The sequence below is a fragment of the Equus przewalskii genome, chromosome 16 (genome assembly GCF_037783145.1).
Source record: "Equus przewalskii isolate Varuska chromosome 16, EquPr2, whole genome shotgun sequence".
NCBI classification, from domain to species: Eukaryota; Metazoa; Chordata; class Mammalia; order Perissodactyla; family Equidae; genus Equus; species Equus przewalskii.
In genome coordinates, this window is record NC_091846.1 from 67,346,716 (window position 1) to 67,418,804 (window position 72,089).

Consider the following 72,089-nt stretch of genomic DNA (forward strand, 5'->3'; position numbering starts at 1 on the left):
CTTCTCTAAATTTTCACCATGAGTCATAAAAGCGGAAATCGTCTCCTGACTCTTAGTCTTTTGCTGTGTTCACCGATTTTAAAACTTACCTACTTGGCTATCCATTTCCAGATTCTTTTCATAACTGATTAGTTATACCTAAAATGACTTGAGAAAATATCTCTATTTTAGATGTCCGTGGTTTCTCAAAGGATATTGACATTCTTCACAGAACTTCAGAGTTGGAAGGGGTCTTTGAGGTCTAGTCCAACACTCTGACTTTACAGATGAAGAATCTGAGGCCTAGAGAGGTTAAGAAGCAACAAGAGAGGCACAAAGATGAACAACAGTGTGAAAATGGATCCTATGAGAAAAGGTTAAAGGCACTGACATTGTTTCCTCCAAACAGCTAATTTAATATAACCTCTGAGTATTAGAGGAATTAGGATTCAGGAAGTTTAATAAGGAAGTTTTTTACTGCTCTCTATCTGTACCAAAAAACCAAACAAGAGGGAATGAGTTTTAGTTAGAGTGAGCAAAAACAATGAGGCTAAATACAAAAAAAACATTTTCTGGCAGCCAGGATAATCAAAAACTGAGATAGGAAACCTAAAGATATAATTCACATACCATACAATTCACTCATTGAAAGTGTACAATTCAATGGTTTTTAGTGCATTCATAGTTGCACAGCCATAAACATAATCCATTTTAGAACATTTTCATCAACTCAAAAAAATTCCATACCCTTAGCTGTCACTCCCTGCCCCCCCATCCCCCAGCTTTAGGCAACGGCTAATCTATTTTGTCTCTAAAGATTGGCCTATTCTGAACATTTCATTAAATGGAATCATATAATATGTGGTCTTTTGTGACAGTCTTCTTTCCTTAGCATAATGTTTTCAAAGTTCATCCACGCTGCAGCACATCAGTACTTTACTCTTTTTTATTGCCAAATAATACTCCATTGTATGGATATACCACATTTTGTTTATCCACTTGTCAGTTGATAGACATTTGAGTTGTTTCTACATTTTTGTTTTTATAAATAATGCTGCTATGAATATTCATGTGCAAGTTCTTGTGTGGACATTATGTTTTTATTTCTCTTGGGTATATACCTAGAAGTAGAATTGCTGAGTCAAATGGTAACTCGATATTTAACTTTTCGAGGAACTGCCAGACTGTTTTCCAAGTTGGCCGCACCATTTTACATTCCCACCAGCAGTGTAAGAGGGTTCCAATTTCTCCACATTCTCACCAACATTGTTATGACTTTTTGATTATAGCCATTTGAGTGGGTAAAGTGGTATCTCACTGTGGTTTGGATTTGCATTTCTCTGATGACTGATGAGGTTGAGCATCTTTTCATGTGCTTATTGGTTGTTTGCACATCTTCTTTGGAGAAATGTCTATTCAGATCCTTTGCCCATGAAAAATTTGCTTTTGAAACGTTAAGCACAGATTCAATTCTTAAACTCTGGGTTTCTTCAGGTCTAGTCTGCTATTATATGATTTATATGAGTCCTAATCAAATGAATTCAAATTCTTTCTAGTCCTTTCTAGTTCCATGAAACTACGATTTGAAAGAATTTTCCTGTCTTAAGTTGGATTTTCATAGAATGGAAGCTGAAGATAAAATGCTACAAAAGGTCCCCACTTCCTGGAGAGATAAACTTTTGAGTAGAGGATATATGGAGATGCATTTCAGGAAGGTCTTTTGGCAGGAGTGATAAGTCCTGCAAAACAGACTCTCTATATTGCTGCAAAAACTGGAACAGAAAGGAGCCAGCAGGCAAATGTGCTTCATTTCCTGCGGCACTTTGAAATTATTGTCTGAAAAAATAAACCCAGTTTTTGTCTGAATTACATTATGGGATGGTCCATCTTCAACCCCAGCTATGAGCATAGCTGAGCTGTTTCACTAAACGTATGATGTAGCATGAAAATATGCACCTCAAGAAAAGCAATTCAGCAGGGTCTCACTATACACATGTTCATGAAGGGTGTAGCCACGGATAGGAAGAGCTGGCACTTTGCTCCCGGGCCTTTCCCTTTATCTTGGTAATGAGTTATTATGTCGCTTGATTTAAATGTGAACATTTAAAAACTATTTTTAAGTATTTTTTTTAAGTCTGTAGGCTCGACATTCCCAAAATTAAGGCTAATGATGGTAGGAAGGAAATAAGTACGTATCCACTTTTGAGTAGGTAGATGTAATGTAACGTTTGAGAGTTAAGAGTGAAAAGTTATGACCACTTCTTGGGCAGCTGAAGGCACCACAGTTGATCACTTGAACACAATATGAGCTCATTGACTATTTAAGAAATAAAGACTGGAGGGGCCAGCCTGGTGGCGCAGCAGTTAAATGCGCACATTCCACTTCGGTGGCCCCGGGTTTGCCGGTTCGGATCCAGCGTGTGGACATGGCACCGCTTGTCAAGCCATGCTGTGGCAGACATCCCACATATAAAGTAGAGGAAGAAAGGCATGGATGTTAGCTCAGGGCCAGTCTTCCTCAGCAAAAAAGGAGGAGGATTGGCAGCAGATGTTAGCTCAGGGCTGATCTCCCTCAAAAAATATATATATATTAAAAAATAAATAAATAAAGACTGTAGTTTTTCTTTTTTTGTTTTTAAACAAAAGCTATTTATATTATCTATCACTAACACACACACCTCCATCCTGAATAGTAGAATTAAAGGGAATGTTGTGAAGGCTATATGAACAGCTTGAAGGATCTGAATCTATTGTTAACTGAAGAAGGACAACATATGTCAATAATCATTAGAAGGTTTGCATTTTTAAAAGGAGAAGAAAAACAAGTCATGGAGTTTTCTGATTATCCCAGATTCTCACAGCTCATCTGTGGCAAGATAAAGGGGAATAAAAGGCAAACAGGGCCATACAAAATATCCACCACAGTCCTCTATATAGCTGATTTTCCAGCCCCCCTTTATCCTCCAGGATGCTTCCTACTCCACTATTCTTCCACTTGTTGTGCCTGACGATGAAGAAATCAATAACTATTCCCTGAATCCAGTCTTTGGTGTAGGTTTGGAGTACCCAAGGGTCAGCCAGGGCAGCTGACATCACCCAACAACTGATCAATATCAGAGGAGCTGGAGGAATGACTGGGGTTCATTCTTTTAATATGTTCTTCATACATCTTCCGACCACCTTATAATCATTCAATCGTTGATTCTTAACCTGCGTAATTTCTGGTTTTGGACTCTTGGTCAGATCCTTGAGCAAAAAGCCACAAGGACACCTCACTGCCATCACCTCTGTTCATGAGCCAAAATGTCAGAACAAACAACACATTGTGGAGGTGAGGACAAAGAAGCAAAGAATGGTGCTAAAGAACTTTCAGGATTTGCAGAGACCTTGAAAGTGCTTAGACCTCACATTTTACCAAGAAAAAATTACTCATTCAAAGGGGTCTGCACATGTCTTATGAAACAATTTAAAAAACCAAAAAGTTTGGTTTTAATTTCCATGAAAATTAATACACAGAATGATGAAATACTAAATGTAGCAAAACTCGGTCATCAAGGACCAGGACAATCTAGGCCAAACTTGATAAAATAATATATCATATGAGAACTACAAACCAAATGCCATAAACTTATTTATTAGGGAATTTGGCTTCCTTTTGCTTCCATATAAACGTATCTGTCTATTTAAGAGATCAGTTTCTTTTTTCAGTATTGAACAGTAGAATAGAATTGAAACCCATAGGTAAAGAAAATCCTCATATAGTTTCAAAACTGAGGTTGATGATATGCTTGTACCCAATCTTAGTAGCCCTCAATAGCGTGAGTTTTGAGTTTTGAGGTGTCAAAGGCCAGAGCTCCCTTCCCCTTCTACAGTTTTGGGTACAGTTGGGATAGCCCATAATATATGAAATGTGTGAATGGCCTGTAATGCTTGAGTGGTGGACAGATTGAAATGTGCCAAGCGGACGGTGCTGCTCACCTGCACCGGGTCATAATTGCAGTCAGATGTTTCCATGGTGACATCTCTGAGCCATGAGGTCGGAACTGTGGGATTAATGACATCCCACAACTGGAGCAACCATAGTGCCAAGAACAGCTTTGACTACTGTAAGTAATTCCCAAACCTCAAATTTAGATGAAAAAATTTAAGAACCTAATCCACACTGAAGGACAAATGAGGGTGATACTCGACGGAAAGTCTTTGTGTGTGAGATCCAGGAGGGCCTTTCAGCTCTCTCACCTTCTGGCGTCCCAGAGCAGTGCCTAAAAGGAAGGAAAGGCCAGAAAAAAATGATTCTGAGAACTTCCCAGACAGAAACCAAGAATGAAAGAGTGAAAATTCCATGATTGCTCATTGTTCCTTGATATTGTGCCCTAAATTAGCTGCAACTGCCTCCATGTACTTAATAAAGCATCACTTGATTAGAGCTGCTCAAAAGAATGTAGACTATTGTCCTAATTTTCCAGGTAGCCATCCTGAAACAGTCCAAATAAATTTTTATTTCCTTTAGGTGGTTCCGGGGAGAAACCTTTCCAGGGCCCATGTTCAGGCACAGCTGTTTTCGCTGATCAGGATCCTTGCAGCACCCGAGTAAGACTATAATTATCAGACATATTTTGTTCTGCCTCTGGCCACTGCTAATTGTGTTCTTTATATCCTTTATAATGGAAAGCTCCTACTATTTTCTCCTGCAATTATGATATTCATTTCTCCATCATTCCAACTTCTATTCACCAATTAATCAAAGTCCAATCCACCAGGACTTTGTACCAGACTGTCCTGTAGAAAAAAAGTGCTTAAAAGCAGTCTGACTCTTAGGGGCTTTAATTTCTCAAGTATCTCCAAGTAAATTCTGTTTAAAATGTTTAGAGTCTCCGTCTCAGCCTCTATACATTATGGTCTTGTCCTCTCAGAGGCTGAGTAAATTTTGTCTTAATTTTCAGAGATCATTAGTCAAGTAAATGAGGGAAAGCAAAGTTCATTTTCATTGTGGAAAAATTAAATCCATCACTAAGCAGTCAAAAGACCACTTATTTCACGGACTACCTTATTTAACTGCTTCTCCTAGAACTTAATCCCCTAACTAGGTATGAAAAACCCAAAACGGCATCTGACAAAGAAAATTATTAGACATGGGGGACTTGTGAATGGCAAGCAAGGCCTTTATTCTGTAAAGCTTCATTTAGACCTTCCTTAACAGTTTTGCTCTACCGCTTTGTCACGTGTTTCTGTGGATACATGTTGGACCCTCCATAGCGCCAGTAGTGAGGATAGCTTTGTGCCAGGGCATTGTTAGCATCCTAGGAGAGTCAAACCTCTGGAGCACAGTCACGAACCCCCAAGTGAAAAATATCTGAGTGGTCAAATAATTGTCAAGCTCATGTATGGTGCTCTATGGGAAATATACTCAGTTCCCTTCTCTGCCTCTATTTCACACCATCTAATGTACTTGGTTATCTGATTTCCAAGGTGTGCAGCAAACCAGATGATGAGAGCAGCTGACAAGTAGAGACAGTTGTCATGTTATGTTGGCAGCCGTAGTAAGTGGCAGCTGACTGAGAGGGAAAGTGGGGTAAAAAAAAAAACACCTTACTTCTAAAAGCCAGGCAGAGACGGAAGACCTCAAATCCCAGAGATCCAGAGCAATCTCATTTCGGGATGAGCAACCCTAAGTAGCCTCTGGAGTCATCACTCCATATCCACACAGTGTGATCATTGACTTAAAGAGCCTCCAGTGTTGGAGCTGGCAAGATACCCCAGGGATCTAGTCCAACGCTCCCAATTTACGGATGAGGAAACAGAGGCCCAGGGAAGCACTGAGAGCCCAGTTCAGGATCACAACGGGTTAGTAATGGTAGAGCAGTACCTATTATTAGCTATTATTATTATTATGAGTTAAAAATCTGATGTAAAAAATGGTTGAATATTGTTAATATTAATCTTTTAAATAACTTTGCTCTTGCATAAAATTAATTTCCATTAAGTAATCCATTCTTGGATGCTAAAATGTCACCTCTTCAGAAAGGTCTCCCCTGACCACCTTATTAAAAAGGGTACCTTTTTCACTTTCTGTCTCCTACCTTGATTTATCCATTATAATCTGTCACTTCTAAAACTTCTCCTAAAATTAACAGCTTAAATATATGATTTTCTTCTCGTTTTTAAATAGAATAGTCCTCCTCTTTCCTCAGAAGCGATTTAGCCACTATTCTCAATCTCATAACCACTAAACAGTCAATTCCTGACTGTTGGGCAGAGCCCCAGAAGAACAGGAGACTCGGTAAGCTGAGTCTAAGCAGCCTGAATCATAACATAATGGGATCCCTTTATAGTGATGGTGTTTAGATACAAATACCAACATTCCCATTTTAAGCTGAGTTCTATCAAAATTTTCTATCTGTAATTATGTTTTAGGAGAAAATATTTGGCCTGTGGTATAACTGAGTCCATGTAACACAAGCATTTTTATAACATGATTCCAATCTCATTCTTATTTCACACAGCAGATAGAACTTCAAACACATTCCTGCTTTCCCCCCTCCATATTATTTAAAATGGCAGGTGTATTATCTCTAATAATCAAGCAAAAACTTAAGCATAAATAAAACTAATTAGATAAATACTTAGGTTGAGATGGGAGAAGGACAGCATTTGACATCTTAGTGTTAGTTTCATCTAATTTCTTTAAATGAATATTTTCATTCCATATTGTTAAAGCATCCTAAGTGAGAGGTGGAGAAGTACATTAGAATGTAGGAGAGCTGAATGGTTGAAGATTAGAGAAAACAACATTTCCTTAGTACCATGTAAATACTACTTCTCTTGAAGTATAAAAAATAAAAATAATTCCCTCAAATAAAATGTTGTATAATCGACCTTTTCTTTGGCATTTGTGCCTACTTGTTCTTCCAAAGATCTTTACATTCACTGGTGAATTTCTAGGTATTAAAGAAATCCTCGCAACCAGAGATCAAAAGGGAATTCGAATTTAAGGTGACTAATGGTCAATGTATTATCACAGTTCCCTCTTCTGATTATTTTTGCATTATGTGTGAATTATAAACCTCCCCTGCCTGACCTTTAAGTGTTGGGATGTCCAAGAGCTGAGAGACATCCTCTTCTCTTTTCACCAGCGATCTCACTCACTTCCACAGCTTTAAATGCCATGAATGTGATGACTTAAATTGATATTCCCAGTCCTACCCTCTTCCTGAACTCCTGGCCCCTCTGTCCAACTGCTTGCTGGACATCGCCATTTGGTTGTCTACTAGGCATCTCAAACTTACCACGAATGAAACCCAACTCTTGTTTTCTTCTCTCCAGACCTTACCCCAAACACATCCTCACCTTCATAGCATCTTCATTGCTCAGACTCAAAACCTAGGTATCCTTGATTTCTCATTGCGCCCCCATTAGAGGAGGACCCACCATGAGGCTCATGAAGCTTAAGCTGCCAGGCCTTTCTCCTGCACAGAACCCTTCCAAGGTTCATTTCCAACTCATTTTGTGTTTAGTTTTTTATTTTTCTTACAAAGGAGCCTGTATAAGTTTCAGGTCCCACAAAACTTGGATCTGCCTCTGGACCCTGCATCCTGCTCTATTTCCGAAAGAAAAATATCTAAATCAGACCACTTGGGACACTGTCAATCGCTGTAGTCCACGCCACCACCTTCTCTGACCTGGAGTACTACCATGACCTCCTAATGCTCCCCCAGCTTCCTCACTTTCCTCCTACAGTCTATTTCCACTTTTTTGTTGGTTTGTTTTTGAGGAAGATTAGCCCTGAGCTAACATCTGCCGCCAATCCTCCTCTTTTTGCTGAGGAAGACTGGCCCTGAGCTAACATCCGTGCCCATCTTCCTCTACTTTATACATGGGACTCCCGCCACAGCATGGCTTGACAATCAGTGCGTAGTTCCGCACCTGGGATCCTAACCGGTGAACCCTGGGTCACTGAAACAGAATGAGCAAACTTAACCCCTGCGCCACCAGGCTGGCCCCTAGTCTATTTTCTAAGTAGCAGCCTGAATGACCTTTTAAAACTGTTTAAACGTTAAATGAGCTGTTAAAACTGGTCATATCCCTTACTTATCCCCCAACACTTCCCATCCACTTAGAATAAGTCACACTATTGAACTGACACAACACCCTGGGCCATCTGGCCCCTGCTTACCCTCCGCCCCTTCCCTCACAGCTTAGCCCCCGGCTATACCCTTCTTTCCTCATGGGAATACACCAGATTCAGTTTGGCCTTGGGGCTTTTGTATTCACTGTTTCCTCTGCGTGGGGGAATTTCCCCCATTTTGTCACTTGTTTCCTCATCCTTCAAGTCTCAGTTCAAATATCACCTCCCTCAAAACACTGCATCCCTAAAGAAGCAGCCAAGTCTCATCCCAGTCATTCTTGATCCCATTATCCTCCTCTTTCCACCACTCACCATATGAAATTATCTTATCTGCTCAGTTTACTTGTTTACTATCTGACTTCTTTCTCAAGACTATAAGCTCCATGAAGGTGGGAACCCAGTCTACTTGCTCACCACTGAATCCCATAGCCTAGCCTTCCTGCAGAGAATGTGACCAATAAATACTTGCTAAATAAGTGAATAAATGAAATGTTTGTTAAATAAATACTAATACAGAAAAATGTGGCATAAAGGAGAATTACACACAGAGTGGGTAGAATTGAAGAATATGAACTATTATAAAGTTCCTTTTGTTTCTACCTCATTAACTACAGACCATTAAAAATCTGTTCTGCCAGTGGGTACAAATTTGAGATGTGGATTGAGGTCACAATTAATATTCCACTAGGTATGTCATCATAATGCATGAGGTAAAATGTGTATGTCATTGTGTCCAAACTGTAAGATACTTGCTATAAAGAGCAAATGGAGAGGAAAATATATAGACTAAATCAGATCTGAACGTCCCCATTCTCCTTCCTCCCCCCCCAAAATAATGGTTTAGGAATGTTCAGAAGGTTTGAGGGTTATGAATGTTATCATCCATGTATTCTGAACTGAGTTAAAAATATTGTGAAAATAGAAAAAACTCAGTAATTGAGGTCTGGAACGATTTTCTTCAGCTCTCTAAGGAAAAGCAGTTTCTAAATAATAGCTTTACTGAAATATAATTCACATACCAGTTTACCTTTTTAAAGTGCACAATTGAATGTTTAGTATATTCACAGAGTTGCGCATCCACACCACTATCACATTCCAGAACATTTTCATCACCCAAAAACTCCATACCCATTAGCTGTCATTCCACATTACCTCCCCTCCTCTCCTGCCCCCTCTACTCCCACCTCAGGCCCCTGACAACCACTAATCTACTTTCTGTCTTTATGGATTTGCCGATTCTGAACATTTCATGCAAATGAAACCAAAAAACTGTGACTTTTCACGTCTGGCTTCTTTCACTTCGCATAATGTTTTTAAGGTTCATCCATGTTGTATTATGTATCAATACTTCATTTTTTATTGCCAAATAATATTCCATTGTATGGATATACCACACTGTGTTTATCTATGCATCAGTTGGTATAATCTTGGGCTGTTTCCACTTTTTGGCCATTATGAATAGTGTTGCTATGAACATTCATGTACAAGTTTTTGCGTAGACATATGTTTCCATTTCTCTTGTGCATATACCTAGAAATAGAATTGCTGAGTCACATGGTAACTTTGGGAAAACTGCCAAACTTTTCCAAATTGACTACATCATTTTACATTCTCATCAGCAAGGTGTGAGGGTTCCAATTTCTCCACATCCTCACCAACACTTGCTATTGTCTTTTTTACTATACCTATTCCAGTGGACATGAAGTGATATCTCATTGTGGTTTTGATTTGCATTTCCTTAATGACTAATGATGTTGAATATCTTTTAAAGTACTTATTATCCATTTGTATTCTTTTATCTTCTTTGGGGAAATGTCTATTCAAATGTTTTGCCCATTTTTTAATTGGGTTGCCTTTTGTTATTCAGTATAACGGTTCTTTATATATTCTGGATACAAGTCCCTTATCAGATATATGATTTGCAAATATTTTCTCCCAATCTATGGGTTGACTTTTCACTTTCTTTTTATTTATTTATTTATTTATTTATTTTTTGAGGAAGATTAGCCCTGAGCTAACATCTGCTGCCAATCCTCCTCTTTTTGCTGGGGAAGACTGGCCCCGAGCCAACATCCATGCCCATCCTCCTCTAACCTATATGTGGGACACCTACCACAGCGTGGCCCACCAAGTAGTTCCACGTCCCCACCAGGGATCTGAACCAGCAAACACCGGGCTGCTGAAGCAGAACATGCGCACTTAACTGCTGTGCCACCCACTGGGCCAGCCCCGACTTTTCACTTTCTTAATGGTTTCCTTTGAAACGAAAGATTTTAATTTTGATGAAGTCCAACTTATCTGTTTTTCCTTTTGTCTTTTGTGATTTCAGTGTCATATCCAAGAAACTGTTGCCTAATCCAAGGCCATGAAGATTTAGTCTTATATTTTTTTCTAAGAATTTTATAGTTTTAGCTCCTACATTTAGGTCTATACTCCATTTTGAGGTTTCTATATGGTGTGAGGTAGCAGTCCAGCTTCATTATTTTGCACGTGGATATCTAGTTGTACTTTTGTTGCAAAGACTATTCTTTCCCATCGAATGGTCTTGGCACCTGTATTTGTCAAGGTGTTCCAGAGAAACAGAACCAACTGGATATATAGAGAGAGATCTATTTTAATGAATTAGGTCACATGATTGGGGGGGCTGGCATGTCTGAAATCCATAGGGCAGGCCAGCAAGTGGAAATTCAGGGAAGAGTTCATGTTGCAGTCTTGAGCCTGAAATTTCCAGAGCAAGCCAGCAGGTGTTTCTACATTGCAGTCTTGAAGCAGAATTACTCCTTCCTCTGGAAACCTCAGTCTTTGCTAACAAGGCCTTCCACTGGTTGAATGAGACCCACCCACCCTATGGAGGTTAATCAGCTTTACTTAAAGTCAATTGATTCAAAGTGTTAATTACTTCCATACATACCTTCACAGAAATATCTATACTAGTGTTTGACCAAACAACTAGGCGCTATAGCCTGGCCAAGTTGAAATATAAAATTAACCATCACAGTACGCTTGTCAAAAATCAAATATAAGGTTGACCACAAATAGAAGGTTTATTTCTGGATTCTCCAGTCAATTCCATTAATCTATATGTCTGTCCTTATGCCAGTACCACAGTGTCTTGATTTTGTAAGCTTTATAATCAAGCTTTAAAATCAAGGTGTGAGGGGGCTGGCCCCGGGGCTGAGTGGTTAAGTTCGCGTGCTCCGCTGTAGGCGGCCCAGTGTTTCGTTGGTTCGAATCCTGGGCGCGGACATGGCACTGCTCATCAAACCACGCTGAGGCAGCGTCCCACATACCACAACTAGAAGGACCTACAACGAAGAATATACAACTATGTACCGGGGGGCTTTGGGGAGAAAAAGGAAAACAAATATTAAAAAATCTTAAAAAAAAAATTGTTTAAAATCAAGGTGTGAGTCTCCCAACTTTTGTTTTCTTCAAGATTATTTTGGTTGTTTGTAGTCTCTTGCAATTAATACAAATTTTAGATCAGCTTGCCTATTTCTGCAAAAAAAAAAAAGTTGAAATTTTGACAGCTATTGCCTAAAATCTGTACATCAGTTTGGGGACTATTGCCATCTTAATATTAAGTATTCCAATCCATGTGCATGGAATATTTTTCCATTTATTTAGATCTTTCTAAATTTCTTTTAGCTATGTTTTATAATTTTCAGTGTACAAGTCTTACACTTGTTTTGTTAAATTTGTTCCTGAGGGGGCCAGCCCAGTGGCATAGTGGTTAAGTTCACATGCAGTGCTTCACGGCCTGGGGTTGGCATGTTCAGATCCTGGGCACGGACCTACACACCGCACATCAAGCCATGCTGCAGCGGTATCTGTCATATAAAAATAGAGAAAGATTGGCACAGATATTAGCTCAGGGACAATCTTCTTCAAGCAAAGAGAGGAAGATTGGCAACAGATGTTAGCTCAGGGCCAAGCTTCCTCACCAAAAAAAAAAAAATTTATTCCTGAGTATTTTATTCTTTTTTGATGCTATTGTAAATGGTATTTTCTTAATTTCAGTTTTTGATTGTTCATTGCTAGTGTATGAAAATATAGGTGATTATTGTATATTGATCTTGTATCCTGCAACCTTGCTGAATTCATTTATTTGTTCTAATAGCATTTTTGTGGATCAATCAGATTTTTCTCCACGTAAGATCATGCCATTTGTGAATCTCTAATACAGTTGAATAAAAATGGTGAGAATGGACATTCCTGTCTTGTTCTTGATCTCAGGGAGAAAGCATTCAGTTTTTCCCCAATAAGTATCTTATTAGCGGTGGATTTTTCAGAGATAGCTTTTATCAGGTTAGGGAAATTTTCTTCTATTTCTAGTTTGTTGAGTGTTTTTATCATGAAAGGATGTTGGATTCTGTTTAAGGCTTTTTCTGCATCAATTGAGATGATCATGTGGTGTTTACACTTTATTAATTTGGTGTACCACATTGATTGATTTTCTTATGTTATACTAACCTTGCATTCCTGGGATAAATTCCACTAGGTCATGCTATATAATCCTTTTTATATGTTACTGGATTCAGTTTGATAGGGTTTTGTTGAGAACTTTTCTATCAATATTCATATTGGCATGTAGTTTTCTTGTGCTACCTTTGTTGGTTTTGGTATCAGGATGACATAGAATGAGGAAGTGTTCACTCTACTTCCGTTTTTTGGAAAAGTTTCAGGATCACTGGTGTTAATTCTCCTTTAAATGTTTGGTAGAATTCACCAGTGAGGCCATCTAGTCCTGGAAGTTTATTTGTGGGAAGTTTTTAGATTACTAATTCAATCTCTTTACTTGTTATATAAATCTATTCAGATTTTCTATTTCTTCTTGAATTCATTTCGGTAGTTATGTCTTTCTATGAATTTGTCTATTTCATGTGGGTTATCTAATCCATTAGCATACAATTGCTCATGGTATTCCCTTATATTCTTTTTATTGCTGAAAGCTTTGTAGTGATGCCCTCTCTATTAGTCTTGATTTTAGTAATTTGAATCTTTTCTTTTTCCTGGACAATCTAGCCAAAAGCCTGTCAATTTTGTTCATCTTTTCTAAGAAACCAAATTTTTCTCTATTGTTTTTCTATTCTCTTTCATTTATTTCCTTTCTTGTCTTTATTATTTCTTCTACTTGCTTTGGTTTTCTTCTAGTTTCTAAGAAACTAGATTAGATTATTGATTTGAGATCTCCCTTGTTTTTATTTTATTGATTCATTGATTGATTTTTTAATGCCTGCTCAAGTATTTTGCTCATTTTGTTTTTGAGCTCTTTATTGTTATCTTTTTAATTTTACTTTATTTTTTGCAGGGCAAGATTCACCCTGAGCTAACCTCTGCTGCCAATCTTCCTCTTTTCTTTTTCCTCTCCCAGTGCATGGTTGTACATCCCAGTAGTAAGTCCTTCTAGTCCTTCTATATGAGCCGCCACCACAGCACGGCAACTGACAGACGGGTAGTATGGTTCTGCAACTGGGAAACGGACTCGGACCACCAAAGTGGTGAGAGGGCTGAACTTTAACCACTAGGCCATCAGGGCTGGCTCAGATCTCTCTTCTTTGTCATGTAGATGTTTACAACTCTAAGTTTCCCTATGAGCACTTCTTTCACTGCATCCCATGTATTTTTCTTTTCATTCATCTCAAAGTATTTCCTAATTTCTCTTGTGATTTCTTCTTCAACCTATTTGTTACTTAGAAGTATGCTGATTAATTTCCACTTATTTGTGAATTCCTCAAATTTCCTTTTGTTCTTAATTTCTAATTTTGTTTTACTGTGAACAGGGAACTATTTTGTATGATTTCAATCCTTTTAAACTTACCAAAGCTTGTGTTATGGCCTAACACATGTTCTATTCTGGAGAATGTTCCCTATGCACTTGAGAAGAATGTGTATTCTACTGTTGTTGGATGGAGCGTCCTACAGATATCTGAGGTCTAGTTGGTGTATGGTGTTCTTCATGTCTTCTATTTATTGTTGATCTTCTCCCTAATGGTCCTTTCCATTATTGAATTGGGGATTGAAATCTCCAACTACTTTGTTGAATTTCTCCCTTCAATTCATGTATCTTGGGGCTCTGTTGATAGGTACATGTGTTTATAATTTTTAGACCTTCCTGATTGATTGACCATTTTATCATAATAAAATGTCCTCCTTTGTCTCTGACAACAACTTTGTCTTAAAATCTATTTTGTCTGACATTAGTAGAGGCATTTCAGTCTCTGTTGGATACTGTTTGCACGGTATATCTTTCTCCATCCTTTTACTTTCAACTTATTTGTGTTCTAAGGAAAACCATTTAACTTAAAAATTAAATTCTTCTGCTAAGTATATTGTTATTTTAGGTGTTAAAATGCAGCAAATGGTGGCTTTTAAATCCATTTACCACACTTCAATGAAAAAAATCGACATCAAAAAAAAGTAAAAGGTATTCTTCCTTCCCCCCAGCTCTTAACCAGTCCTTGATTTAATTTATAAGGATTTATTCTACAGGATCAAATCTGGAGTCTTCCTTACCTTCTAAAGATTCACAAATCTGTTTAATGTCCAACCAGCAGGGAAAGGAAATTCCTAAGCAAGGAACACTGCTCAGAAATTACTGTACCATGTCTCCAAATCCGTGAGAATCAAGTCAGAAAACTGGAAGCAACGGAAACGACTATAAGGTAACTGATTTTCACTGGGTGACGTCACTTCCTAAATCTAAATGAACTAAGTATGTAGGACCCCTATGTGTAGCTAGTTGCTTATTTTATTCTCTAGCAAAGTACTGTCCAATATAAATATAATATATAGTTAATATAATATATATAATGTAGAAATATAATGTGAACCTACAAATCACAAGTAATTTTAAAGTGTCTAGCAGCCATATTTTAAAAAGTAAAAACAGGCAGAATTGTTACTATAGTTAATAATTACAATTTATTGATAAATATAATTAACATTTTATTTAACACAATATATTATCATTTCTACATGTGATCAATATAAAATTGCTAGTTATTCTTAATGTCCTACTAAGTTTTTGCAATTTAGTGTGTATTTTACACTTAAAACACACCTTAATTCAAACTACCACATTTCAAGTGATCAGTTGGCACGAATGGCTAGTGGCTACCACATTGGACAGTGCAACTGTAGCATTTAAAGCTGAAAATGACCTTGAAATGCTCTATGATGATCACATCAAACTTAAAAAATTTGTTCTTAATCACATTTATTATGCATTGCTGTAACATGACTGCTCATGTAATAGGATTATAAAAAGGCAGTAATCTAACAGGTAGATGTGCAATCAGAATTAACTTTACACATTTTGGAGGTTTCAATCGGCATCAGCAATGACAGCTAACATCTGTTAAGCATTTACTCTGTGCCAGGCACTATGCCAAGTATTTTTACACATGGTGAAAGGTACTTCTATCTCCATTTCATAGAAGAGGAAGCTGGGGCTGAGAAAGGTTCATTAACTTGGGCAAGATCACACAGCATGTAAGTTGTGAAGCCATTATTGGAATTCTGATTCTGGCTGCCTCTGGAGCCTCTGCTCCTGGCCCCCAAACTCTACTGTCCCCCTAAAAGGAATCTGACCACCTGCAGACACTCAGTGAATTTCAAGCTATGAGAGACACAGATCAAAAGAAACTGAGTCCAAATTTCCCTGCCTGTGTACAATTCAGCAATTTGCTGAGGGCCTATTGTGTGCACTGCCCTTCAGGAATGCTAAGGTTTCACTGGCCCCTGGCTGCAACACTCTGACTGGAACAGACTGCTTCAGAGCAGGCGCTTGAAAGTTTTGATAGAAAGCAGCCGAAGAAATGTGAACAGTTCAGCATTTTTATTTCCAGTAAACAGCTTTTCAACAGCCTCATCTTTTTTGCTGGCTCTTATCTAGGCAACAAATAACATCAATATTAGAAAGAGTTAGGATTCTTATTTATCAGCCAAGTGTCTATTAACTATCCTTAACTCATTCCACATAATATTTTATTCTGCATAATTGGGAGACTAATAGAAAATGAACAAATACATTTTATAGACACACAAATCTGATGCATACATCTATATCACATGGAGCATTAAGAGTAATTGCTTATTTAAGGTCTATTTCTTTTTTTAATCCCAAAATCCATCCAACTAATAATAGAAAACATTTCTTGACTAACAACTACACAGACACCATACTATATGCATTTATGAATACTATCCTAACTTTTACAACACCCCTATGAAGAAATATTATTCCCATTTTACAGATTAGGAAACAATGCCAACTTTTTTTTCATCGTACCACATTAACTATTAATGCAAATACCTGTAAATAATACTATCACCATATACCTGTGTATAGTTACAATTATAATACTTTCATTTATATTATCTGAACTGACCCTCAGAGTAAGTTGTGACATAGAGAACATATGTGCTTACAACTACCAGGACAAGTAGCTGCTTCTCTTGGAGTCCTGGGGCAACTTAAAAAAAAATTACAGATTGTTCATTTGGGAGAATCTTTTTTTATTTATATTCAGCACCCAATAAACCAGAAATGACAGACAAGACTAAATTCTACCACAGTTGACAGAAGCTTTCACAGAGGTTTTATAAGCCTAACTTCTCCAGCCACCTCCCATTTCTAGAACACTGCCATCGACATGGAAGTCCATAAAACCAAGAATAGTAGCTGGAGAGGATTCTGATGCTGTCTTGTTAAGGAGTATTCTCTCCTGTAGTATTATAAAGAGGTCATGACCAGACTCTGCCGTGACTTCTGACAAACACCAAAAGTCCTAAATTACCTAGATTTCACATCCAGTTGAGAGAAACTTCCAGTATTTCATTTTCCCAACCTCACCCTTTTTCACAAGGCGTTGTAACTGCTCTGAGCAAATATGCCCCCAGAACTTAATAGAGGTATTATCAGGTCAAATAAGCTGAAGGGAAAGCACCAGGAGCTGCCCACTCACAGTTAATTGGCCCAAAGCAATGACAGCTAAACAGGAGTGAGCGAGCCTAAAAATCTTCTACCCTTCCACTTCACTACCAATTATAATTTAATGTTAGAACTTTTGTGATTAATAATATCATCCCTTAACAGCCATTATTATTCCATTTTATAGATGAGAAATTGAGGCTTAGAGACATTATGTGCTCACTCAAGTTCGCATAACTAGTAAGAGACTAAAGACCCAAATGCACTCAACTCAAGTTCAAGGTTCTCTACTTTCTCCCACCTAATCTCCTTGAAAAAAAATTTTATATTTTCGTGGGCTGCCTTTATACATCTTAGCTATTTTCTTATGGGGAGATAATAGTCATAAAACCAACAGGATTCTCTCCATGGTAAATGTGTTTCTCAGCACAATAAACTCTCAGAAGGCTGAGTACTACAAACTCTCCAAAATGGCAGGCCTGCTGCTGGAAATACAGTTCCCACCAGTAGGTTTCCTGGACATCACAACTGGTCTCCAGTGGCGGGATGTCTGTTACCCACCTTGGTTTATAGGACTTTCTCTCATTTGGGGCTCTCTTTATTCATTACCCTTAAAAATCATCTTCTCCTTTTTTGATTGGATATTTACAATAATGAAACAAGGCCAGGCTGTCATTCCATATTCTAGCAGTTAATGTCACCAATACTAACTTGCTTTGTTTCTAGTCTGAAATAGTAAGTTTATGCTTTGCCTCATCAAAAAAGAAGCTCCTTATTTTGATGTCTGTAGACTTATGTTGGACTTTCTATTATTTAATAATCATTAAACAAATATATGTAATCTACAGAGTGCCAATAAAAACATATCACAGCAGGTGTTAAAAAGTAACTAGAAATCAGGCCATACCCTGAGCAAGCCTCTGGACCATTCATCCTATTTCTCTGCTAACCTAGTCATTAAAAATAGTTGTTTTAGGGGCCAGCCCCATGGCGTAGTGGTTAAGTTTGCACACTCTGCTTCATCGGTCTGGGGTCTGCGGGTTTGGATCCTGGGTGCAGACCTACATACCGCTCATCAAACCATACAGCTTCCCACATACAAAATAGAGGAAGATGGGCACAGATGTTAGCTCAGGGCCAATCTTCCTCACCAAAAAAAAAAAAAAAAAAAAAAGGTTGTTTTAGTATGCAATTCCAAAAATCTTAATAACTTTGGGTGAGGAAAAATCCTCTTCAGAATCCAGACATGTCTGCTGCTGACAAGAAACAATTAAGCAAAATAACTAACCCAAATATACATAATGGTCTGTCTTTCACAAGAATGACAAATTGTCACATCTAAGAAACATCAATTCTACAAAAACAGGTCTGCAGACCTCTTGCAGAGAACCCCATCATCACTGTCACAGCTAAAACTTTCTAAGGGACTTTTCTCCACAAATCAATTAGAATCCTTTAAAATATCTTGGCCGGCAATGACAATTGCATGGGGATCCCAGGGCCTCAGCCCAGAGATTCTGGGCACAGTGGATGGATTCTAGGGTACAGCCAAAGTTTGAAACCGTTCACCTAAAAGCAAGTATTTTAAGCAGAACTCCAAAGAGCAGAACTTCAGCAGAACAGTCAGCAGGAGATTACATTCCCTAAATTAAATACCGTGGGCCGCCGGAAGTGTAGTACTCTCCATCTCAGCCAAGGTGCAACCTCACTAGGAACGTCGTGTCCTTTTGAGGCAAAAATGAATTGTATTCTTTTCTCCACTGTCACCCTCCGCCCAATGCACTGGACACAGGAGGGGCTCAGCAGAAGTGCCCTCTGATTCAACACTGCTCTCTCAGCCTTTGGCAGGTCCAGTAGTAAAGGAAGGTTGGATGCATTCTCTATGCATTAGTGTGCTGTAAGTGAAATCAGGTCTCTGGGCCCCTCAGTACCGCTGGGAATCAAAAAGAAACACTGAGAGATCAGCCCTACAAATCGCTGTTGCTTTAGGGAGAGCAGTGTCTTTCTCAACTTCCCCAACCACCAAAAGAACGGGACCCAAAAAACAAGGAATTCAAGGGGATAGCCACGGATCCTGGCGGGGGACGGAGTGGAGGCATGTGCGCTACGTGGACATCTCAAGACGGCCGCGAGCTGGGGAGGGGAGGCCTGGCGGGAGGGCCCAGCGCTGAGTAACCCCTCATCCGGGCACGCCAGGGTCGTGAGTCACTGGTGAGCGCAGCGGGAGGAAGGGGCGGCCTGAGTCATAGCCCTGGGGGAGGTCGAAGGGTCTGACAGACCGAGGGGTCCGTGGAGGCTGGGGGTGGAATTTAAGTAGGAAATGGGTTTTAAGGGCGCCATCCCGGGATGTGGGGTGGTTTAGGGTCGCGGGGGCCGAGGGGACTGGAGCTGGGGGCGCTCCTCGAGCCGCCGGGAGGGGCTGCGGGCAGGCAGGGAAGGAGGCCGGCCAGACCACGGCGACGAAATCTCCCGCGCTCTGGAACTGGTTCCTCCTCCCCAGCCCGGCCGCACGCCCCTCACCACAACCGGCTGGCTCCGCCCGCCACCCGCGCGACGCAGCCCGGGCCTCAGCTGGGCGGCCGAGTCCCGCGCCGCACGCCGCCGGTGACGGCACTGCAGGGTGCGTGGCCAATCGGCGCGGCCCCCGAGGAGGGGCCTCGGCCCCGCCCTCCGCGCCCAGGGCCAATGAGGCGCCGGCACCGGAGGCCGCGGCGGGGTGAGGGGTCGCGAGGCCCCGCCCCGTCCTCCCCTTTCCCCTTTGCCCCGCCCTTTCCCGCCCGGCCCCCCCAGCCCCGCGCCGCCGCTGGTGCCGGTCCCCGCGCTGGGCCCGCCCCCGCCCCTCCCGCCGGCCCGCCAGCGCGCCTCACGGCTCCTGTCTCCCCTCCCTCCTTCTCTCTCACGCCTAGCGCAATGGCGGCGGCCGCGGCGGAGCAGCAACAGTTCTACCTGCTCCTGGGAAACCTGCTCAGCCCCGACAATGTGGTCCGGAAACAGGCAGAGGTAACCGAGCTCTCCACCCCCGACCCCGCGCCCCGGCCGGCTCGCCGAGCCTTCCCCCGACGCCGCCCCGCCGGGCCTCGGCCGCTCCGCCTCGGCCGCGCAGGCCAGGCCGGGCGGGCGGCGGCCGCGCAGCCCACGTGTGAGGCGGCCCGCGGCTCCCGGCCGTGCCCCCGGGCCCTTCCGGCCCTTGCGGCCGCGGCACCGGTTCCCTCCCCGCCGCCCCTCGCACACACGTGCGGCCGCTCCTGACACGCTGCCCCCGCCCAGAGGGGGAAGCCGGGCGGCGGGGGGGATGTGGGGTGTGGGGCGGGCCCCGGCTCCCCTCGCTCCTTTCCCGCTTTCTCCCAGTGGGAGCCTCCCCCGCCCTTCCAGCCGCGGTCTCCACCCAGCCCGCTTGTCCCCCAACCCTGGCCACCACCTGACCATCACCCTGCTTCTCTCCTGCCCCTCAGTCTTCGCTTCCGTCTGTCCCTCCCTTCCCCGTCCCCTCCTTTTGAGATCTTGCCCTGTCTCCTTCTTTCTGCTTATTTCCATTTTGCTCTCTGTCTCCTGTCTAGTTCCTAACGTCAGAAGCAGGATTTCCCTCCTCCCCCCAATCTTGTGAAGTTGCCTTTAGGATTTCTTTCTAAGCAACTTCCACCTTACTTTGCTGTTAAGACAAATTTTCTTTGATCTCTAGAGATTTGTGGTCTCCTGACATAAGTGGGATGTCTTGGGACTTCCGTTGTTTAACTGGGCCAATGCCATATGTTTAAGTCTTTAATTTCATTAAATCTAACCCAAATCTCCGTCTCTTTTTTTTTTTTAACCACCTCTGGCTCCTGGCCTCTAAAATGTATATATACTTTCAAGAGACAATATTTCCAATGTATCTGCAAGTTCATTTACCAAGTAGCAGTAAGACACCCTTGGTTCAGTAGAAGACTGATGTTAATACTGTCGGTGTTGAGACCCCCATTTGTGTGAGATACTTCAAGGAAAGGGCAGAAACTTTCCCGAGTCTCTTAAGTGCATTATCAGAGCTATCTTCAAACTAGGTTGTCTGTGGAGGTCTTTGCCACCATGCGATTGAAGATTTTTATAGGATGTTCAGCCGGTTATTTTTACAGAGAAAAAATTTGTTTTATATATGACTAATGAAATTGAGGGACAAGTCGTCTTCTGGACTCACAAGTTTTGTAGTTGTCTTTAAAATCAGTGTTGTTAAGACTTGGAATAGGTTTAGGATGTGCTGGTTACACTTAGTGGTTTTGTAATACACGAAGTAAATACACTGGAAGTAAAGTTCTGTGTGAAAAAGCACTTGAAACGACTATTAACTTCATCCTAATGACTTTTGATTCATTTATTATACATGTTCATGTAAAAATTCAAACAGTGCAAGTAGTTTTTTATCCCGTTCCCCAAAGGTAACCACTTTTAAGTGTCTTGTGAATCTTCCCTAAGAATACCTTTACAGGTGTGTATGTATACATTCATTTTTACGTCAATGGATTTGTAATACACGTACTATTATGCAACTTGGATTTTTCACTCAGTATAGTTCATATTGCCACATAAGAGAGTTTGTTAAAGCAGCTATGTAGTATTCCATCATAAGGAAGTAGTATTGATTCAACCAACCTTCTATGAATGGACATTGATGTTTCCAGTGCCCTGCTCTTGCAAATTGTGCTCTATGTGAGTACATGTATACCTATCTTTTCAGACTTTGCCAGGTTTAGTTGTAGAATACTTAAAAGTAGCGTTTGTCCTTGGAAGTAACGTGCATTTATTAGTTCTATCAATTTGCACTCCTATCAGTGGGATGTGAATGCCTAGTAAAACATGTTAATGCTTTCTGCTAACTCTAGTGGTGATTTTTCACCAAAATAAATTCTTAATCCCAACCCATAATAGAAATTTCCATGTGTTACAAAGCAGAACAGCATTGTAATTAGTAAGCTAGTTTAATTCTCCCTCTTCCCTCCAGTTGCTTAAGTCTATTGTCAAGCATAGTGGGGAATCTCTTGTCTATTGAACTAAATACCAGTGTCTGGTTCAGCTTGAATTCCAATTGGTGCCTGTTGTAAATCTTTTATCACTTCCATCACTTTGGGGATAGTTAGCTGCATTCAGCACATTTTCACATAAAGAACAATTGCAAATATGTACTGTTATTCTCTTAGTCTCTTTATTCCTAGTGAAAACATTCAGATATTACGTTTTACTTTCTTTGTATATTCTTGGAATATACTAATATGTAAAGTAAGTTATAGAATTTTCTTAATTTGACACAAAAAAGGTAAATGTTTGAGGGAAAGCCCCCTGGCACCATATAATATGGCACTAAGCTGGTCTGTAAATAGAGCTTCCTAAAAAAGCAAAATATTTGCAAAAAGAAATAGTTGTGTGATGATACCTTAATCTTTTTTTTTCCTTTTGACACAAGCCTTTTATAAATAATCAAACTAAATAAAATTGAGTATTGCAGTCTGATGTAGCAAATAGAGACCTTTTTTTGAACTATAGAATTGGCAAGGGCTCAGTAAATATCTTTGTAATTTACTCAGTCAAAATAAAAATACTTAGTTGACACATAAATGCCAAACTGTTGACTAAGGTGACTTGTTTTGTCTTCAGATATGGAATCAAGTACAGTAAGTGACTTTCTTTTATTGTAATATATTGTTGAAAGCATTGAAGAGCTTCAAAACTTTAAAAAGTTTCCATTGTATAAACCATTTGGTAGTCTTTATATTTTATTTCTATTAATATTTTTTCAAGGGCTTTCTCTTTAACTTTACAAAAAATGTTCCTGATATTTGAAGAAATGATTTAAATGCCCTTAAAGTCTCAAAATACAGTAATTAACATGAAGACACAATTGAATGAATAATTAACAAGTAATCCAAAATTGAATGTCCATAGCGTTCATGACTAAACATTTTTATGTGGCATAAGCTTAAGTGTTTTGTTAATCATGTGCATGGATTTTGTATTCTTATTAATTTTTTCCATTGACTGTTCCTCATTGATTATAATATAGAACTTCATTAATGAGATTTGAATTGAAAGAGGATAATGTTTTGAAAAATATACCTGATTTTTGAGGAACCATGGTGTTTGCTAGGTAAAAGCTGTTTGTCCCCTCTTTTACGTTTCCCTGCACAAAGTAGGCTTGCCATAAATATTGATGGAGTAAGTGAGATGAGTACATATTAGCGTTTCTCCTTTGTGGGTGGGAAGAGGGGAGGTGAAATCTGCTTTACGTTGTGTGATTGTTTATGGTAGAATCAAATGGAAGTGGAATTTTATTTGCCACAACACTGGTGACATTCATTGAACCTGCTTGGACGAGTGCTAGTAATATTCTTAGAAATATTCTCTGTATTTCCTGTACTCTTATGTGCAAGGTGCTCGGAATACGGACAGGAAAAGATACCAACCCCGTTTTTGTGGAACTCGGTCTGTTTAGGCTAGAAAAAGTTACACTTTTGATTTTAAGGCTGTTCTTTTTGCCAAACTATTCTCCTTGACCAGTGTTTTGGTATCGTTGTAATACTATATCTGGATTGCCGCAAAAGAACGAATCAAATGGGGAGAACCCTCCCTCAGGAGTCAGATATCATGCGTACTAAACTCGCCCTCCAGTGACTTCTAATTCATTATGAAATAGAGTTTAATATTTGACTTAATGTTTTTAAGTCCTTACTAGAATTAACATAGTATAACTGTCATACTAATAGACCCACCTGGGCGAGGCTAGAGATCCTCACAATTTATATCAGGTTTTCTCAGAGCAAAACCCTAGTGGAAAAAATTTTTCCAAAACTTTATTTAGACCACTGGAAATTTAAGTGTGAAACATCTGTAGCGTCTACAGTGCATCAGGGGCTAAGATAGGTGCAAAAAATAAAAAGACATTTTTGTTGTGCTGCAAGAGACTGTTTAAATGAAAAGGCTATACTGGTTTTTGAGTTGCTTTGATAAAGATAAGTGAAAAACCTAAAGGTGTACATACCATTTTTACAGTCATCTTGTGAATATCTTTAGATAAATTATCTCATTTCTGGGTAAATAAATTCAGATCATCTTCTCTCTTCAGCCGTGAGTACGTGTGACAGTGTTCAGCATTGTTTTGTTCCTGTGTGCTTATGTATTTAGAGGAAGTTGAGGTTATCAGAACATTTTGAATTCTCTTTTTCCCAAAATTTACTCTCCCCCAAGCTGAGATATGTTTGGGAAGTTTGAAAACTGTGTAGCACTGCGTGATAGAACTGGTGGTTTGGTGGAATGAGCCCTCAGGGGTGAAATTTAGAGAGAGCGATCAGCCAGGGAGATGTGAGTACAGTTGACCTCAAGACCAGAGTTCTTTCTTCTGTTTATTGTCTGTGACCTTGGGCAAGTCATTAACTTCTGAGCCTTTATTTCCTTATCTGTCAATATCTCAGGGCTACCGGGGAGCACTAAGTAAAAGGTATAAGGTAGATGTGGATTCAGAGAAGCCCTGTTTTCCCTCCCTGATCCTTGTCACATCTCTCCAAAGAAACCAGGTAGATTTATATGGGGTGGTAGCTCTTAGAAAGCAGGCAAGCTCTGAACTTAGACTGCTAGAAAATTAACATGTTAGCTACATTATACCCTTAAAGTGGATAGATGAGAGTGGACTACATTTATTTACTAAGAGGCTTCTTGGGGGAAAACAAGTCCAAGTGTACTTAAAATAATGCTTTCTTTTCCACAGTGAAAGACTGCTTTTAGAATTTTTGTACATGAATCTATACTTCTCTTCACCTTAACTTTTGTAGACGTCGTATGTTTATCCATTATTTTTTGATCCACTGACACTCAGTCTTTTAATTGGTGTCAGCTTGCTTTTTATTGTTAACCAATTTGCTCTCATTTTATGTTATTAATGGAGAAGGAAAGAAGTGTCCTGAGTCACAAAACCTAGATTTCTAGATCTATTAAAATGATGCTAAAGTCTCCTGGCCAAATTTCTCCTGACCGTATTTATTTATGTTTATAATATGGTTTTAGTATAATCCTTGCTTGAAAGAAAGGGTGGCATAAAGAATTTGAATACTTTGCTTTTCCCTTCTCTGACTTGCTTCATGTGAGGTGTCTGGTGGTTGTGAGTAGTGGTACTTTGAACCACTTCCTCATAATCTGGCCTAAAAGATGTTGACGAGATGAGCAGCTTTCCATGATGTACGGGGATGTTGAGTGAGCACTTACTTTGTAGCATGGTAGCTCAGATCACATTCAACAATTTTTTGGCTCTCTGAGGCCTTGAGTTTTGTTAAGGGAGCAAAAGTTGGGAAAATGTGCACATACATCAGAAGAATCCATTTAAGAGATAAAGGAGGAAAGGAACTTGATAAGTAACTCCGTGGACGTCTTCTTTCCTAACCTATCTGAAGTATGTTTTATGTCACAGGAGAAAATTTTAACACCAAACCCAGATTATATGACCCTCATGTCTAGATCTTTCCCACTCTTTGTTTCATTTCTTCTCACTGGTGTACTCAAGAAGTTTTCTGACATTATCTTCTAAGCTCTAATGTTTTTCTTTTCATGTAGGAAACCTATGAGAATATCCCAGGCCAATCAAAGATCACATTCCTCTTACAAGCCATCAGAAATACAACAGCTGCTGAGGAGGTACTACTTGAATATTTGAGAATATGACGTTGCTACAGAACAACTTGGCTATCAGATGTGGGCAGAGTAGATAATGAGAACTGTTGTTTACTGCCTAGACGTTATCAGGACTTTGAACTTATTTTCTAAAAGCTACTTTGAAGTTATAATTTAAGTACTCTGTATTAAAAGTGAGAATTTCTTTTTTTCCATGTAAGATGATGTGTCTAGACTATTTGAAAGTTAGTGGTTCTTAAATAACTACATAAAAATTAGTAAATTTAAGTGAGTTCTGTAACTATAAAAAATTTTCTTCCTTGAAACCATTCTAAAGGAGGAAATTTAATTCGTGTAGTGTTTTAATGTGTTGCCAGATATTTCTGAATAAATACTTTGGTCTATCTTTAAAAATGTTATGCTTATAGCCATCTCTCAGTGGTGAAGAATATGTGCTAAAGATGTTTAGGAGCAAAGAGACACTTTGTGGAGTGCTTTAAAAATCATAGTTTTTGGCAAATTACTTAGTTACCTTATCAAATTCAAATTTATAATTTCTTACTGGTTTTCTGTGCATTTAGCAGCTAACTTTTTTCCCTTCCCCAAAGTAATATCCTTGAGTATACTGAATCTTAATTGAATAGTCTGTATTTATTTTGGAAAAGGAGTCAAAATACCCAAGTCTAGAAAACTTACCCACCTAGGAAGCATTGCATTTATGATTTGTAAAGGGAAACTTCTTTGCTAACAGTCACACTATGTGTAAAATGCTTATGTTAACACATGATGGAAGTGAAATCTGATTTCTAGTCAAATCAGTTTGAATTGGCAATTTCATGTTCTCTGGTAACACTTTGAAAACATTTTTAAAGTGCCCCAGTTTTTTAAAATAGATGACCCAAAAGGCGCTTCTTCACCTTTGTAACATATTCTCTGTTTCATTCAAAATGAATGTCAAACATGAAGAACAGACATATATAAGGTAACTTAAGTCTCTAAAAACAGTTGGCTATTTTAATTCTTGAAGATTGATGTAAGTCAGCTACAAAACAAATTTTAAAGCCAAGAATAATATGAAAATTAGTGAATTTTATTTTTAAAAACACATATTGAGCCATATTTAAATAATTTGATGTGATTTAGAAATTAGAGGATGATTGTGAACTGGCCTCAGCATCTTAATTGTGGCTTCATGGTTTCCAGCATATGTGTGAGAAGGACTGCACAAATTTTAACCACTTTTCGGGGGATTTTAACCACTTTGAATCCTTTCTAGAGCACACACTTTTTTGGAAAGTTTGCTATCTGCCAAAAGTAATTCAGATAAAAAGATTTCTCACTGAAAAGTATATGGAGAAAAAAATTGGCAAATTTTGTTTGTATAACATAACTTAAATCTTTTTGTGTTGGTCATAGTCCCAGAGTAGTTATGGTGATGACTAGCTGTAGCCCAGCAAAAAAAGAGTATGAAAAATTTGGTTTAATATTTGTGATGGCTTATTGATTTAATATGATAAAATTTTAGAATGGCAGTTGTCTTGACTTTTCTTTTGGTAATCTGAAGGAATATTATGCAGAAAACGCCAAACTTAAATATATTCTACAGATTTTAAAATGAGATAAGAATATGCACATTGAGACTGTTAACACTTTTTAGGTATTGAGAACTTGTATGTTTGCATGAGTGAAGCGTAAAGATAAACGGATTTGATAGCATTTTGTCTAAGAGGCTAATGAAAGGGCAGCAATGGGCAAGATAGGCCAGCCTGGGAGCAAAGATTAAGGGAGGAAAGGTGCTTCATTATGAGAGCCCGAGGCAGAGGTAGGAAAAGAACATTATAGGGTTTGCAATTTATATTAAGATTTGTTTTTCTCCAAAGAATGTATTAAAAATCAGAATTAAAGGCAGGTTTATCATTGCTAAGCTGTGTTCCTATTTGAGATCTAATGTGTTCAGGGCTTTTCTTCAGTTATACACAAAAACAGCTTTTGGGTGCCATTTTCTATATAGTAGACTGATGTGATTAGAAGGAATTTTATGTATTTTACCTACTTTTTTAAAAATCTGACAAAGTGCCTTTGAAATTAATTGTAAAAATAAAATAGTAAAATACATCAATGGCAGAGTGAATCTAGTTTGTTGGAAATTTTTTCTCTCATAAGACACCGAGTTATTAACAATGTTGTCTATTTATAGGCTAGACAAATGGCTGCTGTTCTCCTAAGACGTCTTTTGTCCTCTGCCTTTGATGAAGTCTATCCAACTCTTCCTTCTGACGTTCAGACTGCCATCAAGAGTGAACTACTGATGATTATTCAAATGGAAACACAGTCTAGCATGAGGAAAAAAATTTGTGATATTGCTGCGGAGCTGGCCCGGAATTTAATAGGTATGTATGCAGATACATTTATTATTATGTTATAGAAGAAAATGAGTATATCCTTCCTTTTTTTTTTTTTAAGTGGAATCTTTTTAGAGAAATATTCACAAGTACCTGAGCACCATTTATTCTGTTCAAAATGAGAGTGATTATAGATTCTGCATTTAGAGCCAAAAATTAGAGATGTTTGTGAAATGTAGACATAATACTTACCCATTGGCCTTGGAAACATCCATGTGGAGAAATAATTTTATAGTTTACTTGAAAATTGTTGGTTTTATTTCCCTCTTAATCTGTAAAGTTTTGAAAGCACGTTCTAACTTACAATCTACTTTGTAGATTAAGCTTGCCAATAGAAGTAGAAATCAGTGGACTTCAGGTGCTTTTGCTGTTATGTTTGTGTATTTATAAATTGTGCATATGTGCTATTATACTGCTATACTATGTATATTATAAAATACCCAAAAATATTTTTGAAGGATGAGATAAAAAGAAAACATTCAAAAATACATTTTACCAGCAGTCAAAACTTTTTGGCCATGCTGAAAATATTAATAATGTAGTGAAATATATTTCATTATTGTTTTGGACAGATTCATAGGTGTGATTTTAAACTCAGTTCACTTAGGTGGCATTTTTGGAGGTTGAAAAGGATACGTCACTAAAATAAGGGCTAAGTGGGAGAATTGTTGGTTGTACTTAGTAAATCATGACACTAATTTTTTAATCTCAGCTACCAGTAATGTAGAAGTTCTTGTTCCATTCAGCTTACTGGTATCAACCAGCTCTTAAAAACTAATAGGAAATGTGTTAAATTTTTTATTTTAAGTAAGTTCAAAACCATAGAAATTCAATGTTGAATTCTTTTAAAAGCTTAGAGAAGTCTATTTTCAAGTGTAAGTGTGCAGGTAGGAATTTTTATAGGTGACATCATTTCTACATCAAAATCACTTAATTATGGGAACTTTCCTAAACTGTTTCAAAGTGCTCTCTCCATAGGTTTTTTTTTTTTAAGCAGCTAATTTATTCCCCCTCAAAACGTCATCTTTATGTTGAAGGGATGGATTAAGCGTATTTTAATGTCAGCTAAGTAGCACACTTGTCATTTCAGAGAAGTTTAGCAAATATGGGGGAAATTTTTAAAAAGAAAGTACATAACTCAGCTGTAATTTCTGCAGCTAAGTTCTTTGTGACAATATAACTAGTGAGTTTCTTAACTGGTACAATATGTTTTTGTGCTTACTCATTTTTATTACAAAGTATCACAAAAATTCAGTATTTTTAAATCTTGTTTAAAAGTAAACATTGATAGCATGAGCACTGCTCTGGGTCCTGGGATTCCCACTCCCGTATCTTCTCCAGTTTGAAAGTAATAATTATTTTGGTTTCAAGACCTTGTTACCAAATATTAGCTTTTAAACTCTTTAATAACGATGGTATATATAAAAGATTGAACCAGTCAGATAGTCAAAAGTTTTGCCTTTTCTCCAAATCCCACTCCTTAGAAATAACCATGCTAAGATCTATGCTTATGTAACCCAAATACACACGGTTGCTTTTTACAAGATTATAATGCCATTTCTATAGTTAAAGGACCTACTTTTATTGGAATTGTTTTTTAAAATGTAGAGCACATGACACGTTCTACTACTGCATATTGAATGAGGCTTATGAAATGAAAGGATTCACCCTTAAATGTTGTGAAGTTTTAACTTGCACATTTTATGCCTGGGTTTCTTTACTTACAGATGAAGATGGCAACAACCAGTGGCCTGAAGGTTTGAAGTTCCTTTTTGATTCAGTCAGCTCTCAAAACATGGGACTGCGAGAAGCTGCCCTTCACATTTTCTGGTATATACATCGATCTCATTTTTAAAAAAAATTTTAATGTCATGAATGCACGAAGCACATTTTAATTAATTGTTTTAGTCCAACTTAACTTTTTAGACTTAAAATAATGCCTTTAGATAAGCTTTGTATTTGCATTGGAAGTGAAATTGAAAAAACACAGCTTTTTATTTCATATTATGAGTCTTTTTTGTATTCAGAGGTTCTCTGCAACTTTATTTCTTTCATTTGTCTCTTATGATTCTGAAGAAATTTCTGGAACAGTTTCTTCTTTATTTGGAGATTGACACAGTACTTAATGTAGCTTTTAGAAAGCCACTTTAATAATGGCATCTTGAAGAGAAAGAAAATGCTGGTGAATCCCTGTTGTTTTCTGGTCTTTTATGAGCAAGCTTTATGAAAACACTATATTTTAGTAAATTCATATATTTATAAGCAAATGGTCCAAGTTTGTAATTAAATGATTATCTGCATTAAGAAAATTTTTGGCATACTGTGTTATCATATGCTTCTACCACATTTAAAATGTAATATGATTAGATTTACAACTTTTTAAGATCATATACACTTTTAAAATAAGATACACCTGAGCATCAGAAGAGGCTAAAGGTAGATGTCACACTATTTTCTACTTCAGTTGTGAAATGGATCTTATATCAACAATCCAGAGTAGAGATTTAAGTAGAAGTATTAAGTTTAATTGTTTGCCAGATTTAAAGTGGAGCATAGCTTGGCCTACCTGGATCACCAAGGCTAGGAACAGATTGTCAGAAAGCGTGGTTACTGTAGTTACCATCTGAAACCCCGTCCTACACTCCATGTCGGCTTCCCACTGAGATGGAGTGTAAAACAAAGGGCTGGGATGGTTTGCTGAGTAACGTGCATCTGGGTTGCCTCTGCTCCCAGCCCAGTCCTCGCCACTACACTGTTCCGTTCACCTAACCCTGGAAGAGGATTGCTTGGAGGATGGGTGGATGATGTTCCACCTTAAGGATTGATGCACACTTGTGCAGTCAAGCTGGCGTTTAAGATTAGATTATAATACTACATGGTCTAGCTGACACTTTACTAAGATATAATGTAGTTTTTAAAGAGTGCTTTGGATCTGTTTTTTAGGAACTTTCCTGGAATTTTTGGGAACCAGCAGCAGCACTATTTAGATGTCATCAAACGGATGCTAGTTCAGTGTATGCAAGATCAGGAACATCCATCGGTAAGTAATTTCAAGTCCATTAATATTAACACCTAATTTAATATAACATCTAACTTGTGAAAGAAGTTTGTGTATTTGAAGATTGTCTTTACTTTTATACTTTAAAATACAAATACTGCTTTTACTGATAAGGAAAATTTCATCTGGAGTAAGAAAACTTGGATCCAGTAAAAATGCCTCATGTTTGACATTTTTCACTCTCTTCTTTTTAGATTAGAACATTGTCTGCTAGAGCTACAGCTGCATTTATACTTGCAAATGAGCATAACGTTGCTCTGTTCAAACATTTTGCAGACTTGTTACCCGGATTCTTACAGGTAAGAAAACAGTATAAAATTGGTGATAATTATATCTTTATTGGTTTTCTTTAAATTCTCATCAGAGCTCTCTAGTGCATTCATTTATTCAGTAAATATTTATTGCCTGCTATGTGCTGGCACTGGGCACGGGGAGTATAGGAGCAAACAAAATATGCAAACCTGTCCCCGTTGAGCATACATCTATTGCCTTTGGGAACTCTTAAAATATTTAGGTTAGAGTTTCAAAATTTATCTATAATGCAAATGATATAAGCAATTTATGCTTACTATTGAATATATAATCACATAGGTTTCTTTCATTTACTCGACCAAATAACCTGTGAAATTTAATGCCCATTTTACATAAGGAGAGTCTAAAGAGGAAAAGAGAAGAAATTTGCCCCAGGTCACAGTGTTGGTAAGTGGTAGAATAGTGCACAGTTCAAACCCAGATTGGACTACAGTCCTTACCCTTAACCACAGGGCTTGTAACAGCTTATGTTATAAAGTAAATAGTTTATAATTAATTCACATTATTAGATCCCAAGGTTGTTATTATTTTAAGGATACCTTCTGCCTCAATCAGAACATAAAATAAGGTAAGGTAAGTTAGAGTAGTGATTCTTAACCTTGTCAGACTCCAAACCACTTTTTATAACAAATATTTTGCAATTTCTTGTATTCTATCCTAAAATGAAATGTATGGATAATATAACATGCAAAAGTTTTAAAAATATTAGTATGTGACTCTAAGTGAATACAAAGAAGAAATAGAAAGTAACATAGAAAAAGAAAGTAATGCATAGTATATATGGCCTCCTTTTCCATATGTAAATGCTAGAGTGTGACTACAACAAAAATCATAGGAGACTAGGTGATTTCTGAGTGATCTATCCAAATGCAATAGCGAAAAACATGGACCAATACAGAGGTATCACTGACAAGTCAAATGCCAGGATTGCTGTTACTATTGATGATTTGGTTTCCAGAAAAGGTGAAGTTTCAGGCAAAACAAAGTATGTATGCATCCTTGGTTTATGGAGTATTTATGTTTTGGCAGGGGCGTTCATGGTGCATTAAAATCAGGCAAAAAATAACTTGTGAGTTAGGTTCTAGGTTCAGATCATTATAAACAAGTTTTTCATTTTTATAAGTGTCTGACACTTATGATCATGTGAAGTGCATGATAAAAAGGTCATGTGAATTCCTCATAAGCGTTTGTGTCAGATGCAGGATATCTAGTAACCCTGGCCTTTGCTATCCTCAATCTTGTGACAATCAAGAGACACCTCCTGGGAGAAATAGTGCCCTTGTTGAGAAGCACTGGGTTAGAGAGGATTAGAGCTAAAGCTGAAGGTTCCTACGTGATGCAGGGTTATTAGCAGGATTTCATAGAAACTCTTCTTACCATGCTATCAAACTGAGAAGATAATTTAGGTCAATGACAAAAGATTATCTGTTCCGTCCTATTGTATTAGTAGTTTATTACCTAAAAATCTTGAGTTCCTCAGCTGTTTAAGTCAATTTTAAATTTTTCTTCCTCTGAATTTAAAATGTTAGCCATAACCGTTAAGAGCTGTCACTCTGATGTAGGCAATGGTAGATACAGAATGCACACTTAAATGCCACAGTGACCAAACTGAGTGTCAAAGAAATAAATTGGGTGATACTGGACATTTTAAATGTATCATAGGATCTAGTATTTACTGTATTATGAAAAAGATTATGATATGGATATTGGAAGGACAGGAGAAGGGGATTCCTGGTTATGAAAAGAATTCTTTGACAGCTGTACGTTTTGTTATGTTGCTTATTATAGTTTCACTTGTTATAATTTTGACTTAGGTTTAGATCTTTATTTTATATGTTTCTAATTCAAAAGGAAGGTGTACATGTGGCTGTAGGTAGAACATTTGCATAATGCAGATTGCTAAGTTATTATTTAGCGAAAAACAGTCTAATAAGTATTTCTCTGTTGTCTGCCTCTTAATGTTTTGGCTAATGAGGTGTCATAAAGTGACTCTTGAACACAGAGTTTTTTTCTGTTTCATCTTTTCTAGGCTGTGAATGACTCATGCTATCAGAATGACGATTCAGTCCTGAAATCCCTGGTGGAGATTGCAGATACTGTGCCCAAGTATTTGCGTCCCCACTTGGAAGCTACTTTACAGCTAAGCCTAAAGGTAAGTTAAATACTTCAGTGAATGTTGTGTTTATTATTTTCAGTGAGTGAAGTAAACATACAAATCTGTCTTCTTTGTAGTTGTGTGGAGACACTAGCCTCAATAATATGCAACGCCAGCTTGCCCTTGAAGTAATCGTGACCCTCTCTGAGACTGCAGCTGCTATGTTAAGAAAACATACCAATATTGTTGCACAGACAAGTAAGTCAAAGGCCTTTAAATAGTTTGTGTTAATGTGGGAAAATTGTTGGAAAAATTAGCTGAGAATTATGTAAGTTCATGGATTTGTTGATATAATAAACGTTCTTTCAAAAATCAGATGAATTTGGGGAAATGTATCTATACATACTTATGTGCCTGGACCCAATATGGTGGCCATGCTTGGACACCCTGAAACCTCATAATAGCAGGCATGACTTGCAATGCCTGGAAATAAATCAGAAGAGGTAGATGGAGAAATTTGTTTCTTTAGAATATGTTTGTGGAGAAATTTAGATAATATATTGAATGACTAATAGAAAAACTAAATATTACTTCTCTCAAATTAATCTATAAATTCAATGTAATTTCAGTCAAAATCCTGATAGCGTTGGTCATGATAAGATTGATCGTAAAATTCATGTAGAAGAACATAGTGCCTGGAGTAGCCAAGACAGTTTTGGCAAAGTAGAGATCTTGCCCTGTCATCTTGAAGATTTAGAATTTGTTGATGCTGCGGGTGTAGACAAGTGGATCAGATGGAACAAAAGTGGAAGCAGATGCACTTACATGAAAGAAAGCAGGCTTAAAAAGATAACTCATCGAAGGTTGCTGCCAACTGGTTATTTCTGTGGGAAAAAATGTATCCCAACCTCAAATATCCTTTAAAAATCAATTTGGAGTTAATTAAACACCTAAATAATACAAATACATTTTACAAGTTTGACAGTTAGAAAAGGGTTTTTTCAAGATGGAATCACAAACCATAGATGCAAACATTGCTAACTAAATTTGCAAGTACTAAACAATTTTTTGACCAACCAAATACACCATGAGTGAAATTAAAAGATGAGCCACAGACTGGGAGAAAACAGTTACAGTGCACCCAATCAAGAAAGTTTTGGTATCTAGAAAGTGGGCAAAGTCTAGGAACAGGAAATTCACACCGGGAACCTAAAATAGCTAACAAACCCTGTTCAGTCTCAATAAAAACAAGTGTAATTGTGAAATACAAGTTGTCAGAAAGTTTGACAGTATCAAGTATTGATGATGAAGGGTGTGGATTGGAAAGAACTCTTCTTCACAGCTCCAGGGCACTTCACTGTGAAACAAGACAGGCCTCCTTTTAAATTTCCCTTAGGAATGCAAGTTTATGCAACCACTTGTGGAGAGCAGTTTAGTGGCTTTTTAGTAGTATTGAAGATACTTGTAACAGTTTCATGCCCTGAACTTAGCTTGTCAAGGAGATATGTATAAAGCTCATCAAAGCAAATTTTGTAATAGGAAAAAAATTGGAAACAACACAAACATTCATCAACAGGATAATGTGTTTATGCAATGGAATATTATAAAGTGATTAAGTTGAAATCCACACATGTTGAGAAAAAAACAAATCGCCAAAGAATACATATAATTCCATTTATTATATTAAAAAACCTTGAAACACGACTATATTTTATATATAGATATAGATGTCTGTAGTTGAAGTGCAAAAACAGTTTGGAAATGAGAAATACTGACTTGGTTATGGTGCTTGCATCTGGTGAGGGAGCGAGAGAAGGTAGTAGGATTTAGCAAGTTTGACTTTGTATCCTGAATGTTGCTCTTAAAAAGAACAAGATCTAAATAAAATGAGGCCAAAACGTTAAAATTTCATCAACCAGATGTTGGGGGAACAGGCAAATAATTTTCTTGTCTTTGTCTTGGAGGCAAAGTAAATCCTTCGTTTTTCATTTTTTACAAAAATTCTTGTGGGTAAGTCGCAATATTGACAACATAAAAAAGCCACAGTCTTCACGTATGAAATAATTATTTACTTCAGTTCCTCAGATGTTAGCAATGATGGTTGATCTTGAAGAGGATGAGGATTGGGCAAATGCGGATGAACTAGAAGATGACGATTTTGACAGGTAATTGCAGACATCAGATACTGTGTGAAGATTCCTTGACGGAATAGAAGAGGTCAGGTCGCAAGAGCTTTAGGTTACAAGGCCCGTCTCTTCCCTGCTGCATTCTGTAATCTGAAACTGAATTTTTAAGTTTCAAATATGGGGCACTTGGGCTTTCTGAAGTATGCATTTCTATATCAAATTTTGTCAATTACATTTATTTATATTTATTAAAGTAGCTATCTTTTCTACCCCATCTTACTCTAACTTTTCTTCAGAATTTTTTTAGTTTGAAAAAATTTATCTTTTAAGGTATGTATAAAGAAGCTTTATTGTGATAAATGCCTTTATGTGAATAGACCTCACTTAGAATAGTTGTTTCAGCACAGTTCCCTACGAAATACCCTATTTTCCCAATAGAAGGCAATTTAACATTAGGCTAGAGAGGAAACATTGGTGGTGAGATTGGGATAATAGGTTACAGTAGCACTGGCATTATTGTTACTCCTTTCCACTTAGGAGGCCCCCGTGAATATAGATTCCAATGGAAAAGTCAACCAAAATCTGTAGTTGCCATCCAGTAGTGATGATGGCCCTTACATGTGTGTGAAGCTTAGCACTTTAGAGCTGTTGTTTTGGTTCTTTCAACAGTCCTAAAGGTGCATTATTGTCTTACAGATGCAGGAATGGAGAGGGAAGTTTGAGCAATTTGTCCAAGCTTACGTAGCCAGTTAGTAGACTGGGGTTTAATACCACTTCTGTTATTCTCAGTGCGTTGTATACCTCCCTTTCTTGAAATTATTCCCCTGAAAGATTGGTAGTCAGTACAAACTATTGTAACAGATATTAGATTAAAAATAAAGACATTTGGGGGCCAGCCCCGTGGCCGAGTGGTTAAGTTCGCGCACTCTGCTATGGCAGCCCAGGGTTTTGCTGATTCAGATCCTGGGCGCAGACATGGCACCGCTCATCCGGCCACATTGAGGCGGCGTCCCTCGTGCCACAACTAGAAGGACCTACAACTAAAATATACAACTATGTATTGTGGGGATTTGGGAAGAAAAAAAAAGAAGATGGGCAACAGTTGTTAGCTCAGGTGCCAATCTTTAAAAAAATAGATAAATAATAAAAATAAAGACATTTGACTTACAGAATATATGGCACACTTTTGAGACTTAATTCTGTTATTAAAAATAACTGGCTTCTTGGGGCTGGCCCAGTGGCAAAGTGGTTAAGTTCACCTGCTCCACTTTGGCAGCTCAGGGTTTGCAGGTTCGGATCCCAGGAGTGGACTTAGCACAGCTCATCAGGCCACGCTGTGGCAGTATCCCACATAAAATAGAAGATGATTGGCAACAGATGTTAGCTCAACGCCAATCTTTGTCACCAAAAGAAAGAAAGAAAGAACTCACTTCTAGCTTTAATACTGAAGGATATGAAATTAATCCTTTACTGGAAATCACCTAATAGGGCTGAAGAGAAGTCTCAACTTAGATTGGGTTTCCTTTCCCTGGTTCGGTTACTGTAATATGCTGCTACCCCGCCTTTAATTTGCCCTGTAAATGGTGTTTAAATTTATATAGTTTATGAAGCTGTTTTTTCTGGACTGGATGAATAAGATCTCATCTGTGAGTAAATAGGCCGTAAAGATATTTTCAAGATAAGTTTAATGCTTAACTTGTTCTAAAAATCGTTGATAGCTTCATCTTCATAGTCGTGTCTCATAGAACAGTTAAAGATTATACACATGACAAACTCACTACTAATCTTGCAGTTCTAAGACAGTGCAAGGGCTTTTATGTCCAGATTTCTTCAGTTTTCAGTGAAAACACTAGAACGGAGTTTCACTTATGTGTAACTTTTGGCGATGCAGTTGGTGCCCCTTTCAAGGTGAACCCAGTGAGTGGGATCGTCCAGTGTCAGCCCTCTTCAGTCCTGTAAGTGCTGTGCATGGAGAAGTTTGAAGGATGCGTCTCCAGGAAAGGAGGCATCCAAGTCTCCTAAACCTGCTCACACTGCTGAGTCTTGAAAGTATCAGAAGCTAAGTTTTAGCTGAGGGCCGTGTGTGGGGAGAGGAAAAGAAAGGGAAAAGTCTTGAAAAATAAGATTCAGACATAAAAATTTTTATCTATGGTGAATCATGATAAAAATTTTATTCCCTCCTGCACCCCTTGACTCTAGGGTTTTCAACTCAGAACTAACTGCACTAGTACATTTGAAAGACCTCTTGAATTATTATTTTTCAGTCCTATTTGATAACATGTTTAGAAGTATGTCTGTACAGTATATTGTTCTTGGGTGTTTTGAATCTGTTGAATACATTATTTTGTTTGTGTGTAGCAATGCGGTTGCTGGTGAGAGTGCTTTGGACCGAATGGCTTGTGGACTTGGTGGAAAGCTCGTTCTGCCGATGATCAAGGAACACATTATGCAAATGCTTCAAAATCGTAAGCTATGTCTCTTTTAAATGTTAGAATAGTGGAATGTGGCTTCCTAAGTCTTAAACTCTAATTGCTTAGACTGTGTCTAAAAATTAATCTTTGCCTTTTTAGATTCTATGCTTAACCTAATTTTTATGAGATACTAATAAGGTTCTATTTAGTCAATCTTACACTAAAGAATGTTTTTCCTTATCACTACAAATATTACTCAGTTCTCCCCAGAACTGGCTTCAGTGTATAGGAAAAAATTTTAAGTTCTAAGGAAAATTTACAGATTTTTCTCCCTAGCCAGAGATACCTATATTTGAATTTAAGACATTCTTATTTGGTTGTTTATGAAATATTAGCATATTTGATTCATATGATCTTCCTTCATCCACTATCTTTTACTTCAAAAAATGTCTAGTGTAATCAAAAGAAAAGGTACTTCTAAATTTCTATTATTTTCCTAACAAATTATTTGTTAGCTTTTGTACCTGTAATTTATATCAATGCCAAAAGTTGTTATATACATACTTTATTTTTGTCTTTTTAATTATAAAGTTAATGGGCTCGATTTTTTAAAAAATCAAACACAGAAATAAACTACAAGTTCCTTAAGTTAAATTCAGAGGTGGCCACTGTTAACTGTTCTCTGAGACTTTTCTCTGATCTCATTTATGCATTGTCTGCAGGGTCTTTTGAATGTGAATATACTATATAGACACACCATTACTGACCTTAAGTTTTTGTTCCACAGTACATCATATCGCCATGTAATAGCCTTCCTCATTTGTTTACCAGCCACGTAGCATTTCACAATTCCTCATTAAATACTAATAATTTTTATTGATTACAAATAATGCTGCTGCATACACTCTTCTACAGAAATCCTGGCTTACTTGTAATATTTATGTCTATAAGGTACATTACAAGAGACAGACTTGAGGGTCAAACCGTTGATTCGGGATCTTAAAGTTGTAAAACAGAGTAACAGAAGACCAGCTTCAAATGAAAGTGAATTATTTGGAACTCTAGCCCTTTTGCTACTTACTTAGCTCCTCCTTGTCATGTAAGATTCTTATTTATCCAAAATGGCATGGTCCAAAACCACTATCACTTTTTAATGATGTGATTTTATGTTTGGGTCTTGTATAATAGTTTTCCCCTTTTATTACCCCCTAAATTTTTTGAAGGTTTTTTCCCAAAGGGATGGAGATAGCATCACAGATTGCTCAACCTGTAAGAGCCTGCTAGAAAGAATCTAGCTTTTCCATTTTTAAGATGAAGAAAGTAAAGCCCAGAGACATCAAAAGGGTATACAAGGTCAACCAGCTGTTAAGTGTTTCTCCATTGATTCACATTATTCTTCAAATAGACTTGTTGTGGATGTGGTTGTGATTTGTAGCTAACGAATTTGACTTTAAAAGTTCCTTCTACAGCTTACTAGCTTGATGCAAAAGGCGTTACAAGTATGGCAGTAAACTCTTAATAAAAATTTGTTATTGCTAAATGTATGACTTTGAGCAAGTCTTTTGCACCTTTGTTTCCTCGTCTGTAAAATAGGAAAATGATGCTTGCCCTACACCCAGGATTGGGGTTAGGATCCAAAAATGTACTTAATATATGTGAAAAATGCTTTAACAGTGGTAAAAGTTACATATGTCCTAGTAACTGGACATAGACCTGACTTTATTTTAAAAAATAGTTTGTTTTTGCTCTAAATAATGAACAGAAAAAATTTTTTTAACCTTAAAATTCAGGGGAAGAAAATCATTTCTGAATCCCCATACCATACTAACGCATTTTGCTGAACATACTTCCAGGAACTCTGCACGCTGGGAATATATGAGGCATATCTTTTTTTATTTCTCTGAACCGCATATGGACATCTTTCTGTTTCAATAAGTACTTACTGCATTTCTTCTTTAAATTAATGAGTCCAGTATGCAAAGATTACTACCAGATATTGAAATATTGGTTTCCTAGGATTATTATTCCTCAGTTAAGAAATTTTGGTTTAATGGTATATTGAGTAATTGAAAAACACTTAAAACATATATAATAATGTTATTATTATAAATAATAAAGTTATAATACTTAATAGTAGCATTAGCAATTTTTCAGAAGTTTTTAACCATAGAATTAGTCACAGTAGAGTTAATCTTTACATGGGTTTTAGGCTCCCAAAAGTGAAACATTAAGTCTGATGTAATTTAGGATTTGTCTGCAACTTGGTTAAACCTTATACCAGCAGTTCTCAGACTTTCTCTCCTCGGGCTCCTTTACACTCTTAAAAATTACTACAGGGGCCAGCCCAGTGGTGCAGCGGTTAAGTGCGCATGTTCCGCTTTGGTGGCCCTAGGTTCACTGGTTCGGATCCCAGGTGTGGACATGGCCCTGCTTGGCACGTCATGCTGTGGCAGGTATCCCACATATAAAGTGGAGGAAGATGGACACGAATATTAGCTCAGGGCCAGTCTTCCTCAGCAAAAAGAGGAGGATTGGCAGCAGTTAGCTCAGGGCTAATCTTCCTCAAAAAAAAAAAAAATTACTACGGATCCCAGAACATTTTTGTTTATGTGGATTATATCAATATTCACTGTATTAGAAATTACAGCAAATGTTTAAATTTTTCGTTTAAAAGTAATAATAAACTCATTATACATTAACAGAAATAACATTTTTCATAAAGAATGACTCTTTTCCAAAACAAAAAAATATTAGTGAGAATGTCTTACTTTACATTTTTTGTAAATATTTTAGCTGAATTCTTATGTCTGTTTCTACATTCAGTCTTTTGCAGTTGCGCACATGTGGTAATCCTTGGAATACTTCACTATACCCTCAAAATGAAAGTGAAAGAAAAATATTATTAGAATAGTTTTGACCTTGTGAGACCCCCTGAAAGAATTTTAGGAAATTCCAGGGCTCTTGGATACCACTTTGAGAAGCACTGCTGTACACAGATCCCAGCTTTATATATTTATATATATGTTGCTTTGTTCTACAAGGAATGTGAAGCAGCCTAAAGGGAACAATAATAGAGTAAATATAAATATTTAGAAATGACAGTCAGGGAAATTATATTTTAGAATAGGATATGAAGTCCAGTAAAATAAACAGTTGCTTAGCTAATGTTCTATCAACCAAAAAGCAAGTAGCCATTATTATTATTAGATGCAAATAAGGTTCATCCATATTTGTTTACCATATTATTAAATAGAGATTCTTTAAAAACAGCATCTTTTCTTGACTTTTCTTTTTTAAGAAATGTGACCATGGAAATCAGTGGATCTATAGTCAATAAACAGCAGTGTGTGACACAAAAAATCCAGATATTTATTGCTTATAGTAAATTTTAGGGGGAAACTGTTAAGTAGTTGATATAAATATTAATAAGCTCTTTGCTTCCATATTGTCTTTTAACTTTTAGAATAGAAATGTGTGGGTGACATAACCAGTCTTACAATGAAGTAATCCAGTCAGGGACTTTTTCTGTCCATTTTTCTAATGAATAAATGTATAAAAATATTTCGTTATTCTTTTCCAAATAAGGAGAATGTTTTTATACTTCTAACTATTAGAATGACATGTTTGTAGTGTCTAATTGCTGTTCTTTCGTGTGTAATCCTTTTCTATAGCTGACTGGAAATATCGGCATGCAGGATTAATGGCCTTATCCGCTATTGGTGAAGGATGCCACCAGCAAATGGAAGGAATTCTAAATGAGATAGTAAATTTTGTTTTGCTTTTTCTTCAGGATCCTGTAAGTACCAGTAAATATTTGATTCATAATTATTACCGCAGTTTCACATGGGAATCCATTGCCCTTACTAATGCAAAGGAACATATTCTAGCATCCAAGAGTAAGGTATGCAGCCTGTAATGCTGTGGGACAGATGGCTACAGATTTTGCACCTGGTTTCCAAAAGAAATTCCATGAGAAGGTAAGTAACAAGTTCTCAAACACTCAAACTGTGAGAAGGGTGGCATTTCAAAGTGTGTGCTTATATGATTTCTTTTCACAGGTGATTGCAGCTCTGCTGCAGACCATGGAAGACCAAGGCAATCAACGAGTGCAGGCCCATGCGGCTGCTGCTCTCATTAACTTCACTGAGGACTGTCCCAAGTCCCTACTTATTCCGTATTTAGATAATTTAGTGAAACATCTGCATTCCATCATGGTACTTAAACTTCAAGAGGTAAGTTTCAAGATCTTTAAGCCTGCTATGTGAAGATTAATTTAGGTTAATTTGATGGGTCAGACCTGGAGACACAGGAACTTTTCAGCATGGCCATACAGATGGAAAGTTAGGAGGAGGGCAGTCAAGGCTGTTCTGAGTAGAGTAGTTCAGGCTTGACCAGAGAATGGGCCGGTATTGGAACTGGGAAAGGTGTGGCCTAAAGGTTAGGTAGAATCGGTACTGTCCCGCACCACATAGTGTTTCAGTCGGCTGTGGACCACATGTATAACGGTGGTCTCATAAGATTGGGACCGCATAGCCTAGGAACAGAGTAAGCCATGCCATCTAGGTTTGTGTGAGTACATTCTATGATGTTTGCACGACAACGAAATCACTTAACAACGATAGTGAAATATCCTAACAACACATTTCTCAGAACATATCCCAGTCGTTAAGCTGCGCAGGACTGTATATGAATCGTCTTGAAAACAAGGCAGTTATTCTTGAACTCTCATTTATGTAAATTTGGAAGAACCATTTTATGTTCTTAACTGCTACAAGAAATCATGGCAATGTGATTGTAGGAAATTGGCACGGTAGCATCGTGAGGCATAAACAGAAAAGGGAAAAGATTGAAGGCAAGACCATATGATCATTGTTCAGGGAGCTTAGATGGTAATAGTGGCAATCTGGTGGAAAAGGTGATTCTAAAAGATGTTTTGCGGGAAGCATTAGCAGTTTCTTTCTGCCAGTTTGAATTTTGAAGGATCAAAGAGAAGGAATTTTCAAATGTTGACCATTCTCCTAAACTGGGTGACAGAAGATGTGAAAAAGAATATCCTTTTTGCGTTAAATATGTTGAATTTTTAAAATAAGTCCTGGCCATCCAAATAGAAGACAGTTTCTGGTTATAGCTTAAGTAAGAGGCACCCTAAAAATGATTGAATAATGATAGTGCAGCAGTGTGTGAGAGAGAAGATGCAGGTAAGAAAGGCAGAGCTTGAAGCCCAGTTTGTTGTCTCATACAATGAAAATAAACTACTGCTATAAAAATAATAGGAATAGAAAGGACATACAAAATAAAAACCTTTTTTACTATTCAACAGATAAAAAGTTACTGTCAAATTGTTATAGACGTTTCTAACACTCAATTTCTGTACCTGATCTCATTATGGGCTGGTACAATTCGTGAGCCACATTTTGCACAGCACTCGTCTGAAGGAGAACTGGGAGGAAGACGAGAGATACAGAGTCTCAGAAGGCAAAGAAAGGGATCTGAAACAGGATGAGTGTTCAGTGTCAGATGACAGCAGACTAAGAATATGATAACATAAGTGTACCTAAAGACAGAAGAAGGTAGATGCAAGTTGAAGGCAGATCAGTTGGTTGGTTAAATCAAGAATAGATGGATCAAATCTGACTTTACAAGTAGGTTTGGGTAGGGGTGAAAGTGCGAAGAGAGTCTCTGTATTGTCTTGCCTCTCTCTTACGGCCAGTGTGAGATAGGTAAGGACTGAAGGAAGGAGTTGCTGAGATGCTATGGGGAGGAGGATAAAGTATGTGAGCAAGAGTTGTGTGAAGAGAGGGTAGCCAAGGAAGGACCTTCCTTTGAGATCAGAGGTAGGTTGGGACGTTAAACATGAAGCAGATGGTGAGATACAGAAGAAGGGAGTAAGTTAACCTTTTAAAGGTGTGGTGGAACTCATGATACAAAGTCAAGAGCTCTTCTGAGAGTGTGGTTGTAGTTAATGAGGGGAATGAAGAAAATCTGGAGTAGTTACTGGGTCAAGCATTCACATGAATCCACAATTACAAAATAAGAGTGCTAGATGACAGCATGAGCCCAGCTGCAAATATCCAGTAAGGTTGTTACTAGCCAAGTCAGAGAATACTAGAGATCTTTGGTGCAGGAGAAAGGGTGATCTCATCTCTTTCACCAAGATGGAGAAATGAGTGCAAGAGAGGGCACTGCCCAGTGGTATCATTAGTGATATCTTCTGGAGAGAGTCAGATGAGAAGGTAAAGGCATGGACCAAAAAGGGAGTTTTCTCCATAACATAGTTGGACAGCACATAATATCTAGTAAGTAGTGGGAATTAAAGGAAAGATGAATGGGAAGGATAGGCATTAAGCTTAATGGATACAAAAATTTTAAGAGGAGTCAGTTTTCTGCTTGAGAACTAGCTGTGCTTTGAGATAAAGCAAAAATGAGTAAGGAGCACTCTTAACAGGAGAGAGAGAAGATCCCACATAAATAGTTCAATAGGGATTCTTAAATTTACTCCAAAACCTATAGTCTCCACACTGGCTGCTGGAGAGTAGTCTTAACCTGGTATTTCAAGAAAGTGTTTGGGAACTTGAGGGGAGTATTTCTTCATTTACATAATTTATGTTTTGTGTGTTCCTTCTCCTAGTTGATTCAGAAAGGCACCAAGTTAGTTTTGGAACAAGTTGTGACATCTATCGCGTCAGTTGCAGATACTGCAGAGGAAAAATTTGTCCCCTACTATGACTTATTTATGCCATCACTAAAGCACATTGTTGAGAACGCAGTTCAAAAGGAACTCAGACTTCTCAGAGGAAAAACTATTGAATGCATCAGCCTCATTGGTCTGGCTGTTGGGAAGGAAAAAGTAAGTGATTTGTAGTACGTTGAATTTACTGTATGTAATTTGGCTATGGAGGCATTGAGGGTTTTTTCCTTCTGATAATTGCTGTTTTAGACGCTTGTTTTTCTATCATCTTATGTTACTCCTATTTTATATATAATTAAATTGTTGCCTTCATTTTTTCATCGTTAATATTAAGATTTCTTCTTAACTCAGTTATGTGCTTGAAACCTCCCCCTTTCCCTATCACATGTGCGGTCTTTCTCTTGGGAGGGATGTGGAGTTCAAGATCCATATGTTTAGTTTCACCCATTTAGACATGTGCTTGGAAACATTCCAGTTGCTTTCCTATTAATCCAAAAAGCATCAGGTGTCCTAAGAGAAAAATCTATGTACATATAGCTGTTCGGAAAATGATTAGCAAGGACCGTTGCCTGTGTGTTTTTCTTCCCAGTCAACATCTCATAGTTTTCAAAACTAATCCAAAAGAAGTTCCTCTGTCTCGACCCCTCACATTGTGATTCTCAGAACTGTCAACATAGAACCTCTCTCTCTCGTCTCCTCCAAAATCAGCATCAATATTATCTTACAAATTTTCTTCTATAGGACACTGAGAACCTAATCAGTGAAACATTTTGTGTCCCACACTCTATCTGGCTTTCAAACTATCTTTGAAACACTGCCTGTTTATACAATGAAGATTGCCAGAACAGGGAGTTAAATGAGAATTATCCAGTTCTATGGAGCAATCCAAAATTTTCTTTCTGGATTTGTGTTATCTTTTTACTGTTAGAAATACATAAGCCGTAGACCAAAACTTGATGCCTTGAGAAGTATCTTTATACTGCACTTCACTTTGACCTTCACTGGAAAATATTTTCCTAGAAAAAGCAGTAAGTCCGTTGTGATATAGGTGAAAATTTTTCAGTATTATGTTTTTATCTGAGAGGTTATGATCCGTGTGGGAAATGTCATTGGTTTTTTGGAAAGTTTTCTTATTACACAAGAAACAATTGGGTAGCAGTAAGTGCCTCTCTGACTCTCAATGTACATGAGTAATATTGATGTCGATTTTCCTACATGTTTTCTCCTAGTTCATGCAAGATGCATCAGATGTGATGCAGCTGTTGTTGAAGACCCAGACGGACTTCAGTGATATGGAAGATGATGATCCTCAGGTAAACCAGCCTTCACACATTCATCTTGGTCCACTTAGGAGTTGCGCATAGTGCAGAGTTAAATGTGCTGAAAGGAATTGAGTCATAGGTTTCTTGAGATAATTTCAACCCCTGGTTTCAGAGACATTTCTTCCCTGGTTTTCCTTCTGCTTCTCAGGCCGTATTTTCTCAGTTTATTGTAGACTGTTACTCTCCTCTGACTCAAGTTTTTGGTGCTCTTGAGGGTTCTGTCGTCCTAGGCTCTGTAATCTCGTCACTCCCCCTGAGCAGTGTCATCCATAATCATGGCTTAAGTTTTCCCCTATATGCTTGTAACTTCCAGATCTTTCTCTGAATTCAAGGTTCATTTGTCTAACCACTTACTGGCAATCTCCGTTTGGAAGTCTCCTGGCCCTTTGAATGCCACATGACTTCCTTCCCCTCTCAAAAGAAAAAGACAGAAATCCAACCTTCTTAGAACTTGCTGTGCTCTTCTCTCTCTGCCTGTGAACAAACATTCATTTAGCGTAAAAGAATCCTCCCCGACTCACCCTGGCCAACTCCTGCTCATGTTTCACGTCCTGTACGAGTCTTGATGGTGGGTACCTATGACACAGTGTGGTAATGACATCTTAAATGTCTGTCATAATCCTCATGGCATTCACAGTGCCTAACATATAAGAGGCACTCAATAAATAATTGTTGAATTAAATTTTGATTTTACACAGCCACACTAATTATTTCCCATAGGTTAAATAGGAAAAGAGAATAAACAAGATAGAGTATAATATAAACAACGTGTGTATGTGTTTTAATAGTATGCAAAATAGTACCTAAGTATGCATGTATCATTGTCTGTATATAGATAAATGGTTAGAAGGATACTTAGCAAACTGCCACTGGGAGGAGGCAGAGGGGACCGTGAGCTGAGAGGAGGGCAGTAAGGGCTGTGCCTGTCGTACTCCCCTCACTCCCCTCTGCATCAGCGTTTAGTAGAGTGCCTGCCACGTGGAAAACACGGCATATTTGTGGAATGAATGCACTTCATTTTTACACTTAAAATTGGGATTTTTTCTTTTGTTTTATTTTTTAAATTAGGAGTGGGGAGTGTGTGTGCACACGCACGCAAGCACACACGCACTTATGTGAGATAGACAGATACTGGGGAGTAAAAGTCTCTTTCTGGGTTGCAGAGATGATGAATTAGAACCAGATTGTAGGTAATTTGCAGGTGATTAAGTCGTTGTAAACACAGTAGTAGGAGAAGTGGTGTCTTAAATATACCCAGTCACTTACGTGGAAAATTAAAACAACTAAAAGAAAGGGATGTTTTGTTTCTTAGGTGTTAATAAATGTTTAATGAATGGAACGCTAGACAGTAGGGATACAAAGTCAAGTAAAATATGTTCCTACCTTCAAGAATATTAGTGCCTAGAAGTTGATATGTTTAAGAGGGTTTTATTTACATGATTCAAATGCTATTAGGGGAAACTATATATTGCTTGTTGAAAGGAGGAAAAATAGACACAGTCCTTCTTTCTCTTTTGCCTCACCTACTGTCTGCATCCCAATGTAGAGGTTCACAGTGATTCTGTTATTGTCTCCGAACATTTTAAGTATGTGACCTTAGAAAATGTGCTTACTGCTTCAAGAGCCATGTATGTAAAATAAAAAATTGTTTCTGTGAGATAGGGAAATGGCTTTCTTTATGATGTGGTATTTACCCCTTGTTTTTAAATCAATTTTAATTTAATTGTAATCTTTCCCCCCAGATCTCTTACATGATCTCAGCATGGGCCAGAATGTGCAAAATCCTTGGAAAAGAATTTCAGCAGTACCTTCCAGTGGTTATGGGGCCTTTAATGAAGACAGCTTCAATTAAGCCTGAAGTAGCCCTTTTAGATAGTAGGTGTCTTTGTGAGGACATAGAAATTATAAAACTTCTCTCTTTGTTATTATTTTTAACCTGAATTTGTTTTCTTCCCTTTAATAGCCCAAGACATGGAGAATATGAGTGATGATGATGGTTGGGAATTTGTGAACCTAGGAGATCAGCAAAGTTTTGGTATTAAAACTGCAGGACTGGAAGAAAAGTCAACTGCTTGTCAGATGCTGGTAAGTTATGATAATGTTTACTAAACTTTGTTTTACAACTTCTCATAATACATTTCATAAGATTGCTTTTCATGATGCTAAAGAAATTGGTGTTTTTTTGTTTGTTTCTTGTTTTGTTTTGTTTTTTTGAGGAAGATTAGCCCTGAGCTAACTACTGCCAATCATGCTCTTTTTGCTGAGGAAGACTGGCCCTGAGCTAACATCCATGCCCATCTTCCTCTACTTTATATGTGGGACGCCTGCCACAGCGTGGCTTTTGCCAAGTGGTGCCATGTTCGCACCCGGGATCCGAACCGGTGAACCCCGGGCCGCTGAGAAGCGGAACGTGCGAACTTAACCGCTGCGCCACCAGGCCAGCCCCTGAAGAAATTGTTTTGAAGAGTTAGTGATATATTCTTTAAAAAATGAAGTGTGGAAATCTTTTGACGCAACATTTCCATTCCTGGATTTCATGCAGCTAAAACCTTTCATTATCAGTGCTGTTTCTAATTTAAAAAAAGAGAAAAATAAGCAGCCTGAAGACCTGTTATTAGGAAGATCAATAATTACTGTACCCTGGAGTATTATGCAGCCATTACAAAGCTACATGTGGACAAAGGTTTTTGTCTGTGTTGTGCTTAGTATATAGTAGATGACTGAGGAATATTATTTTGAACAAATGAACAGAACTGTGGTCATAATGTTAAAAATAAAACTGGCATGATTCCAGTTGTGTAAACAAACATGGTAGGAAAGTCAAAATGTTTATAGTGGTTATCTCTTACAGTATTATGGGATCAATGTTTAAGTTCTCTTTCTTTGAGGGTTTTTTTTTCCTCCTTTATGAGCAAGTGTGTTACAGACAATGAGGGATAATATATTTTTTAAAAGATAGAATTAAGAGATAACCCTAAGTAAAAGTTATTGGCTTAAATTTTATTTTGTGTTAATAAAGCATTGTTGTGTTCTCTAATTCATTTAAATGTATGTTTCTTAAACTTAGCAATATTTAGTGCCTGTAATTTGTAAACATTTTGGATTTTTGTGCTTTTTCTCTCAGTTGAAGGCAAATACAAATGTAACATCGGTAAACAAAATTATCAAATCTTTTAATGTAGTGAGAAAGAATAAACAAACAATTTTAAAAACAGCATTGTGATTTTTGGTTTCACTATTGAAAAGATTTTTTAAAAATACCAAATAATGTAAGCCTGTTTGCTACAGATTTACAAAGTAAATGATATGCTACAGTTGTTTTCAGAGTTTTTTATATCTTTTAAAATTATTTTTTCTTAAGTGGTATATTTTGTTTGAAGTATTTTCAGAGTGCTGACACTTGCTAAATTCTCACACACAAGAAATAAATATGAAGTGTTCCACATTCGAATGACAATACAGACTACAATCATTTCACAGCCCTTTCCCATTTGACAGTTCTTTTTGGTTAGAGGACTAATTTGACAGTCCTGCATGCAGTTTGAAATGTAGTTCTAGTCAGGATACAACATTCTGTGGTCCTTATGATTTTGCTGTTTGTTAACAAATAGTAATACTTACAAACTAACATGAATCTTGACTTCTTTTTCAATACTTTGGTTTCAGGTTTGCTATGCTAAGGAGTTAAAGGAAGGCTTTGTGGAATACACTGAACAGGTTGTCAAACTGATGGTCCCTTTACTGAAATTTTATTTCCATGATGATATCCTACAATTTTTGAATGCAAAACATGTCTAGGTGTAGTTAAATTGTAGCTTGTTCAAGTATTATTAGACTTCGTGTTAACTGAAGTAGTATCACCATTATTGTTTGTGTTTGCACTGGCTGTAGTTTCATATTGTAGGCTTGGTTCTTTGCATGTGCCTTTGTTTCACTGTGCCAAAAAGATGAAAAAGAAAATGTTACCTAGCTTCTAGTTGACAGTTTTCTCTGGACCACTGAAGGACTTTAAAGATTGGTATTTTATTAACAAATGTTTACAATTGTATATAATTGCTAGTTTTCCCAAATACGTTTTGGTTAAGAAATGTTTCTTACAGGTTAGAGACCCACTGATACTTAACTTTCTGTAGCACAAAAGCTTACCTTTCAGATGTGGATGGCACCTTTGGGGAGAAACACCTCTTAGTAAATCTGCATGTTAAATGTTTTCCTCCTCAACATAATGATAGTGGTAATTAATATGTGTAGATGCATTGTTAGGCCTTTATACACACACAGTTTCATAGATAGGTAAAAAAAGACAGCCCAACAGAATGGTAAGCCCAGACCCAAACCCAGATCTGGCTGACTCCAGAGCCCCCTTCCTTGTAGTTCCTCATGCAGTATTCTGTAGTGGCATCCTTTACAGAAGACAGCTTTTGCCTGGCAGAGACTTCCCACGGTGCCAGAGGACATAGCAGAGTTGTTTTTAAGAGGAAGTCTCAAGACCTTATTTTACAAATGATGTTAGATAGGGAGAGGCAGTTAATCTTTATTGAAAATGAGAAGGCTCCTGCAGGAAGACACCCTCAATAGTTTTCTCAGTAAAGTCATAGCTTCACTTGCATTTATTAGAAACATGTTTTACTGAGAGTAAAAGTCTTGAGACATGCTATAAGGACCCCAGGTCCTTCCACAGTCATTATTATGTTTTTGGGTTACATTTGAGTGCTTATTCCTGCTATATTGTAGGTGATAGAAGAGACAGGAGCTATGTTTTAGGGGCAGGGAGACTTCTATTTTTATACACATGTTATATTTAACACAGGCTCTTGGATAGCAACCTTAGGTAAACAGAAGTTCCCTAGCACCTCTGCTAACTCAGTGAGCACTTTCAGAAAAATGATAGAATAATCTTTTGAGGATAGTTGATTATATTTTCTTAACAATAAAACGTGTTCGAGTGGCAGCAGCAGAATCCATGCCTCTTCTCCTGGAATGTGCGAGAGTTCGTGGTCCTGAGTATCTCACACAGATGTGGCATTTCATGTGTGATGCTCTGATCAAGGCCATTGGCACAGAACCAGATTCAGATGTCCTCTCAGAAATAATGCATTCTTTTGCAAAGGTAAATATTTTTCTTTTAATAATATGTATGTTGTGTGTTTATTAGTCTTGTTAAATAAATTAGGGTTTTTGTGTGTGTGTGCTGTAACAAATGATTTTTTTTTACCAAAAATGTGCAGTTCTTTTTTATTTTAATATTTTGGTGTTGTCATTCTTTTTGTTTGTAATTTTTTTTTTTTTTCAGAGTAGCTACTCTTGTATTCCAATCTTGATTAGTTTCTACCATCATTTACCTAATAATCCAACCACAGAAGCTTGGGTATCATCTCCAACTCACGTCTAGTTTCTGTCCTATTCTCCCTCCAAAATTGCTGTTTTTTTGTCTTTGCCTTGTCTCTTGTTTGTGCTGTTGAAATAGCCTCACTCGGTCTACTCCAGAAACCACTCGCTTTTTTCCTCCCCGTTCCTTCTCCTTTTCTCAAGCATTAAGAAAATTGACTCCTTAAGTGACTTAAGTCACTCCTCTTCCCATATTCCATCTCTTGCTCCACAGTTTGGTTCAACACTTCTTCAGCATCTTTATTTGTCCTCATTTACACCTCAGCAGTTCAGAATTTCTTCTGTATTTTTTCAAAGAATGCATGCTTCCGTGCCTTTGCCCATATGATTCCCTCTGCCTGTAATGCCCTTCCAGGGCACACTTACCCTTTCTCCAATGCTGTCTCTGAACAGTGTGTGTGTAGTAACTGATCTCCTTAGAAGCTGGTTGGTCAGTTTCCTCTTTGAATCCTCAGCACCTAGCATAATGCCTGGCACTTAAGATATGCTCAGCACTTGTTTAAAAGAAAAATATTTTTAAAATTCTTCTCTGATAAATACTGGCATGGTAACAAATACAAACCGAGTATATCTACTCATGTACTCAATCTTCCAGAGTACTGAGTTATGTTAATTTTTCTCATGCTTCCTTGTGATTCTTAATGGAATTTAACATTTGACTCTAAAAACCCTTAGATCTTATAGGTTGCTTTCTTTCCTCAACCTCATTTTAGTGCATTGAAGTAATGGGAGACGGATGCCTTAATAATGAACACTTTGAAGAACTGGGAGGTATATTGAAAGCTAAACTCGAAGAACATTTTAAAAATCAAGAATTACGGCAAGGTAAGTTTTCCATGCTTTTATTTCTGAATGTAATCCTTGACCGTTTGGCGACCATTTAAAAAGACATTTATTTGGGTGTGTTTTAGTTAAAAGACAAGATGAAGACTATGATGAACAGGTGGAAGAGTCACTACAAGATGAGGTAAATTATTCCCTTCAGAACTTAATTTACATGACCGTTTGCATCTGGAAGACTTTTAAATGCTTAAGTTTCTGATTCATCTGACTTATTGTGATATGATCATCAGTGATCTTTACAGAAGAATCTGATGTGTGTGTATTTCAGTTTAGAGGATAAGTGGTCTGAAATGAGCTGGTGCGTGTGTTGGATGCCGGGTGTGCGTTCTGTTGTGGTGCCTCACGTGAAAGCACTCTGGAGCCCACCGAGTGTTTTCTTTCACGTCCTCCTGGAACAACCATTTGTACTTGGTGGTGCTTTCACCATTTTAAAGATGCATGAGCTCACACTCAGGTGTTAAATGACTGCCTAAAGCCACACACTGTTGACAGTCTGGGGCTTAAGGCCAGATCTTTCTTGTAACGTGAGCTGTCTTTCTGCTGGACCACAGAATAAGGCAGATTTCCTTATCCATAATACACATGCACAGGTTGATAGAATTCTTCTTCCCCTTGTTACTCAGGTCTCTTCTCAACGAGCCGCTTGATGCCATCAAACATATTTCCACTGCGAATTTAGGGTCCAGAATGGGTGGCATGTGGCCATCCTGGTAGACCAGTGTTAATGTGCAGGTCGTGTCAGTTCTCTGCAGAGTGCTCACGCGCTGACATGCAAATTGCTCCTAGGCATGAGATGGATGTTTTAAGTAACTGACCCCATGTCTCCACCATCCTACTCCAAAATTGGAAATGTTCTTGCAGAAAACAAAAAAAAAATACTAAAGTAAAAACACTTGTGTTTTAGAACTTTGAAATTTGGTATAATTTTTCAACCTTATATTTTGTAAGTGTGTTTCAAGAAAAGTGCGATAAGTGCAGGCAGTACTTGCCACACACCTTTATCTTTCCATGGGCAGGTAAGAGACATGACATGCAATTGTTGAGGTAACCTCAGTTTCTAGACTCTTGCTATGCTCTTAAGAAAGTGATGAGAAATCTAATTTTCTGCATTTCTTAGATTTTTTAAATAGATGTTACTGTTAATAATAGTGGGGATACTTTTTAATACATATGGGTGTGTTTTTTATTTTATTTTTTTAGGATGATAATGATGTTTATATTCTGACCAAAGTGTCAGACATTTTACACTCAATATTCAGTAGCTACAAGGAAAAGGTGTTACCGTGGTTTGAACAGCTGCTTCCATTAATTGTCAACTTAATTGTAAGTGTTAACCTCTCTGACAGTTGTTTTAGATAGTTCACCTGGAGTTCTTTCATTGCAGCATTTGAAAACTTAGACTTGCAAGTTAAAGTGGATCTTAGGAATCATGAAGAGTTTCCACTGTACACCTTTAATTTTATCAGGTTTATTGCAGTGCCCTGGAGATTTTCTCACTGAATCTATGCTTGAAGTTTGCTAATGTGATTTTTTTTATTATTTCAGATTATCTATGCCCTGCTAAATTAATAAATGGAAACAGTGTGATTATCCTTTTTTCACTAGGCCCTAGAGAATTCAGTTAATGTACAACCAGTAATCATAGATGCTGGATGATGGCCTTATATGTTCAATTCCCGCCTCCCCCCGCTTTTTTTTTTGAGGAAGATTGGCTGTGAGCTAACATCTCTACCCATCTTCCTCTACTTTATATGTGAGACGCCTGCCACAGGATGCCTTGACAAGTGGTCTGTAGAACTGCACCCTGGGTCCGAACTGGTGAACCCCTGGCCACCAAAGCAGAATGTGTGAACTTAAGCACTGCACCACCAGACTGGCCCCTCAATTTTTAAAAATATATTATAAATTAAAACCGGTCATCAGATGTTTGTCCCTTTTTTGGCTTTCAATCTTGGTTTTGGTCTTTTGGGTTTTTTAGTGAGGAAGATTGACCCTGAGCTAACATCTATTGCCAATCTTCCTCTTTTTGCTTGAGGAATATGGTCCCTGACTAACATCCATGCCGGTCTTCCTCTATTTTGTATGTGGGACACTGCCACAGCATGGCTTTGATATGTGGTGTGTAGGTCTGTGCCTAGGATCCGAACCTGCAAACCCCAGGCCGCTGAAGCGGAGCATGCAAACTTAACCACGGTGCAACTGGGCTGGCCCCTCAATTTTGTATTTTATTGTAGTTAGTAGTATAGTACATTTTTCAGAAGATTTAGGCACATGTTTCTTAGCTTGTTGAATCAATACTATAAAGTTAAGATTTTCACAGCTTTTTTTTTTTTTTTTCCTCTCTCTCTTTTTTTTTTTGAGGAAGATTAGCCCTGAGCTAACATCTGCCAGTCCTCTTATTTTTGCTGAGGAAGACTGTCCCTAAGCTGACATCCATGCCCATCTTCCTCTACTTTATATGTGGGATGCCTGCCACAGCATGGCTTGATAAGCGGTGCCATGTCTGTACCTGGGATCTGAACTGCTGAAACGGAACTGTGAACTTATGCTGCACCACTAGGCTGGCCCCTATTGTTTTTTAAATACATCATTAACACTGTCTTTTATATGTAAATGTATATGCATTGTAAATGTGTATGCATTGCTGCTAATATAAGTTCTTGTGTATGGTAATGTCAGATTGTGGAATTCTGTAACAAATCACACAAGTCTTTTTAAACCTGTACTTTATTAATCTGTGTCACAGTTTGAGGATTGTTATTCATAAGAAGTGATTGTCACTTTGTTGTTTTTCATTGCCTATTACCAGGAATATCCATGTAAGCTGATAGTTTATAAGTGAATATTTTTTTACATTCTTTATGTACCAACATTCAAAGCTTAAAAACATTCTCTCTTTTGTAGTGTCCACATAGACCATGGCCAGATAGACAATGGGGATTGTGCATCTTTGATGATGTCATTGAACACTGTAGTCCAGCCTCATTTAAATATGCAGAATATTTCTTAAGGCCAATGCTCCAATATGTATGTGACAACAGCCCAGAAGTCAGGCAGGCAGCTGCGTATGGCCTCGGAGTCATGGCACAGTATGGTGGAGATAACTATCGTCCTTTTTGTACAGGTACTTTTGTTTATTTGGTTCCATGCATTTCATTCCAGACATCCCTTTTATCCCTACCTCATTCTCTTTTCCACACCCCCAAACATTATAAACTTACTTCTGTCTTAGTCTCCTTCCCTTTTGCAAATACCTCATCTATAGCATTTATGAATTTACCCTCTTTTTTTTTTTTAAAGATTGGAACCTGAGCTAACAACTGTTGCCAATCTTTTTTTTTCTTCTTCTTCTTCTTCTTCCCAAACCCCGCCCAGTCCATAGTTGTATATTCTAGCTGTAGGTCCTTCTGGTTGTGCTCTATAGGACACTGCCTCAACATGGCCTAATGAGCTGTACCATCTCCGTGCCCAGGATCCGAACCAGTGAAATCCTGGGCAGCCAAAGTAGATCGCTCGAACTTAACCACTCGGCCATGAGGCTGGCCCCAGCTCTCTTTATTCTCATAGAAATGGGAATGGAAATGGTATCTGAGTGGAGTCAGAGCCTCCCCACCCAGGTTTTCCAGAGTTCAGTTCATTTTGGATTTGCAGGGTATACCACAGCCCTAGTATGGGACTTTTAAAACAAGAATATAGCTAGGTGGCTTTTAAAAGCTTCAGTACCCTGAGGTGATAGGAGTGTGACTCTGGAGGCTCCTAACATCTCGGGGTCTCTAGCTGAGTACAGTGCTGTGGTCCTGACCATGCTGGGGCAGTCTCCCTTTCCTGACTATGTCTCTGATTCTGTAGCCAAGAAGACGAAACATTCCTTAAACTTCAGCGTTTCTTCATTATCATCAATAACTGGACCAAAGATGAAAGGAGGAAATATTTATGTTCATTTGTATGAAAATGAGATTTTAACTCACCTTTTTTTAATTGCTTATTTTAGAAGCACTTCCACTGCTGGTAAGAGTTATTCAATCTGCTGATTCTAAGACCAAAGAAAATGTCAATGCTACAGAGAACTGCATCTCAGCAGTAGGGAAAATTATGAAGTTCAAGCCCGACTGTGTGAACGTTGAAGAAGTCCTCCCACACTGGTTGTCTTGGCTTCCACTACATGAAGACAAAGAAGAAGCTGTTCAGACTTTCAGTTATCTGTGCGACCTGATTGAAAGGTAAGAAAGGACAGATAGACCTTATTTCATTCCCCTTCGCATAAAACAGTGCTTCCTGTGCACAGCCTTCAGACGTTTGGGTTTGTGATAATGCTGTCTTTGTAAATCATACTAGGAAACCATATCACAGTTAAGGTTGCCTTATGATCCGATCTAATTTTGAGTTTTTCTTTATGGAGTTAAATTCAACAGATGAGGCATCATGGAACTTGGTGTTTTCAGAAGGTTCCCTTCTTATGTTGTTGCCCACCCCATTTATTTATTTGTTTGGCTTTAGTTTTGTTTTATTGTTTCAGCTTTACTGAGGTATAATGGACATATCATCTATTAGTAGAATCAAATTGAAGTACACTGTTAGTACCATATTTTGAGCCTCCTAAATTCTTGTGTGTGTGTTGTGTGTCTTTTTCTTTTGGACTCAAGAATCAGTGGTATAAGGAAAATGTACCAGACGGGTAATCAAGATCTGGCCCTAGGCTCTGGTATTATTAGTGCTGTTTTGTGCCCTTGAGTATATCTAAGAATTGCAACAACCTGGAAGGTATAGAAGCTATCAAATCAAAGGCATGTTCTTTGGTGTCTGTTGTTCGAAGTCTAAGTTCCCGTAAATTTTAGTCAGATCTGAGCTCTGTCATTATTAGTTACTGCTTTATGAATAAATCCAAATCTGTGAATAAATCCAAGGGCTACAGCCACGCATCTTCCTGGAGGTTGTAGAAATAGGCCAGTGGGCATATTCTCTCACAGCTATTTAAGGTCAAGTTCACACGAATATTGTGTGTGAGTTCCCACTGAGAACATCATTAAGGAATGTAACAGCCATCCTGGAGACTACACTCTCCTAATCTGCTTCTGCCTCTGAAGTGACCAGTTCTCCGTCGGGCTGTTTGATCATCTCCCTTGGAAATGACTACTCTGAAATTCTCTTAATAACAAGGACTTGAATTCTAATTAAATTCACTGTTACGTTTCTTTCCATTAAACTTGCCTGGAATTTATTTCCCATCTTATTCTCGAAATGCCCGTGTATCCTTTAGAACTTCATATTTATTTTAGAAACCATTTTATAGTATCTAAATAAAATTTGTGTTAAGAAACTGTTATTCTTAGTTATATCTTACTTTTTTTTTTAATGTCACAAATTATTTATAAAGCACTTAGAGCGTTCTTTTGTTTGGCCCTTAAAACAACCCTGAGAGATGAGCCAAGTATTTTTCCCAACTTACATGGGAAGAAACTGAAGAGCTAATAAGTAAAATCATCAGGGTTTCTTCCTACTAAATTTTAAAAGGCAGTTGATTTTAGTGAACACATAATCATTTTATAAAGACATTATAACAGAATTCCGTGTTGGGGTAAGGGTTGAGGGAAAATGTGAGTGCTTGAGTGATTTCTCCCTGTAATTTTCATTTATATGGTTTTTTCTCTTTCTTTTGTCAGTAATCACCCAATCGTTCTTGGCCCAAACAATACCAATCTGCCCAAAATATTCAGTATAATTGCAGAAGGAGAAATGCATGAGGCAATTAAACATGAAGATCCTTGTGCCAAACGTCTGGCTAATGTAGTTCGCCAAGTGCAGGTAAGATTTGGTTAAACTGAGAAAGGGGAAATAAAATGTTTTTGGGGTTTTTTTGTTTGTTTTTTTCCATATTCTTCTATATTAGAGGAGGGAAATAGAAATCCAATGAGCTAAGGAAATTTCTTTTTTATGTTCGCTTGTCTCCAAGCCTCAGATGAATTATACTTAATATATAATCTAGCTGTATGTTCTCATTTATGAAAACTAAAATATTTGTCTCAAATTTGAGACATTTTGAACCCATTCGGTGCTTAGCACATACTCATTCTGTAGAAGTTTTGCTGCATATCTCGGAAGAAAAAAAGATGAGATTTTTATAGTAAATAAGCTGTCAGCTACTAAAGTTTTTTAAATGATTTTTACTCCTTAAATTCCTCGGTGTTAGTTACTTGAATGTGTCATCCACCTAGTGTAGCTTTATGAGTACAAAAATAATAAAGAAAACTTACCGTAGATGAAATGAACGTTAAAGAAATGAGCAGATTTCTTGCTTTTCCAATGATGCTCATCAAATCGATCTACCTGGAAAGCAAATATTTTGGCATTATTACAGTCTACCTAATGACAATTTTTAAAATACTTCCAAATGACCACTTCTCCAAATCTAAATCTGTGAAACTGTTTTTTCCCTAGACTTCTGGAGGATTGTGGACTGAATGCATAGCACAGCTCAGTCCCGAGCAGCAGGCAGCCATACAGGAGCTCCTGAACTCTGCTTGAAGGGCCTTGATATCACCACCAGAAAACTAACTCCAAATAAACGTTTACCCTTTTGTTTAGGTTTCTTTGTTTTGTTTTTGAGCAAAAGAGAATGGTAGAGTTGTGTGTAGGCCCTTCTTCTGCAAAGCCACAACAGCGGGAAGAGAAGCACTGGGTTTGAGAATGGTGTTTAAATGGATTTCTATCATTGCCACTGAAGAAGTTCCCCGTAAGCCCTACAGTAGCACTGAAGAGTATTTTTCTATTGGTATAACCCACCCATTGAAGGTGAAAGGGAAATAAAATTAATTTTTCTCATTAGACATAAGGAAATTTAAGACAAAACAGCTTTAAGATCAGTTAGCATAGATGTGCGTTAAAACAAATTGCTATACACCTAGTGTTAATTCTGTTTATTGGAGTGTGAGTCTTTTCGTAGGGTAGAAAGAAGCCTACCAGCAAACTGGTAGATCCAAAAATTGAAAAAAAGCTGAAGACAAAACAACAAGCATGAAGATGTCATATTTGATGTCACTTTCAGTTTTTTCCCAAAAGGCTTACGCAGTGACTCAGTTTGGAAAGCTTTTCAGCTTCCAGCCCTTGAATGTGAAGTGTCGTTGGCATGTCTGGCAGTAGTCTCTCGTTCACTCCTCAATAAACAACATTGAAATACAAAAGAAGTTTGTGTAAAAATTCAGTACTGTCTGGCTTTGATTCATTTAATGTTTTTAATATAAGAATAAGCTAATATTTTTTTAAAGTAATAACTCTGGCTCTGAATGTTTTTTTCCCGATGTTTTCCTTATGCAATTCAAACTTAAAAGCATCTAGTTTTTACCGTCTTCCACTTTAGTTTAAGCTAAGTAATGATACATCTACTCCGTTCACAATTGGTGTCCTTTTAGGTTTTGCAAATTTCAACCAGTAGTTTCTTAAACTAGGATTGTTCTGGTTAGATGAAAAAGATTTGGTTTAGTATTTTCATTGCAAATTGTAATTGCTGTAGAGCCACACACAACTTTCAAACTTTCAATTTTATGATAAGTATTATAGCTAAAATTATTTACTGATAAATTCAGTAAAATGTGTGAATGTGTTTTTTCTTTATGTATTAACCTCATAGCAGTAAATGACTTGCTGTTATTTCTTTAAATTTTTTTAAGGGATCTTAATAGATTTCTGTTGAAGCAGTGTTAACAGTTTTGTAGTTTGTACTAAATTTAACCGTGGTATAAAAAATGAATTTTATGCATAGATCAGAATTTAAAATTAAAGGCTTTTTCTTTAAATGATTTGCATTACTTTATTAAAACTAAATCTGAAATGGAATAGAAAGCAGAATGGATTATATTAAGATGGTTCACTTGGTAGCAAATACCTTTCAAATATGTTTTCAGTTTTCAGCACGACACCATTAGCCTGGAATGACTTCGCCAACACAATCATTGCTTTCATTGGGTACCTACTTGTCTCTTTTGTAATGTGTATCGGGTAATATTTGGAGCTGCTTTATACCCTGTATCCTGTTGGAGTAAAAATGTGTCAAGAAAACCCCTTTTGCTTTCTTACATAGAATAGAGTTTGAAAAGTCAATTCATGTACTAATGCCAATCAACTAGAGCAATTTAGGTTTTGGTTTTAATTTAAATTATTACTACACTTAAAGAAAGCCAGCCCTGGGTGTCTAGTGGTTAAGATTCCCCACTCTCACCCTGTGGCCCGTGTTAGTTTCCTGGACAGGGAACCACACCACCCACCTGTCAGTTGTCATACTGTGGCAGCTGCCTATTGCTGTGATGCTGAAGGCTATGCCACCGGTATTTCAAATACCAGCAGGCTCGCTGATGGTGGAGAGGTTTCAGCAGAGTCTCCAGGCTAAGACAGACTAGGAAGAAGGACTTGGCCGCCCACTTCTGAAAAAATTGGCCGTGAAAACTATATGAATAGCAGTGGATCATTGTCTGATATAGTGCTGAAAGGTGAAAGGATGGTGCAAAAAAGACCGGGCAGGGTTCTGCTCTGCTATACACAGGGTCACTAGGAGAATGGAGTCGATGGCACTAACAAACACGTTAAAAATGTGGCATGCCTGCCTAAGTTGAGGTAGAAGTGTGGTCAGAATATGGCTGCCTGTTGTTTTGGAGAACCTAGTGTTTGCAAAGCACTTATGGGCAAGAACTTCCTACCTTCCAGTTTAAGCACTCATGGGAAAGGCAGAAGATGTCCATTAAAAAGGGTCTAAGATCCCTGAAAGAAATAGTCAAATGGGCACAAACCAATCGAGGACTGACTACGTCCTTAATAGAAGTAGAAAAACAAATGAGTAATTAGAGTTGACTCAAGCTAATCAAGGAAGTTTGGTATTAAAGGCTGTTAATGTGACAAGACCTTGAAATCTAGGGCTCATAACTGATTGTATTATGTTGTTCCATGAACTAACAATTCTTTGGAATTATCTGGGGGAACATTTTTAATATTTCACTTTTTCTACGCAAGATGAAAATTCACATTTTTTTCCTTTTGTACCAAGTTTAGTGGCCTAGTGGCCTTGCATGCCAGCCAATAATGATGTATTTATGAATTCGAGCTATTTCTGGAAGAAGACGACGTGTGTGGGTATTTTGTATCGAAGGATTAAATTACATGCACAAGTGTTAGAAATTTTTAGCATAACTCATTTGGAGTATTTTCTTAATGCTGTAAATTAAAAGTGAGATTGTCTTAAAGCTAACTTGACACTTCTGTAATGGGAGGCAACTTTGTCATAACTCTGGTAGTTTGACTAACAGAACTATCGGTGAATTCATGAGCAAATAAACATTCTTGATGCACCTGGTCTCAATAAATAAGGGGGGCATGCATATTTACAGTGCTGTAAGCATTATGTTTTTATGATCTAATCTTGAATGATTGGCTATTTGGAGTTATAAGCAATTTGAAAGGTTAAGGAGCCAGCTGAATGTTTTACTTAGCACTGCTTCATTCTGCCTACGAATATTGTATCAATTTTCTAGCTATCATCTTGTTCCATAGAAGTCACTGTGCTCCTCTTAGCCCTCTTTGCCTCAAAGGAGTAATAGCCAAAACCTGCCATCTTTCATTTTCTCAACCCTAGAAGTGTGAGTACCGCTGTCTTAGAAGAAAGTGAATTACCTGCAAGGAGTAGACTTGGTATTTTTTCATCTCTAACACTTGAACTTCTGAACCAGGGACGGGGGAGTGGGGCGGGTGGAGTGGTGCTAACTCTAAAACCATCCTGGAGTGAGAATGAGTGACCTTTTTTTTCATTTTCACAGAGCTGTGATCCCAACAGTCATTTGCTAGACAATATTTGAGCTGATTATTTCTACATACTATTTATATTGTTAGGTATTTGAATGAATGAATACCACCACTTTGAAGATAAATTATAGCTGAATTATTCATTTCTAAAAGAAAAGTGGTGCAATATGGCTTTTATGTCAAACACCACAAAAATTGTTTTTTAAAATCCCAGTTAAGTCAACAGTATAATTCTGAAATGTGTTCCTTGCTGATTCTGGATCTTTCATTCTGTTTTTCCTCTGATTGGTCTATACATTTCTGTCCTCTTGACTAGCATTCAGATTGTAATGGAAATCAAAACTAGTACCATTTGCTGTGGCTTAGGCATTACTTCCCTCCTTCCCTGGGAGTTTTGTAGCAGATGGGTGGATAATGTGAACGTCACATTGCAGCCTGACAACCTCCTGTGGTCTTAAGCTACACCTTGTAAGATCATGGTGTTGAATGGTTAAGACCAGGGCTCAGCAAACTTTTTCCCTAAAGGACTAAATGGTAAATATTTTCAGCTTTGCAGGCCCTGGAGTCTCTGTCACAACTACTTAGCTGCCGTTCTAGTGCAGAAACAGCCATAGAAAATACTAAACAAGTGGTTGTGGCTGTGTCCCATTAAACCACAAAAATAGGCTGGCCGTAGTTGACCTGATTAAAACCATCGACTGCTTGGGTTTAACTATCTCACTCTACATGTACTGAGACCTTGGGTAAGTTCACCTCTGTGCCTTAGTTGCCTTCTCTGTAAAATGGGAATAATAATGGTACACGCCTCATTGCCCCTGCTGCCAGTCTGGGCGCTTGGAGAGCTCCTTAACCTCTCTGTGCCTCAGTACTCAGTTGTAAAACAGTTCTTCAACACTATCCACTGCACAGGGTGGCTGTGAGGCTTGAGGTTCGTGTGTGTGTGTGTGTGTGTGTGTGTGTATATATAACACACACGTATATGAAGCACCTAGAACGATGCCCAGCAGTGCAGGTTTGCTGTTATGAGTGCACATCTTTGGGGAGAGAATTTGGATAGCATCCGTTTTTACAACTAGTTAACTGCGTCATGTAATATTTACTCCATGGAAAATGGAAGCAGTCCTTACTAACCAACAAGAATCCCGTGGAGGATTGTATTCAGCTGTGTAACAACTGTGGTGACTTGAGTACAAGTGCTGAGCAAAACACATGGTCTCCTTCAGGAAGGGGACATACGTAATCACATAGCAAGGGAAAGTCAAGGGTGCACAGAGCGTCTCAGGAAGAAGTCAGGGAAAGAAAGAACATTCAGTAAATAGTGTAAATAGGATGTGCATCCAGGGCCCTCAATCTAAGCGTTCTAGCCAACTGCACCAGAGACTAAAAGGATGCCCACTGCTGGGCACTGACAAACCTACCCTGAGCTGAGGCTTTCTATCCAGCCTTGCCAGCACAGTTGGGATTGTCCTGGGCTGTGTCACAGAGATGGCCCAGAGTGGGACATGTGGGACCAGTGTGTGGTATGTGCTGCTGAGGAGAGTGAAGGAGCCAGACAGGCAGACAGCCAGGAAGGTTGCTTCTCCATCCCCTCTCCCCACACCGGACCCGCTCCTGCCTGGGGGGAGTATTGCTAAGTCACAGTTAAGTTGACAGTGAAGAAAGAATGTACCAAATTACTTGGAGACCATCTAGAAATTTGGCCCCAGCCCCCAAAAGCAGTTACACTGTTGTGTCACCATATCTAGAAACCTAGTGGGGTAGGTGGCCTTTTTTTGGTTTCTGTTTCTGTCCCAGCTGTGTGTGGCTGCCGCTTACCATTGATTGCACATCCCTGGGTTTTCTCAGACCCTCTTCTCTTGGCATCTATGTAGTTTTAAACATTTAGCCATCAAAAATGGGGCTCCCTGTGACCGGGAAATAGTGAAAGAACATTTAGAGGGTTATGACTCTATTGCATTTTATGATTTAAAAAAACATTTAAAGTTTATTATTAAAAGGTGAGAAAAGATAGTTCTATTTTAAGAAAAGTACAACCCATCAATATTTTTAGTGTTTCTTAAATTGAGTCCCATGGGAAAAGGTCACCACTAATATAAATGATCAGTAATCCATAAGACAAAAGCCCACATTGTAGCTCGTGTTTCAAGAAGAGAGTAAACATAAAATAGCAACACATATGTGGACACATGATAATGGATTAAAGTAATAACTGTAATCACTTCTTTAAACAGCAATGACCGGTCTGGATAGAAACGGCGAAGGATTCTGAGGCAGAATGAAGGTGCCATTTGAGGATACTAATGCACCTTTCTGATTTGCAATTGGCCGCCACTCCCACCCAGAGATAGAAACCCCAAGGTCTCTCTGTCACCAGACGTGGTGAGTGAGGGGCCCGAGCTGGCCTTCAGGGACCCCACTCACCCTGAAGCTACTTGCTTCCTTGAGCAGCCACCCACCTCCACTGCAGTGGCCAGCTCCCAGCAGCCACAAGGTATGCAGAGCTGGAGGGACGGCCAGCGGGCCTGATTCCATCCTAGCATCCAGTCTAGCCACCACCCCTTACAGCCCTGTCCTCGCGAAGTCCCAACAGCCCCAGCTCCCTTCACTGGACCCACAGGCCTCCTGCTGTTTTGAAAACTGCTGCCTCCACCTGCAGGTAAGGGACTTCCCCTTTATTGTCCTAGGAGAGCACTCACTTCTTGCCTGGACCTGTTTAAATTGCAAATGTCCCATCTTGACCTTTCTCTGAGCTATCTACAATAGATGACATAATTTCCAAGTTTCTTGTGGTTCCTCCAAAGGCTTCCTCCGATTTGTGTGTGGTGGAGAGTGCTGGTGAGAATTTAATGGAATAATGTCACCAAAGTGCTCAGGGGCACAGAGTGGTGGCTCCTATTGTGAGAGCTACACCCAGGCCCTGGGGACCAGCCCCCAGTCCTTCAAACATTCCAAAAGCCAACCAAGACTGGGAACCTACTGGTAATCCGAGCTTCCTGCTTCTGAACTCATCTGAGCATTTTGCTGGAAATTTCGAAAGAACCTTGACACACTTTCTCAAATCAGATGGCAGGGGCAGGTGGACAAGTAAGACTCTCTTCCTTTAGTTCTCTTATGTCACAAAATATGTGGGTATTTTGAGAAGAGGCCCAAATTCTGGAGAGTCTTAATTTTTTTTTAATTTAACTTACTTTTTTGACCTGGTTCAGAATTCAAGATCTATAAAACATTGTTCAATGAACAGTCTTTTCCTGCTCTTGTCCCTCAGCCACCCCCACCCAGCTCCCCTTGTGAAAGAAAAATTCACAGACTTGGTCCCAACAAAAGCCTTTTACTAGAGGTAATCCATAACCTCCTTCTGGAAGGAAATTAGCATTCTTGATGAAATGCGTGCGTGTCTCCCTGATGGGTGTGAGTCGAGTTAAAAACTATTCTGAGAAACTACCCACCTACCTAGTTAACCAGCCTGAATTCTTTAACCAGACATTTGTTACTCTTTTTTTTTGGTCAACAATAATTATCTAACTTAACTTTTTTTTTGCCTCTAAATGCCTCTGCTATGAAAGAAATCTTTGAAGTTGGCCTGCTTTGAGGTCTATGTCCTTGCAGTAAATTTATAAAATTCCAGCATAACTAAATTGTCTGAAATGGATTTTTCCGAACAATTCCCCAGCAGGAAAAACTATCTATTATATATCCTTCCAGGGTAATAAATATTCAAATGGCTTTTTGGAATAAAAGTTACATCATTTTGCCTGGGAATTAATTCTCAATATCCAACTCTGTTAACGATTAAACATCTTTTGCCCTTTAAATGACAATATATGAATTGATATGCTCAGTGCTGCTTACCATCAAAATGTTAAAACTAGATCATCCTGTTGATTTAGAACCTCATTTCATCTTAGACTAAGTGGCATCAGGCTAAATATCCTTTTATTACTAAATCAGCAAAAAAAGTTGCACTTGTTACAGAGCATTTTTCAAGTATGCGTTTTCATAAAATGAATATCTTTACTGGCATTTTATTTTATTTTTAAAAATTTAATAACATTGTTCTGGTTTTGACATGTTTATTTTTGTGGTTACCTCCTGTTTAAAACAAATGATACCAGTTTTTCATTTGTGGTAATGATTTAAAATTTTCTTTTAAAGCACTTTAAAAAAAAAAGTGAGTTGACTTTTTAAAACATAGTATAAGCAGAGGCACAATTGCTTTGAGGGTGTGGCAGGAATCATGCAGATGGTACTCATGACCGAAGTCTAGGAAATGCTTTTTCTTGGCCAAGGTTTGCAATGTGATCACAGAAGTTCAAGAAGTTTCGTTCTACTGAGTTACAAGAAATGCAACGCAACGTTTATTCTGTCAGGTTGGACGAAGAAGACTCAGTCAGCAAGAAAATGACTCGGCCAGCAAGACTCTTAGAGGCATGAACCAGTTCTGCCCAGATTTGGAGTTTTTTTACTTTTTATTGTAAAATAATTTCCAATTACAGGAAAGTATAAAAATAATACAAAGAACTCCCATATATTCTTTATCTAGATTTATCACCTTGAACAAATCGCAGCCTTTACTGTACTTCCTGAATCCCTTGAACGTGCAAAGATTCTCTCCCTGACCCAGCTCCAGCCAGGCTCCTCCGAGCTCGTGTTCGCCCGAGCCTCAACTTTCAGACTTCCATGCTCCTCTCCATTATCCACCTGTAGCAAGAGTCTTGCTGGGTCAGTTTAGCCACCCTCGACGTCTCATCAGATTCTCACCCCTCACCATCTGCCAGGGGAGGTCAGCACCCTGGCCAGCCTTCAGCAAGCGTCCTATTAGGTCAGTTCAGCCAGAACTCCACTCACTCCTGATGTTTCCTCCTAGTAACTTCCCAGCCCCTGAGCCCCACCCTGCTCATTGCCTATAAATTTCCATGGTATAATCACTGTCAGGAAATGTAACATCACTACGCTATTACCTGATGTAATGTCCCTATTAAAACACCAGTTGTGCCGGTTCTTCACTTATGGTTGCTCAGCTCCGGGCTTACCTTTCTCTGCTCTGCTCTGTGACGGGTTGGGACTTTGCTAAGTGCGCTTTCAGCACTCCCTTGCCATTTGGCTTCTGTTTGGATCCTAGCGATGGGAGGCACTGACGGCAGACGTGAAGGGGAGAGGAGAAGGGACATCCTTCTGTTTCCAGCTCCTGGTAGCACCCCTGTAGTAGCAGAAGAAGTTACAACTTCAAGCTCCAGCTTCTTCAGCCTTAGCCATACCACGTATCCCCAACCCCCTGGGAGTCAAGCACCAGCCATATGGGGGCCCCTCCTCTGAGCTCTGCTTGGGGCAGTCCCAGCTCCCCCTTTCTGTTCCCGCAGTCCTAGGGTGGTAGTTACTTCCCAGAGGCATAATATCTCAGTTACCTCAGCCCTGGGCGTCATAGCTGCTCCATGAATTTACCAATATTTAAATATCCCGTTTTTTACTCTTTCAGCCTTCCAGCATCTATAGAGCCAATTTTTTTGCTCTGATTCTCATTTTTCTATTGAATTTTTAAAATTATTAAAAAATACTCAAAACATAAAAACTGCCATCTTAACCGTTTTTAAGTGTACTGTTCAGTAGTGTTAAGTTCATTTGCATTGTTGTGCAACTAATCTCCAGAACTTTTCATCTTGCAAAACTGAAACGCCACCCATTCAACGCTGACTCCTCATTCCCCTCTCACCCACCCTTCCACCCCACCAGCCGCCACAGTTCTTGTTCTGTCTCCATGAATTTGACTACTCTAGGTACCTCGTGGAAGTGAAATCATACAGTATTTGTCCTTTTATGTCTGGCTTATTTCCCTTATCATAATGTCCTCAAGGTTCATCCATGTTGCACCATGTGTCAGAATTTCCTTCCTTTCCAAGGCTGGATAATATCCCGTTGTATGCATATACTGCATTTTCCTTATCCATCCATCCATCTATGGACACTTGCGTTGTTTCCACCTTTTGACTACTGTGAATAGTCCTGCTGTGAACACAGGTGTGTATTTGTTTGTCGAAAACCATTTCTGCATCCTCCGTCAGTTTCGATGTGCCTTTGCTTCCGAGGGCCTGAGCCTGGAACTCTTCCTCAGGGCCCTGCTCTTGGGCTGCTGAAGCCGCTTTGCCCAAAAGAGCAGAGCCCCGAGTGCTTGGGAGGGTGTGCGCTACCCCTTCCTGGTGGCTCGAAGCCTTCCTGAGGGTGCAGAGGGATGGACGCCCAGCTACCTCGGGCAGGACAACCCAGACGTGTGAGTTACACTCCGGGGCCTCCTACAGGATCAGACTGTGCCATCCTCTGAGGGAATCGCACCCTTACTGGGCTTTTTTCTCCTCCCTGTCTTGATCCCCGACTCCCTTCCAGTGTTTCCTGCACATGAATCCTCCCCTCATGAGGGCCCCACCTAAGCCTTGGGGGCACTTGGGTTAGACCCGCCTTCCACACTAGAAGGTTTTTAACTCTATCTTCAGGGCCCACACGGAGCAGGTTCTTGATGAATTGCTTGTGTGGAAGGATGAAGGAAAACAGAAGAGTAAATGAATGAATGAACGCACGCACATTTTTTCATACAGACAGTAGCACACTGTGTTGGGAAAAGGGTAAACTTTGAAGTCGAACCGACCTGGATTTGAATTGCACATATATTCTTCATTAATTGTGTGGATTTGGAAAATGTCCTTGGCATCATACCCTTTCTAGCTCAGTTTGCTCATTGGGCAATAAGAAAATATCTACTTTGCTAGGTTGCTGTGAAAATTAAGTGAGGTCAGGAATGCAGAAGTTGGAAACCATAGCCATGCAGCGAGGTGGCTCTCTCCCCACCCCTCCCTAGGCCGCTCTTCAGGCTGCCCGGAGCCGGCCTGTTACAAGACTATTGGCAAATAGTTTACAAGACCTGAAAATTGACATTTCACGGTGTTGATTCTTTTGTAAAGTAAAAAATAAATAAAAGTAAATTCTTTTATCTCAGAACAAAAATTTAGTTGATTCGTTGATGGAGGACACAGTAAAATAATAACCAAAATGGAATTTATTGTGACAAATTTATACCATAGTTACCTTAAAACCTAAGAACAGTAGATATCCAAAGAAAGGTTTTGCTCTTTTACCTTCAAATGTATGCAGAATATATTTTTTAATTATACATTTCAAAGATTCGTCATCCCTGAATTATGTTAATTGGAAGTAAATAGCCACCCCGTGAAGTCCATATGTGGAAGATAATATTACTGTTTTTTAACAATTGAAACTATTAATAGTTTGCATTATGAGCAGCAAATGTATGGTTTTTATATTCTATTTTGGGTGGTATTTTTGGTTATTTAAAAATTTGTTTCTCTCTCTGGAGAAAAATGTGAGAACCTTGAGGGGGCAGCAGAGGAGCGTCACGGCTTTCAAAGTTAGGGAACGATGACTGAGTTTCACCATTTGGGGGAAAAAATATTAACCTATGTTGAAGTTGTTTCTGAAGAATATACCAATTAGGGGCCGGCCCCGTGGCCGAGTGGTTGAGTTCGAGCGCTCCGCTTCGGAGGCCCAGGGTTTCGCCAGTTCGGATCCTGGGCGCAGACGTGGCACCGCTCATCAGTCCACGCTGACGTGGCGTCCCACATGCCCCAACCAGAAGGACCTACAACTAGAATAACCAACTATGGACTGGGGGAATTTGGGGAGAAGAAGAAGAAAAAAAAAGATTGGCAACAGATGTTAGCTCAGGTGCCCATCTTTAGGAGACAAAAAGATATGTATATACCAATTATGTTAGAAATGCCTCAACAACGGGGACTTCTCTTCAGTCGTCAGGTGTACAATGTGACTCCATTTCCTGTTGCTGGTCAGGATTTCGTTCTTCCATGGTCAACTTTCAGAGTATAAATAGGCAAGAAATGCAGGTTATCATGAATAATTAGAGCCCTTGGGGCAAAAAACGGTAGGGGCTGGCCCCATGGCCGAGTGGTTAAGTTCGCGCACTCCGCTGCAGGTGGCCCAGTGTTTCGTTGGTTCAAATCCTGGGCGCGGACATGGCACTGCTCATCAAACCATGCTGAGGCAGCGTCCCACATGCCACAACTAGAAGGACTCACAATGAAGAATATACAACTATGTACTGGGGGGCTTTGGGGAGAAAAAGGAAAAAAATAAAATCTTTAAAAAAAAAAAAAAAAAGGTAGCCAGTGCTTCTGTGGTGGTGCTCTCCTGGGGAGTTATTGGTGTGCTTGTATTGTCTTTTCTGATCCTCCTGCGTTGTTGGGACAAATAACCCAATCAACGACCTACACTTGGTAAGTCTGGAGGCCTGAGCTATTATTTATGTAATATTGTTTTGAAAATTTTCCAAACTGAAGATTTTTTAACTCTTTCTATACATTTATTCCTGTTAAATGCCAACTAATTATTTGAACCTCAATAAATATATGGCAAAGAATTCACTGTTATTTGATATCTAGCATTGTTTTTTAAAGCAATGTTTAGATCCCAGGTTCTGCATATTCCCATCAGAATTATGGCCTGGTATGACGTGGCTAAGCAAAGGAGAAGGGAGAATTTGGAGAAACCACGAGAGTTTTATGATGAAACTGATAACATAATAGGATTAAGGGAATCATTGAGGATAAGTATTAGAAAATACAAAAAATAACATCTGTTAGCCTAAAATACAAGTTAAGCTAGTTCTATGTACTTAACACATTTCTGAAAAGGAATAAGCGCACCATGTGGTGAACACTTTTTACATTGTGGTAAATTTGGCATATGCCTATGAAGAAAACAATAGCCTTTATATATGATAAAAACTCAGAATTTTGGCATAACATTGGATTTGTTAAATCAAGTCTTTTGTCATTAGTGGCCAATACGAATACGTTCAATTCTCCCACACTAAACAGTCATCACACTCAGATTATTAATTTCTGTCCATGATCAAAGCTTGCATGCACTAAAATATGATGTGGCTAATGATGTTGAAGATCTTCTCACGTGCTTATTTGCCATCCATAGCTCCTGTTTGGCAAAATATCCATTTAGATCTTTTGCCTATTTTACAATTGGATTGTTGATCTGTTTGGGTTTTTTTTCTGTCAAGTTTTGAGAATTCTTTGTATACTATAGATATAAGATTTCTGTCAGATGTGTGATTTGCTAATCTTTTCTCCCAATTGGTAGCTTGTCTTTTCATCCTCTTAATAGGGTCTTTGCAGCACAGAACAGGACAGGATCTATATGCTGAAAATCACAGTATGTTAATGAAATAGACCAAAGAAGATCTAAATAAATGGAGAGAGAGACTGTACTCATGGATTGGAAGACTAAAGAGTAAAGACGTCAGTGTCCCCCAAATTGATCTACAGATTCAAGCCGGTTCCTATCAAAATCTCAGCAAGATATTTCTGTAGTTACAGACAATCTGATTCTAAAATTTATATGGAATGGCAAAGGAACAAGAATAGCCAAAACAATTTGGAAAAAGAAGAATTAAGTGGGAGGAAATACTCTGCCTGATTTAAGACTTACTGTGTAGCTACAGTAACCAAGACAGCATGGTACCAGGAGAGGAAAAGACACATAGACCCATGGAAGAGAAAAGGGAATCCAGAAGTAGATCAATGCAATATGTCCAATTAATTTTGGGGAAGGTGCAAATCAATTCAATAGAGGAAAGATAGTCTTTTCAAGAAATGATGCTGGAAAATTGGACATGCATAGACAAAAAACGAAGCTCGATCTAAACATCATCCTGTATACAAAAGTTAATTAAAAACTGGATCATGGATTTAAATGCAAAATGTAAAACTATAATCATGTTAGAAGGAAACAGGAAAAAGTCTTTAGGACCTAGGGCTAGGCAAAGAGTTCTTAAACATGACACCAAACGCACAAATCGTAGGAGAAAAGTTTAATAAATTGGATCTCATCAAAATTTTTGTACTCGTCTTCTTTTGAGGAACCATTCTTTCTCTCTCCCTCTCTAGATAGGGGAGCTGCTATTTTC

General features: G+C 38.4%; 1 protein-coding gene across 4 annotated transcripts; it reads left to right on the forward strand.

Moving 5' to 3' along the window:
- Positions 1–3,794: 3,794 nt before the first annotated feature.
- IPO5 (importin 5) lies at positions 3,795–59,484 on the forward strand. Of its 4 annotated transcripts, none has more exons than XM_070579099.1 (29): positions 3,795–4,085; positions 4,490–4,569; positions 14,662–14,769; positions 19,946–20,039; positions 25,605–25,685; positions 27,859–28,051; positions 29,791–29,893; positions 31,007–31,103; positions 31,316–31,420; positions 33,463–33,585; positions 33,666–33,786; positions 35,606–35,693; positions 38,013–38,119; positions 41,737–41,861; positions 41,953–42,042; positions 42,124–42,297; positions 44,694–44,912; positions 45,983–46,066; positions 47,818–47,950; positions 48,039–48,160; positions 49,742–49,838; positions 51,013–51,185; positions 52,177–52,288; positions 52,375–52,430; positions 53,507–53,629; positions 55,211–55,430; positions 56,298–56,526; positions 57,967–58,108; positions 58,742–59,484. In XM_070579099.1, the coding sequence occupies exons 4-29, from the start codon at positions 19,950–19,952 to the stop codon at positions 58,826–58,828; spliced, it is 3,294 nt and encodes a 1,097-aa protein (XP_070435200.1). In that variant the 5' UTR covers positions 3,795–4,085; positions 4,490–4,569; positions 14,662–14,769; positions 19,946–19,949; the 3' UTR covers positions 58,829–59,484. The 4 variants fall into 4 exon arrangements, with proteins under 4 accessions (XP_070435200.1, XP_070435199.1, XP_070435201.1 ...); XM_070579098.1 differs by having other exon boundaries at positions 3,814–4,085; positions 14,659–14,769; XM_070579100.1 differs by lacking the exons at positions 3,795–4,085; positions 4,490–4,569; positions 14,662–14,769 and adding an exon at positions 19,009–19,250.
- The last annotated feature ends 12,605 nt before the right edge of the window (positions 59,485–72,089 follow it).

Coding starts and splice junctions, on each gene's coding strand:
- IPO5 (XM_070579097.1), top strand. CDS start 19,725: ATGAGGCGCCGGCACCGGAGGCCGCGGCGGGGTGAGGGGTCGCGAGGC. Junction 46,067..47,817: donor TGGAAGATGATGATCCTCAG/GTAAACCAGCCT, acceptor CTTTCCCCCCAG/ATCTCTTACATGATCTCAGC. Junction 47,951..48,038: donor TGAAGTAGCCCTTTTAGATA/GTAGGTGTCTTT, acceptor TCCCTTTAATAG/CCCAAGACATGGAGAATATG.